This window comes from Suricata suricatta, chromosome 2, assembly GCF_006229205.1.
Source record: "Suricata suricatta isolate VVHF042 chromosome 2, meerkat_22Aug2017_6uvM2_HiC, whole genome shotgun sequence".
Classification (NCBI taxonomy): Eukaryota; Metazoa; Chordata; class Mammalia; order Carnivora; family Herpestidae; genus Suricata; species Suricata suricatta.
The window spans coordinates 153,952,775-154,024,863 of NC_043701.1; the positions used below are offsets into that span (position 1 = coordinate 153,952,775).

At 38.1% G+C, this 72,089-nt stretch overlaps 1 protein-coding gene across 3 annotated transcripts; it reads right to left on the reverse strand.

Moving 5' to 3' along the window:
- Window positions 1-3,490: 3,490 nt before the first annotated feature.
- Window positions 3,491-38,916, reverse strand: LOC115273317 (protein FRA10AC1). 3 transcript variants are annotated; one of them, XM_029916335.1, is made up of 15 exons: window positions 38,806-38,916; window positions 38,536-38,598; window positions 36,752-36,828; window positions 35,363-35,458; window positions 35,191-35,236; window positions 32,737-32,813; window positions 31,320-31,403; window positions 30,673-30,757; window positions 22,199-22,244; window positions 19,804-19,917; window positions 18,566-18,608; window positions 16,220-16,338; window positions 11,598-11,636; window positions 6,076-6,154; window positions 3,491-3,665 (listed from the first exon to the last, which is right to left on the reverse strand). In XM_029916335.1, the coding sequence occupies exons 3-15, from the start codon at window positions 36,826-36,828 to the stop codon at window positions 3,623-3,625; spliced, it is 948 nt and encodes a 315-aa protein (XP_029772195.1). In that variant the 5' UTR covers window positions 38,536-38,598; window positions 38,806-38,916; the 3' UTR covers window positions 3,491-3,622. The 3 variants fall into 3 exon arrangements, with proteins under 3 accessions (XP_029772195.1, XP_029772189.1, XP_029772178.1); XM_029916329.1 differs by having other exon boundaries at window positions 38,728-38,916; XM_029916318.1 differs by having other exon boundaries at window positions 38,536-38,916.
- Between the last annotated feature and the right edge of the window lie 33,173 nt (window positions 38,917-72,089).

Genomic DNA, 72,089 nt, shown 5'->3' on the forward strand with positions numbered 1-72,089 from the left:
TGGGGCATCTGAGTGGCTGTCAGTTAAGCTTCCGACTTTGGCTCAGGTCAAGATCTCACGGTCTGTAGGTCTGAGCCCTGCTTTGGATTCTGTGTCTCCCTCTCTCTGCCCCTCCCTTGCTCACACTCTGTCTCTCTGTCTCTCAACAATAAATAAACATTACAAAAAAAATTTTTTTAAATATCCTATCTCCAAATATAATCACATTCTGAGGTACTGGGGGGTTGAATTTCAACATGAATTTGGGGGTGGAGTGGCACAATTCAGCCCATAACACTAATAATTGTAATTCATACTTCAAATTCCTTCCTAAACTAAAAACTTCTCATCAACATGTCTTAAGGTAAGAGTAAATACAGTCCAGAATTTATAATGCCTGTAAATACTATATAGAAAATAAAAGGCTATCAAATGTTATTCTATCTGAAATGCTATCCTCTATTTCCTCTACTTTTTATCCTTGACAATGGAATGGTGAAGACCACACTCACTTTTGGCAGTCTAGAACAGAGACAGTTATAAACAGTCTATAACAGTCTTTAACAGAGATGATTTTTAAAAAATGATTACTATAACCATGAACTAGGCATTCTAAACATTGATTTGTCACGAGAAACTAAGGACAATCAACTACTACTGCATGGTGCACATCTGGACATCAGAGAAATTTAAGATTTTTTTCCTATACTTACCTATAATCATAGAGCACATAAGAAAACAGATCAAATAATAATTATGCCATATTTTCTTATCAAAGGGTACCTAAATTTTAATCAATCTAATTAAAAATGTATGAACCTCAAATATTTGTTATACAGAAGATATTGTTCAATTTTTAAGCACCCAAGGAAAAAAAAATCACCAATTCTCATATGTTTACAAGTAAAAATTTTAAGATTTAGAATCCTAGGATTGCTACTACTCTTACACTAGAATGTAAGGTCTGTGGGAGGAAGACTTTTGTCTGTTTTTGTCTGTTTTGTTCCTAAGTCTATCCTGGCACCTAGACTAGTGCCTAGTATAAGGTAGGTGCTCAGTAAATATGAATGCATAATATTTTGAATGAACATCATAACAAACAGGTACAATGAGGAGTGCCCAGAAGTTAAAATATTTTTAGGGGGAAAAAACTCATTGAATAGATACACTCAAATGAGTGTTGTCTATTGAAGTCATCACCTTGAGGAAGTAATACATGTATACTTGATTTCCATTACTTAAAATAATTTTGAAACTCCACTTTTAGGATTATTTTAGAAACTACCTAAGAGACTCCTCCTTTAGCTTTATGTAATTTTTGACACTGAAATATCAGCTCAAACAACTTCCCCTCCTTATTCACTAGAAAGCAAACTGAGGAGCAGAGATATACAACCATTGAAGGTCTTCAAAAATAAGAACTTTACTTAAGAGCAAGTAGAAGAAAGCATAACTTCATATCCCAAACCAGTGGTCCACTGAAAACTGCTGACTGCACTAGAGCCAAATGTGAGACAGGTCTGCTGGAGAATTAATCTTTAAACTCATCATCCTGAGGCCTTTTCAAAGACTCCTTAAAAATATGACTTCCATTATGTATGATTGGATTAAGTGTTGTGATTATATATAATAATCTGAATTCATAAATGAACCTCATGTCCATAAGCCATACTTGGAATACCAAACATATGGATCTATTTTTAAAAAGTCTTTAGTTTTTCTAGTCATCATTTAATTTTACAGAAATTTTATTTTCTGATGATCACTAAACTATGAATATATTTTTATCATAAAAACTTAGCTATATATATACTAATTTCAGTTTGCTGCTGGACATTTCAACTTTTTCTTCAGAAATCAAGGTTCCTTTTTATTCTCTATAAGTAGTGAAATATTAAAAAAACAATTTAAGAAATGAGGGGATGTTAAAACAATGTTCAATATTAATAAACTAATACTGATTTACTTTTGATAGTTTAGAAATAACTGCAGGACTATTTCCTAGATAGTTCCTTTGTAGCAATATCCAGCATAGTGCCTCACATATAATAGAACTCTGATAAAATGAATAATAACTATTTAATAAAAGGAAAATCTCTGAACCATTTAAAAATAAGGCACTAGGGGCACCTGGGTTGATCATTCAGTTAGGCGTCCAACTTTGGCTCAGGGCATGACCTCATGGTTCATGGGTTTGACCTGGGCTCTGGTGCTGACAGCTCAGAGCCTGGAGCCTGCTTTGGAATCTGTGTTTTCTTCTCTGTCTCTCACTCACACTCTGTTTCTCAAAAAATAAATTAACCTTAAAAAAAAAAAGAGCACTAAATTACTTATTCTGCAATTGAATACCAATCATTCCATGTTTAAATGTCATTTAAAATAGTGTATCTTCAAGCCACCTGGGTGGTTCAGTCCATTAAGTGTCTTGATCTCACTCCGGTGATCTCAAGGTTCATGGGACTGAGCCCCAGGCCCCATGTCAGGCTCTGTGCTGATAGTGCGGAGCCTGCTTGGGATTCCTTCTCTCCCTCTTTCTCTGTCCATCCCTGGTTCACACTCTCTCGAAATAAATAAACTTTAAAACTAGTATATCTTCAACAAAATAATCAAAATGCTATTATGATCACTTTCTATAGGTCATCTCTTTCCACCGAATCATGCATCTTCTCCCATACCTCGTGGCTCTTGCTCTTTACAAAAATGGGTTAAAACCTTTTTTAAAAAAATATCAAATACATCCATTTGAAAATTTGATGAAAACTATAGACCCTTCCCCCACTCAAACACACATAATCACAGAAGTTTACACCCAGATTCTAAGAGTGCTTAGCACATCCTGTGACTGTGAGGGGTATGATCCTCCAATTAAGAATTACATTTTATAATATATCCTGGCATAGAAGTACATCCACATTTGCACAACTGTATCTGGGACAAGCCCTAGCACATACTATTACTCAGCTCAGTTTTCTTGCCAGAGAATCTTTCTGTTGGAGAGTCAGCTTTTGTGAACCTAGCCTACTGGTTTGGACTTCTGCTCTCAACAGTATTAATTTAATAAACTGCTCACATCCTGGGAAGTCAAATTTGATTATAACAAATTCCCTTAAGTAGAACAGGGGAGCAGAAAGCAAGAGAAAGTTAAGCAAAAAAAAAAAAAAAAAAAAAAAAAAGGCATCTAGAAACAGGTGGTGATGGGAAAGGTGCTTAAAAAGAGGGGGGCCAGTGTATGACAGGAACGTAAAATGAAGCTGAAGACATACTTACTCTATTTTATAATTTTTGTGAGATACCAATAATTCTAATAGTTCAAACTAACAGGCAAGGGGAGATAAATATGAATGAGTAAAAACAACAACAAAAACTACAGATGACAGGAGCCACACTCTGCACAGTGTTCTAGCTTCACTCGAGGAGCTGCAGGTGGAGTGGCTGTAAGATAAGCAACTGACAAGATACAGAGGGGAGGGGAAACATGTCTCCAAAGGAACTGAAAAACTTCCAAAGCAGCTGACGTCCTGACAGTACTTGGATTTTTATTTCCAAAGATAAACCACTCAAGCTGCAACTTGTAGATGACATTGTTGTGAAGAGTTTCAAAGTCCACTTTCACATTAAGGAATGTGGGCTTCTTTCTTCCATCTCACAGAAATAGATCTTGAAAATAGTCATCAAATTCCTCTTCTCTATTTAGAAGAAAAAAGTATACATATTGATTAAAATCAACAATTACAGAAAAAAATTACTAGGAGACACATTATATGAGATTAATGAAAATAAAGTATTTCCACTCAATGTAATTTGCTGATTCTTCTATATATCAATACATTTCATGATTCAACCACCAAATAAATCTGAATAATAACTATACCCAGACTGATTAAATTTAAGATGTTTTATATGTTGGCACCTCCCCCTAAATGTATTTATTACCTAAGATTTTACTTTAAAGTGTATACTTTATAAAATGTTATTGTTTCTCTTTACTTTTTTGGTTGACTTTATAGCTTCTCTGTTCATTCTCATTTCAAATTATAGTCTGATCATGAAATGAATGAAAAAGAAAACTATTTTCAGGAAAAATACAAGTCTTACTCCTAGGAATGGGAAAAACCTGTTTAAGCTATAGGTTGTTATTGCTCTGTGAATAGTATATTTATAGCTGTAAAAATCATGTCTAAAACAAAGAATCAAACTCTGAAAGGAGATATTAAATTGTATTATAAATGTGATAAAATACTATGAAAACTGTCAAGTACTAAATAAATATTAGTCTTTGGAACAAGATAATGAAGGAAAATACCACAGGTTTTCAAGTCAGATAGTTTTAAGTTCCAGCTCTGTCACTCACTAGCTAATACAAACAGGTTACTTTACTTCTCTGGGCTCAGTCTTCTTATCTGTGCAATGGAAAACATATTTCCTCACAGTGGGGCTATGAGGATTAAAGGTACACACATCTGCTTTTCTTCCTTCTGGGACAGGCAACCATGCTGTAAAGTCAAACTCAGTCTACCAGTCTCTTCAGAAAAAGTTCTTCTAGTTCAGGAATTTACAATGGGCCTTCATCATCTGACTTTAAATACTTGTGAATGCAGAAAGCCATTACACCCATGTTCAAATTTTTAAAAAAAATTACATAATCAGCTAAAGTTGATGTAAGAATTTTCTGCAACTTGGCATTCCTCATGCTGCTGTCCCCTTTTCCTCAGCATGACAGCAAAATACAGTAAAATTTAAAAATTGTAGTAAGAACTTAAATATGGGAAATTAGCTGAATCTCTCTTAAACTGAGATGTTGAGTACTTGATCAATGTCAAGTATTTATAAGGTAACAAAGAGTTCTGGATTATGAGGCCTTCTTAGGATTTACTCAAGTATCTTCATTGCCTAAAAAGATGAGCTGATCCTAAGACCTATTCTGTCATTTTCAGCTATAAAGCTCTTCAATGAGAAGTTATAAAGTCAAAAGACTAGTCAATAACTTGACTAGAATAGCAATATTTATAGCGATAACTTTTACATGTAGGAATTGTTTATTTGGCTGAAAAAAAGTTAAGGTCACAGAATAAAAATAAAAGAATATTAAAAAAAAAACTCTTTCCAGGGGCGCCTGCGTGGCTCAGTCGGTTGGGTGTCCGACTTTGGCTCGGGTCATGATCTCACAGTTTGTGGGTTCGAGCCCCGTGTCAGGCTCTGTGCTGACAGCTCAGGGCCTGGAGTCTGCTTCAGATTCTGTGTCTCCCTCTGTCTCTCTCTGCCCCTTCCCTATTCGCACTTTATCTCTCTCTCACAAATAAATAAACATTAAAAAAAAAACCTCTTTTCAAAAACACTTGAATTCTGTTACACTGGAACATATCATAATTAGCAAGATGTTTTGTAATCAGCTTAAATTAGTGAATAATGATTGATTCAATAGGTATCTTTCCATTATGAACCAGTATGTTTAAAAATAGGACTAAAATTTATTGAGCACTTAGATTTGTAGGTATGGTACAAAGTGCCTTTCCATTCTTTATTTCATTAAATTTTCACAATAAATTCTTTGCAATAGATATTATTTTATCTTCTTTTAGGAGATAAAGCTCTAGTGCTGAACTCCCCAGTGTATGACAAGAGCTGATAACATTCCAGCCCATACCCAGATGGCTCTTCCAACCCAAGGCAGATAACAATGTGCACACTGAATTATCTGTCTTTGGGGGCTGAGGTGGTTGTTGGCCATTTACCCAGGCATATCTCAAGGGGCTCCTCTATACAGGTTTATGATAATCAGAATATCATGAAAAGGCTGCTCTGAAACTGGTAAACAGGGCTTCTCTGATGGATTCTAAGCAAAGACCAGAGAGGGCCATCTGTCAAGGTGAGCGGAAGAAAGATTTAGTCTTGGAGAGGAAGCTAGACAAGTTAGCTGTCTATGGCCACAAACAATGACTAGAATTAAACTCTGATATTATCAGACTAGGGAGTCTTTAGAATTAAACAGACGTTCATGATGCTAAGCTTTTTCATTAACTGTTATCAAGAACGGCCGGGGTTGCAGCTTCCTAACTGATGTAAGGGGACGCAGTATCCATTAATATCAGGACTCACTGTGATTTTTCATCTGTCTCTGGTAGGGGGCCCTTCCAAAGTTCAGATTCTGAAGTACCTTCATCTTCATCAGAGTTTCCTGTTCATTTAAAAGAGATTTTTAAAATGTGTTATATTTAAAACACGTTTTGAACTACTTGCCAATGCAATTAATTAGCTTCAGAGTTAACTGCAATTTAGCTTCAACTTTTATGCTCTGAATATGTAATTCACTCTTCCAGGCCAATATAATTCTTTTTGAACATAAATAAATAAGCTGAGGGTCACAGCAAAAAGACCAAGAAAAGTCACTAGGGCAACTTCCCTAAGTTAACACTGAGTTAAAAGTAGTGATTCCAATATTAACTCTTTATAAAGGAATGATCTCTTGAAATAGAATTGTCTTTGCTTTAGTTTCTTCTTTTTATCGACATATAAAGGACACACAGGTTAAGAATTTTATAGAGAGATGGGGCACCTGGGTGGCACAGTCAGTCAAGCGCCAACTTTGGTTCAGGTCATGATCTCGTGGTTTGTGGGTTCAAGCCCCATATTGGGCTCTGTGCTGACAGCTCAGAGCCTGTTTCAGATTCTGTGTCTCCCTCTCTCTCTGCCCTTCCCCTGCTCACACGCTCTCTCTCTCTCGCTCAAAAATAAATAAACATTAAAAAAAATTAAAAATAAAAAAAAGAATTTTATAGAGAGTATATTTACATTAGGATTACGACTTCAACAACTGAACTAGTGTATAGGACAGCTAGTTAAATTATGAAAAAATATTGCCAGACACTTTTAAAAATTAACACTAATTGAATTAATTAGAAGAAGCCAATTTCAAAGAAACAGGCATACTCACACATTGTTAGGAGTAAAAATTCTATAGACCTTTTTTTGAGGAAAATTTAGCAATACAAATCAGTTTAAAATGTACATACACTCTGACCAGCAACACTGCTTTTAAGTATTTAAATACTTAGAGTAAATAAGCACCTGAGATACATGTACAAAGATGTTCACTGTATAATAACAACAACAAAAAAACCCTATATCCTCACCAGTCAGGGATTAAGGATTGGTTAAATTAATAATATACAGTTGTTAAAAAAAAAACTTAGTGTATCTATATGTATTACCATGGAAAACCATCTGAGCTATATCAAATTTCTTAAAAGCTATAGAAAACATGCATGTTATAATCCAATTTGTGGTTACATATATACTGTAAGTCTGTAAGGTCCAAACAAACTTAACAGTCAGTATATAACCTGTGGGCCTGGGATACTTTCTACTTTAAGCATTTCCAAATATTTTATACTTTAAACAATGATCATGTATTAAAAATCAATCAAAACAATGAAGACACTTCTACTTTAAAAATATAACAAAATAGACGTTTCATATAAATCACCCTATATGAGTGAACCAAAAATTATCAAATACTGAAAAATACAAAAAAAAGTATATGTCATAAGGTAATTTTGATAGCAAATAGTTCCTCTCCAATAAGTTAGCTTAAAAAGAACTGCACATATCTGTCAATACAGAATGCCCTTTAGTTAAACACACAAAAATAAAACAGCATTGATTTGCCACAGTGGTTTTAGCCTTTTACCTGTTGGACTTTGATCCATGAATCAATATGCATGTCTGAACTTTGGTTCTAACAGAATCTATTCTGGCACAAATTCTGACAAAAATGGCCAGGAAAAAAAAAAGGAGAGGGGTTGTACTTTTAATGATCTACATACAAGACAATAAAAGATGATAAAATTATAACGCCCTGGGAACAAGATTCCCACTCAATGACAACTAACACTGAAACTGCCAGTGTCCCAAACCAAATATGAGAGAAAAGAGAACAAAAGTCTTCTACTCTTATTTTCATTTTTACAAAAACTCACTAACGTGAGATAAAGAAAGCACACAAAAACTAATCAGGCCTAATAGTTAACACTACAGTGTTACCCTGTTAATATCGTCAGAGAACAAAACCTACAAGGTATTTGAAAATGGGCAGCCCATTTCCCAGTCCAGAGTACTTCTTAGAGGCCAGCTTTCCTACACCAGTTTTCTGATACCAGACAATCCAGTTTTACTAAAAGAGCAAATCAGTTTAAAATAATTTTCTTTGAAAGATCACATGCTAAAAAAGTGACCAACTATTGTTAGAGAATCAAATCCAGTCGACCGGACTACATGACCTCTAGCAACCCTGTGAACCTGTAATACTCTAGTTCCCTGAGAGTGGCAGTAACTAGAAACCACTCCTATGGTAACTGCTACAGCCTGCTAGAGGTGGGAGGGGCACTGCTAAGGAAATAACAATGAGAACAGGCAATTCAAAATGGTACTCATGTGTCAGTGTCCAATCTATGCAGTAGTTACTAGCAAGTGATGATCAAAATATAAATCACTGACTCTCTGTATGGGATATTGGAGGTCTTTAATCTAGCTGTTATCCAATGATTCAATCTCTTATTGCAGTATCTCCCCAAACAAGTGGCTGTCCAATCTATGCTTAAACACTTCCCTACTGCTTGAAGCACCCCATTCCCCCATTTCTTTCTTCAGATAATTCTAATTGACAAGCTTTTCCTTAAATTAAGGCTAAAATCGGTCTCTGGGAAATTTTCTTCCATAAACCCTAGTTCTGCCAAATAGTCACCAAAAATAAGTCTACACAAAAGCAGTTTTACAAACATCTACATTTTCTGTGTCTGACTCCCTTTTTCCTTGTCTCCCAACCCTTCAGTTTTCTCCAAACTAAACATCTATAGTTCCTTCAACCTTCTTCCTATGACATTTTCAAGTTCTGTCAACGCCTTGGCTAATAATCCATTTTTTACCTTCTTTAAGTTTTCAATCTTCCTTTTGGAATGTGGTACAAACTGCATACAATTTTCCCTATATGTTTGGATAATGAAAACATATCTGTCATCTTGGTTTTTCTAGATACCTAAATAACTTGGGCTTACTGAAGAAATGACAAGTCTCCAATTATGATAACAAATGGACAAGTCAAACTTTTATAGACCTAACTTTTGATTTAACAAATTCTAGAAAACAAAACACAGAATCTTTTTAATGTCTGGTTTTCTTTCTTCTCCCAAACAACAATAGCTATAGGTTATAAAAAATTTACTTTGTGTTGGACACATACTTTACATAGGTATTGTCTCATTTGACTCTGATAATAAAAAAAAACGTTAAGTCTCTTTGTACCCATTTTACAGATAGAACCGAGACACAGATCAAATCATTTAATATACATTTTTAAACTGTATCTGCCAAAACTGGGGTATAAAGAGTGAACTTACATTTGACTCACTGATGAATAGTACTGATAATACAAGTAAAAGTACATAGACTTTGTAATGTTATAAATCTGTTTTTAATTCCAGCTCTGCTATTAACCAACGACTAGATCTGAGGCAATTTATGTAAAATCTCTGGTCTTGGTTCTCTTGTCTGCAAAATGGGACATTGTATGTCCGTCATTACGATTAAATGAGGTAACATAACTAAACCACTTGTCATTGTGGCCGATAGAGTAGATACTCAACAAATGCAAGTTAAAATTCTTTTTCCCCACAGAAATTGGGATTTTCTTCATGGATTTGGTTTTAATAATCCATATGTTAAATGGCAGTAAAAGGGTAACGGAACATTATCCAAGTAGAACTGAAAAACACTTCTTCCCCCAGGTAGCAGAAGTCTTTCAGTATCATGCCTGGCTATGTTCTAGAAACTGTTACTACACTTTACCTAATTTAGGAAAAGGAGCTACACATCAATGAGGATCTACTTGGGAGAAAAATAAATATCAGTGCTTGAGGATACTTCAAATATGCTGAAAACAAAATAGGTATCAGGGAAATAATTTATAAGTATGTTGTACTCCTAAACTAGAGGAATGCCTCTACTGACACTTCCTTCTCCATTAAATCTTTAAACAGTAAATATCTTAAAACCTCTTTTTCTGATTACTGACCACTCAAAAATTCTCCTTCAGAATTATGTTAAGGGGCACCTGGGTGGCTCAGCCAGTCATGCATCTGACTCTTGATTTCTGCTCAGGTCATGATCTCACAGTTCATGAGTTCGAGCCCTGGGTTGGGTTTGGCATTGAAAGCATGGTGCCCCACCTGGTATTCTCTCTCTCCTTCTCTCTCTGCCCTTCTACTGCTCTCTCTCTCTCAAAAGTAAATAAACTTAAAAAAAAGAATTAAAATCCTCATAATATTCCTATTTGAATGCTGGGATTTAGAGTAATTACAAATTTTTTTTACTGATTTTTGTCACAGTAAATATATATTACTTTAAATCAGAAAAAAACTTACCACGGAGGAAAGGAAGTGGAAAAAATAGCACAAACAGAGAGGGAGGGAAGGAAACTATAGAAGACTCTCAAATACAGAGAACAAACTAAGGGTTGAGGGGGGAGGTGGGCACTGAAAAGGGCACTTGTTGGGATGAGCACTGGATGTGGTATGTAAGCCAATCTGACAATAAATTATATTTTAAAAAATCAGAAAAAAACTTAATTCTTAAGTTTATAAATTCTAAGCCTAGAGGTCTCAAATTTCTGAACTTCTATAAAATAGTCTAAATGAATTAGATATGCTATTGAACTAACACTTTATTGTTAGCCTAAGTCTACTGCAATGTCGTTAAGAAATCTGACACTGTCTTACTACTGAGATGCAAGGCTACTGTTTGTTATAGGACAGATGGATGCCCCCTTCTATGAATCCACAGGAGAGTCTGCTCTCAGAACTCTTGCCTGGAAAAAGATGAACACACTGCGTATGATTATACGGGTACAACGAATCATTCTACTGGTGGTTTCCTTCTTTGGCTTGGTCGTGTAGAAGAAGTGGGACAAATGTGTGACCCACCTTTGCAATTATGCAGGGCTTTTTGGCAAACATTTATCTAGCTTTATTTTGCTATTATATCTTATTTTTCCATTGTTTTGATTTCACTTTTAAAAATCTTATTTTTTTTCAAGTCATTTGAAGGTTTTTTGGGAATGTCACAGGGAAAAAAACAATAAAATTTGTGGCCAATAGTCCACGAAATCCAAACTGGTTTGATACAATCTGGTGAAAACCAAAGAACTTCTTTAAAAACTAACCAGTAGTAACCAGCTGCTAACATTCTACTTCCCATACACAAACCACACATTTCATTTGATCAGTCAAAACCATGAAATAACAGAGATAATTCAGTCTTGTACAATACAAGCAATATTTCTTAAATCGTAATCCACTTTCCCAATTCTTTTTCCATTCCAGCCTCATCTCTTTTTCTTCCTTCATATTCCATAATGTGAAATGAAACTGTATATTCATTATATTTACCAAAAAAAATTTTATGCTCTTCCGTTTTAAGATAAGAAACTTTAAAATGTTTAATATTGGGGAAGAAATCATACACTTCTAGCACTTTTTCTTATCAGAGCAAGTCACAATTGATGGTAGACCCAAACTGCAAATAACCTGAATCTATATATTGGTATTAAATAAATACTTAATACTTACTGTTCATAGACTTTTCTGATTTCTTTGAGGATGAATGCCCTGTGAAAAGAAAACAGCATTGTTTTGTTAAAAATCATTTTGCAACAGTGTAACAGTTATCACAGTTATGGCTGTGACCAGAATTCTTCCCAAGAGGCTAGTTTACTTTATATTCTTACAGATAAGCACCTTACTGTGAATCTTTCATGCTTCTCAGACTTATGTCCCTAATTAAAATGTTAGAGTCTTTTAGGCAAAGGTATTTTACGCCTGAAATACAGAGCACAAAGCTTAAACAAATAATAAACACCTCTAAAAAAAACCCCAAAATATTAACTCATATTGCTAAAAAAAATAACCTCACAGATTAACTGCAATATAATCACATTTTATCTATAGGGATGTTTAACATCTGAAAGCAGTTTACAAATAAATACTCATTTTTCACAATGCTTTTTCATATACAGATGAGAATTCTTAGTAACTAAAATCCACACAAAATATTACTTCATAAAACAAACATTTTCAGTTCTACAATAGTCATCCAGTGAGGGAAACAGAAAGTAAAACGGTACTAAAAATCTACTAGCATAATTTTCAAAAATCATAACTCTACAGAATCTTCTGCAATATGACCAGAGGGGAAAGAAAGAATTCTGAATGAAGACTGATAGAAAATGGCAGATACCAGGTGGAGAGTAACAATTCCTCCAACTTCCTTGGATAGGAGATCTCATAGAGCAAAGCTGATGCATAAATGGCCCCTTTCAGGCCCAATGAAGAGGGTGTCACAACCACAGAGTAAAGACCTCCCAGAAAGCCAAGGCCTAGACTGCAGCAACTGCTTTAGGTTATTGTTTCTTTTCTTTAAGTTACTGTTTCTTCACTCCTATTTCCAACTTCTCAGAAAGCAAATAAAAACATAGCTAGGCTGGCAACAAATGAAATGATTCTTCTCTGTCATCAAGAGGAACACAGTACTGAGTTCCAAATATCTACAGGTTAAAAAAAAAAAAAGAGGTTAGCTCACTTCGGAGGCCTAGGGACGTAACTGGAACCAAAGGGAAGGTATTGTAGGTTTGGGCTAAATTAGTTAAGGACAAATCTGCTAACAATTACAACTAACTGTTTACCGAATGTAAAAGAATATTTTGGACGGTAGTAAGTTCCTCTTCCCTGGAGGCGTCAAAGCGAAAGCAGAACAAGTACTGATACAGAGCAGTACAGCTCAGACTTTATGATGCCGATGAATCATCCCAGAACTTAAAGTGGACTTGTAATTCAGGAGGTCAGGAAGGGTCCGAGACTGAGCATTTTGAACATGCTCCCAAGTGATGACAATACCAGAGGACCATATTTTGAAAAGAAAACCACAGAGTATCTTTTTGATTATGATCCCAGGGCTGATCTCTGATGTTCCTTTAAATGTTGAGATCTGTTGTTTCACTGATTCATTTGCTCACCTAACATTTATTGAACATCTACAATGTGGAGAAAGCACAGTGCTTAGAAATTGGATAAAGAATTAAATAAGTTACATGGCCCCTTTCTTAATAGAAAACACATTACTCCAAGGGTGATATTAGCCCAAAGGAGAAGTGCAAGGTGCTACTGAAATGTTTAACAGGGACCTAATCTTGCCTGGATGTGTGGGATGAAGGGTGTTGGGAAAGGCCTTCCCAAGAAAGCAAGCTTGGAGATTGACTGGTAGTGGTGGGAGGAGTAAGATCTTCAACTTTCTGCCAAGACACTGCCTACATACCGTGTTCTGCTCAGACCTGTCAAAGCAGACTGGTCCTCAAAGTCAAGCTATTGATTTTTTTAATATATTTTTTCTCTATCCACTGACTCAGCCATCTAGCTATCCAAGTATCCATCCACCTATCCACTTACTTAACATTTTGTATGATAGTAACCTAGACTACGAGAGTCAATGGGACCACAAAGGGAGAACATAAGAGAACGAAGGGAAGTGATGTGAGAGCCACAGGCAACTCCAACACCTAAAGGTAAGGCTGAGGAGGACCTATAATCAAGAGGTGTAGGAGAGGCCAGAAAGACAGGAAGAAAATCAAGGAAGGAGATTGTTTTGAGAAGTTTTTTCAACAGTTCAAATGAGGCTGAGATATTAAGTATTTATTATTATTCAGAATAGTTTGGGCCAAATTAAAGTGATCTGGCTATAAAGTATCACATCAACATCAAGCTAGTTTCAGATGATCCCAGATACAAAGATATTATAGACTTCCACATGGTTTTCCTAATTTTGCTAAAATGCTGTCATTTTCTGCCTTATGCAACAGAAGTTGAAAAAAACTAACTATATTTTGTGTTCTCTGCTATCAGATGCTCGGAATAAAGAAGAAATAAGAAACAGATCTATCAATTCTACTCTGCTTTGGTTCTCTATCCCTGAAGTTATCCTGAAACAATCTTCAAAGTCTTTCATTTTCTCATTCTTTCTTATTTACACCTTACTTACACCTTAGGTGCTAGTGGAGTTCTGGGATACAGCAATGAACACAGCAGATAGATACACAGCCCAGACTTGGGCTTTTATATAACTGTCACATGTATAATGAGGAAAAGTTCCAGGTATATAATGTTGATGGCATTAAAATCAGAAGTATTAATTTAAATTCATGGTCAGGGATGGAATCAGGGAAGGATCCCTAAAGAAGTGACATTTAAGTTTAGACCTAGAGGGTGAGTAGGATGGGGTTAGAAAGAGAGAAAGTAGTAGAGGAAGTAGCATCTACGTAGTCCCTAAAATGGAAAGAAGTTTGGCTTTGTCTAGAAACTGAAAGGCTGTGAGGGTGGAGTGTGAAAGTGAGGTGAAGCATGGTGAGAACCACAAGTTTTGTATGCTGGATCATATAGAGCCTCCGGGTTTTGTGCAGATTTTGGTTATGTCCTAAGAATAGGAAATCACTGCTTTATGGAGAATGGGTTAAGGGGAGGGCACGTGGGATAACAAGAGAGTGGCAGAACTCGTGAGAGTAATACAGCAGTAGTCGAGATGAGAAAACATGCTGGTTTGAACTAGGGTAGAGAGAACTTGAGAAATCCATACTCTGGGGGTAAAACTGACAGGATTTGGTGCTAATTAAACATAAATAATGAGAACAAAGAAGGCATCAAGGATAACTTCCAGATATGATCCCAGTTTTTAGGCTGACAGAGGTGTCATCTATTAAAATATGGAACACTACAGGAAAAACATCTGTAAGGGAGATCACATGCATATTTATGTGTCATCTGAGCATTCCAACCCCATAGCTGATCCTGAGTAACCAGCTGCCTGTCTGCTTTGAAGGTGCTAAACAAGCTTTTACAAGGTAAGGATTAGTTCTTCTTTAATTTGGAATACACAGTGATTAACATGGTATCATACCGTGATATGAATACAATATCAAACAATAATGAGTTCAACAAAACTCTCAAGTATGATACATTAAATATTTTTAAAACAAAAATTTTTTAAACACAAAGAGAATTTTCACATTTATTAACATTTATTTTGGAGTTTGGAAATGATTAAGATAGATACAAAAAGGAAGTCAGCTTCAAATACCATTTCTCAATAAACCTCAGAACAGTATTTTCTTCTCCCCATCTATCAATTTCACCAACTGTATAACTTGGTGATACTATATGCTTGAATATGTTATGATTCACAAGAAAAAAAATACATGTAAGAATGAAACCTATTTAATAATCTTCAGAGCTGGAGCAAGGGAGCCCTCTCCTGTCCAAGTATTATTTAACATTTGGCTGACTCTAATATAATCTTCCATTAACTACATAATTTAAATTCAATTCACTCTCAGTTATAGCCAATTTGACTCTATGAGGGACTGAAAAATAAACTAGCAGCAGTTCCTAATAGCTGACTATGCACGACACAGTGCGCCAACAGCTTATGTGCATTATCTCCTTTCAACTTCGGAACAACCCTATGCTCTAGGCACTTCCATCATGACCATTTTACACATGAAGAAATTAAGGCTTCGAGAGCTTAAGGACTGCTGAGGAAGAAGTAAGCGATGGATGTATTTGAACTTAACAATTATTTACTAAGAGTATGTGAACACCATGATGCTAGGTTCTGAGGACACACAGATATCAAGCTCTATGATTTCAAGAAGATCATAAGCTAGTGAGAAAATCACACAGGCCCAGGTAAGTGAAATCAAAGTGTTGTAATTTTATACTGCCTTACAGATCACGCACTGTTTTACAGCGTTCAAAGTGTCTTCCACATTCTTACTTGATTCTCCACAATAAGCTCACACGGCACAAAAGCCCGTTATTCATACGGTCGCTACTTACATGAGGAAAGTAAAACTCAAAAAGTTCACGGACATGCCCATGGTGACAGGTTACAAGATACAAAGTCAGGAAGGAGAATGCTATTTGCAATATTATTACTGTCTGCCCAGAATGAATTAAAACCAATCTGTTTTTGAAACTCCTGTAAGTGACTATAAATTCCTATCTAAATTTCCCAACCAACTTTCCTTTCAACTACTATAAAACAGATATCTAAATATGTTCACCAATTAAATTCTACATTTGACACATACAGATTACATTTCATGTTAAAAAATGTGACTCGGTATTGTATTTGAATTCCCTTTTACCTTTTTCTTTTTTCTGAGAAGTCTCTTCTACAGAAGATAATCTGGATTTTTTATGTGATGACTCTTCATGATCTTTTTTGGTTTTATCCTTCCTTTTTTTTGACTTGACTTCTTTTCTCCTTTATGTTGAACAATATAAAACTAAAGTTAACTTTTTCAACTGACCTTTATGAAAAATAAGAACCAATGAACAAAACAGTCAAACCAGTTAAAGTACTTATTTTTACAATGTAATTTATATAAGGAACACTTAAATGAGTCTTTAAATATTTTACATTAGTATATTAAGACAACTTTGAATGAAGCCTAAAATAAGTTCTAAGACAACTTATTTTTTATAAGTTTTGTATGCAAACCTTGTAAATATAAATCATAGTTTTACTCATTTCCTTTTTGTTTTCTATCATTTAGCCATTTTTTTGTTACAAAAACAAGTGTCATTTCCCTCCACATAATTCATATCTACCTATACTTTGAAAAAAGCACACAAAACAAGAAGAAACACTGTAACAGTTCTAATCCACCTGTTAAGAAAAAAGGAATACAGTAGAGGCATAATGAATGAGAATGGAGGGGCTTACTTTAACTCAAGTGCCTACTTTAGACCATTTATCCTTTTACTGCTATATCTTTATCTCTTCTAGGCCCTGTTTACAAGGCTGTTGGTACCATGGTTGACAAATAATTGACTTTAACTGGCTAAGAAAGGAAATACTAGATAGGAAAAGGTGACAATGCTGAAATTGGAACCGGGAAGGAGAATGAAGAGACAACAGGGGATTAGTTTCAAGAAATTTATTCATCAGACGTTCAGAATTAAGGAACTTATACCAAATGTCATAACACTTTTTAAGTCAGTCACCACTTTCTGCCTTTCATAAGAATCATTTCAATTTTGAAATGAAGCTCAAAAGTCGAGGTAAAAAAAAAACAACTCTCTGGTATCACTGATGGAGAGGGGAAGTAAAGGTTAGGCTATTCAAGTAGGCTAAAGATTCTGCTAATTTTAAGGATTTAAAAATTATTAATTATTTAACATTTTTAATAACTAAAATACTAAATATAGCAAATTAATAGCATAGCTGATTTAAAAATTAATATGCTGGGGTGCCTGGGTGGCTCAGTCGGTTAAACATCCAACTTCAGCTTGCATTATGATCTCACAGTTCCTGAGTTTGAGCCCTGCATTGGGGCTCTGTGCTGACAGCTCATAGCCTAGACCCTGCTTTGGATTCTGTGTCTCCCTCTCTCTCTGCCCCTCTCCTGCTGGTGTTCTCTCTCTGTCTCTAAAATATAAATAAATGTTAAAAGATTTTTTTAATATACTAACATATTTTATAAAGCTGCAGAATCTTATTGTTAGACTTTCAACTTATTCAGGGTCTGACAAATTGACAGTAATGGCAGGTCATAGATTTTGTCTGAACAACCACAATGCCAGGGACCCCTCTATGCTTGACTTACCATATGCTAGGCACTTTACATGCACTTTTATCAGTGTATCTTTAGCATCCTCATTTTTAGAGGCAATAAAATTGAGTCTTACAGAGGTTAAGTATCTTTTTTTTAATGCTTATTTATTATTTTGAAAGAAAAGTGGGGAGGGAGGGGCAGCAAGAGAGGGAGAGGGAGAATCCCAAGCAGGCTCTGGAGTGTCAGTGCAGAGCCTGAGGGAGGGCTCTGTCTCACAGACTGTGAGATCATGACATGGGCCAAATCAAGTCCGAAGGTGTAATGCTTAACTGAGCCACCAAGGTGCCCCCCAGAGCTGAAGTACCTTGCCCAACTAGTAAATGGAGAAGCTGAGAAGAATACACAGGGGTCTGATTTCCAAGCCCATGATCTTATTGACATGTACTGCACACTGCAGAATGTGGATACTCCTCCCCCACTGAATATGAGAGGCACATTCTAGCTCACTCAACAGGAGCCTGATTTTGACATTTGAAATGAGAACAGAGGAATATCATCCCTCGTAAGAATGACAAACTTCAAATAAAACACTGTTTAAATGAGACATAAGAATCACTTTATGAAGATCTGCTTTACAATACAGTTTCCAAGAATATTATGGCATCTGAACACTGACTCCAAACCAAACATTCTAACATCTATCTACTGCCCTGCACGGGCCCTCATATTTAAAACTGCTCGGCTAGAGTATGGCGTGGCGACCTTCCAGTTCCCTGGCATAGTTGTAGGGGGCATCACACAGCAGTGCCACATATTCTACACAATTAATTAAACCATCAACCACTCAAGTCTACATTTAGACATTCAGTGCAGGTTAAGTGACTGTCCAAGGCTACTAAACAATAACAACAGCATTTTAAAAGATAATATTACCTGTGATGAAAATTTAATTTAAAGGAACATTCTTGGCATAATCCTAAAAAAAAAAAAAGTGACACCACTGAAAGGCTGAATTTGAATAACTGCACTGCTACTCTACTTTTAATATCACACATTCTCATTCTTCCTTACATCCCTTTACTATAAGAGGGGAAACAAAGACTCTGAAAAACACAATCTGATTCTCTCCACCTCAAAAAATGGTTCTGCACAGTAAAAATGGTATTAGAATGCTTGAGAAATTGAAAATATTCTAACATTACTTTAGAAAAAAGTGCTGTCAATTTTAAAAGCACTTATAAAAGCAAACTCTGTTTCATACACAGCATTAATGTGTGTCTCATATCAAAGATACCTAATTACAATAGTGTGGGTATAGTCACTTCCTCTGAAGTGTTCTAAGAGTTTTCAAATAGCAAAGAGCATTTCAAAAAGTTCCACAGTTGTGGGCTCTTCTTTTGTCTTATACTTAATTTCAGTTCACACCATCTGACGTGTCCCCATGAGCACTTCCAGGACGGACTTCTGCACTGGTAAACATTAAGTAGCACATGAGGAAATTCTTGACTTCTGTATGGAGTGGGCGAATGGGCAGAAAACCCTGAAGCACATTTATTTAGGACCTAGGTAAGGTAGTCAACATGACAGGAGAAGAAGCTGACACAGAAGACTAGCTTAGTTTAAAAAAGAAAGAAAGAAGGAAAGGAAGGAAGGAAGGACGACAGATTCTCAAACATGCATGTTACAAGAGGCTACTGTATTCTAGGGTATAACCTTGAGCTTTTAAGACTGATATCAAGAAGAGTTACCCTCCTAAAACTTTTTCTTTATTGATATAAAGAGAGTGCATATATTGTCCACACCATAACAACAATACGGCTACTAGGTAATGTGAGATTTTATGCTCCCTTTTCTGATACACCGCATCTCGTTGTGCACTGGTGACATTCTTATGTTACTGGGAAGAGGTCTTAACTTTACAAATTATCAGTTTACATCTAGCATTAGAACTGTTATACCTAAAATGTCACCATAATGCTGACGATATAAAAATTTTATCCTCAAAAGTTATCTATCACTTTGGGAAGCTCTCAGGAAAAAAAGAGCACTTCCAGAAAGATACATTAAAAATGTTTAGTTAAACCTTAAATTAGCTTATATATTTTTAAATCCTTTAAGCAATTAGATAAACTTTGAAGAAAGTGATTATATCTCACCTAAAGTCAACTTACTTAATTTAACAAGTGCATTTCTCTTTTCACCATGCTCAACATAACCAAAATTAACTTCCCAACTCTTCAAATCTTGTTTTTCATCACAGCATTTATTTCCACAGAAAAACTGGCCTGTGAAAAAGAAAAGAATATTACCTATGATAGTTGCTGACAATGTTAATATAGAATATTAATATTAATTTGAAGTTAGCCCTGAAAATTAACATACATAAATTCTAGTTCTAGCAAGTCAGCATTAAAAAATAATTGAGTGTAATAACTATAGTATGCTCAACAAATGTGTATTAGAGTACTAAATCAAAGAGCTGAATAAAGTGTTTAAAAAAAATCAGTCACAGAATTCTTGCTCGACAGATAAACTATTTAGATCAAAGTTTTACTAACTCCCTGTTAGGGAGTCTTATACTTTGGAAAATGGAAGTACTAAAAGAGTATACTCAATAATACACTAAAAAAATAAATATATTTTCCATAACACATGTATTTATACCTTGGCGAATCCCTCTTAATACTTAATAATAATTTTTAAGTTGATTAAAATTCTTATTTTAAGTATTAACATTATGCCATCTATTTTAAGTACCAGCATAAAATGGCACTTAAAGCACATTTTAAAATGGTGGTACTCTGAGATGAAGCAGAATAAGTAGAATAATAATGCGCTGTGTTTTAGAGTTACTTGACACTAAAATCAACACATTATCATGTCTGCTGTATATGAAAACATTCCGCAAAACAGGACTGATACTGACGATCCAAGAGGAAAACTAATGAAAGAAACTACCCAACTACTATTTATTTTCACAGAAGATGAACCATTTATTTGTACACTAAAAAAATAATTTATATCTCAATAATCTGTACCAACAGGAACAAATCTCAACTTTTCATTAAAAAGAAATTATTGGAATGAATTTTGAAAATTATCAGTCCAAAGAACAATAACTTTTCTAAATTGGCATTTTGTACTCATTCCAAATGAATACTTCATGAAATGTATGTTTAGGAATTGCTCTATTGTTAAAACAGCAACAAAATTATAATTCTAAATCATAGGAATAAATTTCTCTCCCCAACCATTCCTTTTTTCACTTATATTAGTTCAAAGAATGCCAGTCTATTTTTTAAAGGCAGCATTACTTACCATCACCTTAACATTCCACTTAATAAAAGTACTAGATTTTAAAATGGAAACATTTCAAAATTTTTCATTGTTTAGGCAAAAACATAAACTAAAATGCAATACTAAGAAAAGTTAAAAATAGCTTTAAATTTATTCTTTTTCCTTCTTCTTTAGAGTATCTTCAGGGCTGATCCTTATCTAAAGGAAAAAATGTCCTACTCTTTGTTTTATTGCATATCCAGTTTTACACCTGACATAGACATAGAATTTATGGAAGATGGAAATGATCCACAGGGATGGCATCAATGTTTAATCATTCTAAAGTGCAACCTTTATTTTAAAAAGTTTTTTTAAGTTATTAGTTTAAAATTATTTCCTAAATGCTCCTTTGTAGTTTTCAGAAGCATTAACACTTTAAAATGCAATTATCAATAAAGAGCTAACTTTACAGCATGAAAGAGGATAAAGATTAATTTTTCAGAGACTTATGAGTAGATTACAACAATGCATTAAAAAAGCGTTTAATAATTGCCTCCCAAATGTTTGATCTTTTGCTGTAAGACTAAATATTTGATCTCAATTTCAATAACATCCCAAAATAAGAACTAGCCTATCCAAAAATCCCATTAGGTTCAAAGTGATAATCTCTACTTTCAAATGTGATTAGACTGAAAAACAGTAATACCAAATCATTCTTCCAAAAATTAATAAAAAAAAACCCTCAAGTATTCATCCTTTACTAGTTTCATTCTTTAAACATTTTTGGGGTCTCTAGGTGGTTCAGTCAGTTAAGCTTCCAACTCTTGATTTCAGCTCAAGTCATGATCTCATGGTTCATGGGTTTGAGCCCCACATTGGGCTCAGCACTAACAGTGTGGAGCCTGCTTGGGATCCTCTGTCTCTGTCTCTCTGCCTCTTCCCCACTCATGCTCGCTCGCGCGCGCTCTCTCTCTCTCTCTCTCTCTCTCAAAATAAATAAATAAACTTTTAAAATAAGTAAAAATAAATAAACTTTTTAAAAAAGTGTTTAAAAATATTTTCTACTTATACTCTATCAAATGTTCTAAAAACAAAAATTCTAAAGGTAAAAATCAGTAAAGCATTATATTTTGACCTTTGCTAATACATCACAAATACATTGTAATTTTACTTTTATAGATAAGCAATCATTGTATAAATTAGGAATAATCTTGCCGAATGACTTCAATTCAATAATGTAACAAAATAACCTTATCTTATTAAAAAGTAAAATCTCAAAAAATGAATTACCTTTTCCTGAAATTACTTCCTTTTCTACTCGCCACCTAAATCCAAACTAATGAGAAAAAAAATTACATTATGCTAGGATAAATTTAAACATTATTTAAATTGTATATACAGAGCCAACAAATGACACAATGATATTTACCAACCTGAAAAGCAAATCTAATTCACCAGGAGGGGAAGATGGCAGGAAAGTAGGAAGGCCTTAAGCCATAAATTTACCTTGTCTCATGAATACTAGCAGATAACTATCAAATTATCCTAAATACCCCAGAAATCAACCTGAAGACTGACAAAACAATGTAAAATATGATATTATATACCTAATATATAGGGAGAGGAGGTGTGAACAATAGATTCAAACTTAAACCATCAACTTAATAGAGACTGCAATATATAAAAGGTGTTATATCTAAACCTAATGGTAAACACAAATGAAAAACTACCAATAAATATGCAACGAATAAATAGAAAGAAATCCAACTATTCCACTAAAGAAAACCAACAAACCATTTACAAGAAAAAGACAAGAAAGGATCAGACAAAAGAAACAACCACAAAATGTGTAATAAAGTAGCAATAAATACGTACCTATCAATAATTACACTGAATGTAAATGAACTAAACCCTTCAATCAAAAGACATAGGGTGACAGAACAAACAGAAAATCAAGACCCATCTATACATTGTCCATAAGAGACTATTTTAGACTCAAAGACACATGCTTTGAGGATGTTGAGAGGATGTGAGAGTGAGAGGATGGAGAAACATTTATCATGCAAACGGATGTCAAAAGAAAGCCAGAGTAGCAATATTTATATCAGAAAAAACAGACTTTGAAACAAAGACTTAACAAGAGACAAAGAAGGACACTATATATTAATAAAGAGGACAATCCAACAAAAAGATGTAACAACTGTAAATATTTATGACCCAACATGGAAGCACTCAAATACATAAAACAGTTAATAACAAACATAAAGGAATGAATCAATAATAATACAGTAAGAGTAGGGGACTTTAACATCCCACTTACATCAATGGATAGATCATCTTAACAGAAAATCAATAAGGAAACAATGGCTTGAATGACACATTGGAACAGATGGATTTAACAGATATATTCAGAACACTGCATCCTAAAACAGCAGAATTATACATTCTTTTCAAGTGCACGTGGAACATTCTCCAGGATAGATCATATATTAGGCCACAAGACAAGCTTCAATGAATTCATAAAGATCAAAATCATACAGTGCATCTTTTCTGACCATAATGCTATGAAACTAGATGTCAACCACCAGAAAAAATCTGGAAAGACCACAAATATACGGAGGTTAAATAACATGCTACTAAAACATGAATGAGCCAACCAGGAAATAAAAGAAGAACTAAAAAAAGTATATGGAAACAAATGAATAAAAACACAACAGTTTAAAACCTTTGTAAAAGAAAAACATGGGGTGTCTGGGTGGCTCAGTAGGCCAAGTGTCTGACTCGCAGTTTCGGCTCAGGTCATGATCTCACTGTTGGTGGGTTCAAGCCCCGCATCAGGTTTTGCACTGACAGTGTGAAACCCGCTTGGGATTCTGTCTCTCTCTCCCTCTCTCTGCACCTCCCCTGCTTGCTTGCTCTCTTTTTCAAAATAAATAAACATTTAAAAATAAATAAATAAAACCTTTGTGATGCAGCAAAAGGAGTTTTAAGGGGGAAAGATTATAGGAATACAGGTCTAACCTCAAGAAGAAAGAAAAATCTCAAATAAATAACCTAATCTTATACTTAAAGGAGCTAAAAAAATAACAAAACCTAAGATCAGCAGAACAAGGAAATAATAAGATTAGAGCAGAAATGATATAAAAACTAAAAAAGCAACAGAACAGATCAATGAAGCCAGGAGCTGGTTTTTTGAAAAAAAAAATCAATAAAATTAATAAATCCCTAGTCAAACTTACCAAGAACAGAAAGGACCCAAATCAATAAAATCACAAATGAGAGAAGAGAAATAACCAACACGATAGAAATACAAACAATTATACAAGGATATTATAAAAAACCATATGCCAACAAACTGGACAACCTAGAAAAAATAATAAATTCCTTCAAACATATAAACTACCAAAACTGAAGCCAAAAGAAATAGAAAATTTGAACAGACTGATAATCAGCAAAGAAATTGATTCAGTAATCAAAAAAACTTCAATGAACAAAAGTCCAGGACAAGATGGCTTCACAGGTGAATTTACCAAACATTTAAAGAAGAGCCAATACCTACTCTTCTCAAACTATTCCAAGAAATAGAAAAAGAAGAAAAACTTCCAAATACATTCTATGAGGTCAGCAATACCCTGATACCAAAACCAGATAAAGACACCACAAAGAAAGAGAACTATAGGCCAACATCTCTCATGAAAATTGATGCAAAAATACCCAACAAAAATACTAGCAAACCAAATCCAACAATATATTTAAAAAATCACTTACTACAATCATGTGGGATTTATTCCTGGGTGTCAATGGCGGTTCAATATTTGTAAATCAATCAATATGTTGTATCACATCAATAAGAGAAAGGATAAGAACTATATGATCATTTCAATAGATGCAGAAAAAGCATCTGATAAAGTATAAAATCCATTCATGATAAAAAAAAAAAGCCCTCAAAAAAAGGTTTGGAGGGAACATACCTCAGCATAATGAAGGCCATATATGAAAAACCCACAGCTAACATCAATCTCAGTGGGGAAAAACTGAGAGCCTTTCCCCTAAGGTCAGGAACAAGACAAGAGTGTTTACTCTCATCACCTTTATTCAACATAGTACTACAGACAACAAAAAGAAATAAAAGGCACCCAAATCAGAAACACAGAAGCTAAAACTTTCACTCTTTGTAGATGACATGATACTACATATAGAAAACCTGAAAGACTCCATCAAAGAACTGCCGGAACTGATAAACTAATTGAGTATAGTTGCAGAATACAAAATCAACGTCCAGAAATCTGTTGCATTTCTGTATATCAATAATGAAGCAATAGAAATGCAACAGATTTCTGGATGTTGATTTTGTATTCTGCAACTATAAGAAAGAGAAATTAAGACATAATCTTATTTACAATTGCACCAAAAATAATAAGATACCTAGGAATAAACCTAACCAAATAGGTACAGGTGAAAGACCTGTATTCCAAAACTATAAAACATTGATGAAAGAAATTGAAGAAGACACAAAGAAATGGAAAGACATGCCATGCTCATGACTGGAAGAACAAATATTTAAATATTTAAAATATATGGAAAACATATATTCTTTCTCCAAAGTAATCACACTGAATGCAATCTTTATCAAAACACCAACAACATTTTTCACAGAACTAGAACAAACAATCCTAAAATTTGTATGGAACCACAAAAGACCCTGAGTTGCCAAAGCAATCTTGAAAAAGAAAAGAAAAGAAAAGCTGGAGGCATCACAACTCTAGTTATATTACAAAGCTGTAGTAATCAAAACAGTATGGTACTGACACAAAAATAGACACAAAGATCCATGGAACATAATAGAAAATCCAGAAATAAACCCACAATTTTAAGGTCAATTAATCTCTGACAAAGCAGGAAAGAATACCCAATGGAAAAAAGACAATATATTCAACAAATGGTACTGGGAACACCAAACAGCAACAACCAAAAGAATGAAACTGGACCACTTGCTTATACCACACACAAAAATAAATTCAAAATAGATTACAGACCTAAATGTGAGGCCTGAAACCATACAAGTCCTAGAAAACAGCATTGGCAATAATTTCTCTGGCACTGGCTATAGCAACCTTTTTTCTAGATAGGTCCCTTGACGCAAGGGAAACAAAAGCAAAAAACTATTGGGACTATATCAAAATTAAAAACTTCTGCAAATTAAAAAACTTAAGATCTAGCAATAACACTATTGGGTATTTACCCAAAGAATGCAAAAAACACTAAATCAAAGGGATCTATGCAGCATGAAGGAATCAATCAACAAAACTAAAAGGCAATCTATGGAATGGGGAAGATATCTATAAATGACAGATCTGGTAGAGTTAGTATCCAAAAAAAATAAAGAACATATACAACTCAACACCCCAAAAACAAATAATTCAATTTAAAAATGGGCAAAAGGCATGAACAGATGTTTCTCTAAAGGAGAAACACAGATGGCCAACAGACATATGAAAAGATGTTCATCATCACTTCTCATCAGGGAAATCAAAACTACAATGCAATAGTACCTCACACCTGTCACTAAGGCTAAAATCAAAAACAGAAGAAACAACAAGTGCTGGCAAGGACGTAGAGAAAAAGGAACCATCTTGCACTGCTGGTGGGAATGCAAACTGGTGGAGCCACTCTAGATAACAGTATGGAGGTTCCTCAAAAAGTTAAAGATAGAAATGGCCTTAAGATCTAGCAATAACACTACTGGGTATTTACCCAAAGAATACAAAAACACTAAATCAAAGGGATCTATGCAGCATTATTTACAACAGCCAAGATATGGAAGCAGCCCAAGTATCTATCAATTGATGAATGGATAAAGAAGATGTGGTGTATATATAAATACACACACACTATAATGGAATATTCAACCATTAAAAAGAAGGGAATCTTGCCATTTGCAATGACATGGATGGAGCTAGAGAGGATTAGGCTAAGTGAAATAAATCAGTCAGAGAAAGACAAATATCATATGATTTCACTCATGTGGAATTTAAGAAACAAAACAGATCAACAAAAGTAAGAGAGAAAGAAAGAGAAACCAAGAGACTCTTAACAATAGAGACCTGATGGTTACCAGCAGGGAGGGGAAATATGTGATGGGGAGTGCACTTGTGATGAGCACTAGGTGATTAAAATAAAAAGTTAAAAAAAAAAGCAAACTTAATTTTCAACATGATACCGTTTTTTCCTTATATAGGGTTCCAGGTATTTAAAAATACATTTGAACAATGTTAAGGAACAATCTTTACTTATAAACTACCTATTAATAGATACAGGTGCTAGGCCACAAGATACCTACGTTAATAAAAGATATATGTATATTGTTTTATGGTGCTGCCAGAAAAAAAAAGAAGTTATGGCACAGTAAAGAGGCAGTATACTACAGTGCAAAAGAGTTGGATTATCTACATTTTAGGTCTTAGCCCCACCGCTTAACAGATTATAATATTGGACAAGGCATTAAATACTCTTGTGCCTCAATTTCCTTATATGTAATGTAGCGATAATACAGTTCTTCTTTTGTTTAAGAGGTTAAATAGGATAGTACACATAAAGAAATAGGATAGTACACACAAAGTACTTAGAATAGTACCTGGTACAAAATACCCCAGGGGTTAGCAAACTATGGCTCATAGGCCTGCTGCCTGTTTTACAAATAAAGTTTTATTAGAACACAACCACAACCATTCACTCATGAATGGCTCTTTCCCCACTGCAGTGACAAAGTAATGAACAAGAAAGAGAAATGGGACTCTCCGGAGCCCTAAAGTGGAAAGGTGTTAAACTTCCTTCCAGATTCCTAAATATAACTTCGTACTTTAGCAAAAAATAAATTTTCCCCACTGTCTTTTAAAGATCTTTCATATTCACACACAAATTTTCTGAAAATAATACTATAAATTAGTTTTCTATTCAGTTTACTGTAATGGTTAAAAGCTCAGCTCTAGAATCATAGAGACCCAATGCAAGCTCTACCATTCACTAACTAGCTCTGTGACCTTGTAAAGTTTCTCCTCAGTCTATTTCCTTTGTATTATAAAAACCTCCCATATTAGAAGTTGTTGTATTAAGAGAGATAATTCAGATGAAGTGTTCAATGCCTGGTTAACTTTGTCTATTTTATTTTTTAACACCTATTACCTGAATTAGGCAATTTTGTATTTTAAATGCAAATGAGGGCTCAAAATATTTGAAAATATTCTCATTAAAATCTAATAAAAATAAAATCTCACCGTCTAGGAAAAAAAATAAAGCATTCAAAATAAGTCTGTTTAATTCTATTTTTAACTCCATACATGTATGTGAGGATTGCTTGTCATCCAACATATATGTTAGGATGTCCACTGAAGCACAGTCAAATGTGTATAATAATTTCCCAATTTTTTCTTCCATTCATTAATCTATTCAACAAGTAACTATTAAGCCAACTACTTACTGGGCCTGGCACTCTGCTGAAGATATAAAATGATTATTAAAATAGTATCTGTCATCAGGAAGGTTATAATCTTATAAGGCGATAAAAAATGTCACAAATACAGTATGTCCTACTAGTTAGTTACTAAGGATTTGGTGCTGAGCCGCCGCCTCTTACTCTACCTTCTAGCACAAAGAGATCACACATGCAAGCAATAAGATAGACAGACACCAACTTCCTGAAAACACAAAGTTCCATGACCATCGACTTGGACTTCTGATGTAAAAGAAAAATAAACTTCTATCTCATTTAAGCCAGTGTTATTTAGGAGTGCGTCAGTCCTTCCAGCTGAATCTAATCCTAACTGATGCAACGATCCAATCAAATTCTCAATGATGAAAGGGAAGGAGTAATAAGGGAACAGATGTGTGGGACAAAGGCTGGAGCTCACTAAAAATGCCCCATCTCCTATACATATTAGGCAATGAGCTAGGAGCTGATGTTTAAAAAATGAATAAAACACTGTCTTTGTATACATAAAACTATGAGAAAATGCACCCTAGCAAGAAAATCAAAGGCACTACTCTTTAACTTTTTCCAGCACTTCAAACGTGGAATGCCAAAAAAAGTCATCTCTCCCCGTAGAACAGATCCCCATCATGTGTATGGGGAGATGGGTATATGGGAAATCTCTGTACCTTTCTCCTTTATTTTGCTCTGAACTTAAAACTGCCCCAGAAAATGAAGTCTTAAAAAAGTATCTGTCTCCCTCCATATTTCAAATTTCTGATTTCTTACTACTCATATCTAACTACTCATAACGTTCTAATAGGAAAATATAATTTGTTTCAAGATCATCCTCTTTCAAGCATCATTTCCAGTAATATATTGTGCTCTTTAAATGGAGAATACAAATATTTAGTATTGATTTATGTACACTTTCTTCCCTCAACTATTACTATAGCTATTTTTAAAAAATTTTTTATGTTCTTTATTTATTTTTGAGAGACATAGAGAGACAGTGGGAACAGAGGAGGGTCAGAGAGAGAGGGAGATACAGAATCTGAAGCAGGCTCCAGGCTCTGAGCTAGCAGTCAGCATAGAGCCGGACACAGGGCTCGAACCCACGAACCGTGAGATCATGACCTGAGCTGAAGCCGGATGTTTAACCGACTGAGCCACTCAGGCGCCCTGGTATTTTTTTTTTTTTTTTTTAAGGACAGTCACGTTTTAATCCACTACAACTTGGCCCAGTCCTTAATAAATACTGAAAAACAATCAACAAATGACTCAGTGTTGAAAAAGCTCCTTTATTATGTGCTCTTAGAAAGACTTATATTTCATACTCAACTTGCAGCTGAGTAACTTCAATTGCTGTGATGCCTTTGGACTTGATGTGATCAATAACTACTACAGAGGAGAGCAAGTTCCTAAGAAACTGAGGAAATCTTTGGGATATATAACATGCATTGGTTTGTAAACAGGGTTATAATAATAGTTACTATTACCTATAAGAATATTGTGAAGCAAATCACATATTAAAGCCACTACTGAAAAAAATTAAACCAATCATGATTCTGAGATTTAACTTTTTAAATGAAAAACAAATTCTTATAATAAATATAAAACAAATTTTTAAATAGATTATCTTTTTTAATACAAATGTACACTAGCCAAAGCATACAGATTTATCCAACATTCCCTCCCACCCCCCTCCCCATTTCAAACTGAGATCATCTGTTCCTGGGTCACCTTCTCTAGCAATAAATGTGAAATTTGAGATAGGAATAAAAATCACTTCAATATCAACTACAGTAAGATGTAAAGTGGGAACGGAAATCCACCATTACTATTTAGCACTAGGAAGATTTAATTCTACTAGAACAGACATTTATATAAAAGAAAACGTGCACCTGCCTCTTTACAGATGGTAATTTATTTGAAAAAAAAAAAGAAGTCTATCAATTTCAAACATCATCTGTGAGACAAGACATCATTCTGCAGTGTCAAATCATTCATTATAATCAGTAGAGGCTCTTGACCAGAGTCAGAATGAAACAGGATCCAGTAGTCACTTGGGTTTAATTTTAGACCATTCATGTCTCAGCTCACAAAGCACCCTTGACTAAGGGACCCTTTGTAAGTTTCATAGCTCTAGAGGTTAAATGGTCCAAATGACTCTTCTTAGATGCAGGACTAATTCAACCTAGACTTCAATTAGCACCTTTAAAAGAATAATGTGGGACATGATAATAATAATAATACTGTACTTAAATAAGAACCTTCTATAAATATTTGGAAGGCATACCTTATTTTCTTTGTATCTACTGAGATCCGCTATGCAGTATTCCTTGAATAATTTATCATAGTATTTCTTTGCAAGTTTCTTCTCCCTAGATCCATAAAAAATAGATAAATCTTTTACATTTAGAAATTCAACCACAGTTTGCTACTTGGAAGCAATGTCAAATAAATAACACATGTGATATAAATATTAATGTTCTAAAAGAGGCCTATTACTTACATGCGTACAGAATTCTGACTATTAACTATTAACACTGGCTCTCTCAGGGAGGGAAACTACAAGATTGACAGAGAAGAAGAACCTTACTCCTCGCTTTGTATCTTGTCATGCTTGCATTTTAGGTATTACTTTTTCCCAAAATATTTTAAAAATTTAAAAAGCACGACAAACAATACAGTAAAAGGGTAATAAACTATCTCTTCAAGACAAAAATCAAGCAATGACAAGTCACTTAAAACAGCTAAAAATTACCAAAAGAACCAAACCAAACTTAATACTACTCCAAGGCATGTTTTTATATCCTCCATCCAGAGCTCCTTCACACAGGGGCTGAATGACCTGGACAGGTGACAGGGTAAGAAAACAAGGAGCAAGTAGGAGAGACAGGACTAAAGTGTTCCATGCATTGTGTGCTGAATGGCGAAAATTACCAATTCATGTCCATTTCATCCTCCTCATTCCATAGGAACCTGTGATTTTCTCGTATAATATCCATGTCTGTCTTGTCATTTTCCCTGGAAAATAAAACTATTTCAATTTAACATAAACACAAAATTTGTCAAATTTAGGACGTTAAACAGTTCTGTGAGATTTTTTTAACACCTGAGTAAAAATACATAAAGATAGTTTTATGTGTGAATATGTATATACGTTCATAAACTTATAAAAATGATTTCAGCATTTTCAAAAGACGCTGATAAAGAGGACTGCTACATAAGCAAGGTAAGTGGTTAAGGTGTCCATCCATCTCTAGTCCTGGTTTCAATTATACAAATGCTGCTAAACTACGAAACCTAGGATGAGAAAGCCAAATAAACACTATGTGGATAAGAAAAAAAAGAATGAAAATAAGTTTTAGAATCTAAAAAAGTTAGTAACACCATGCCATGGAGATCAAATTTAAAAACCGTATGAAGAGTTTTCCATACCTCATTTTACTACAGCTTCCTAGAAAGAATGAGTAAGGGTGACAGAGAAGAAAGGGGATGATATTTTAGGATGCTAACAGTTTGGGGGCGCCTGGGCGGCTCAGTTAGTTAAGGGTTTGACTCTTGATTTTGGCTCAGGTCATGGTTTCATGGTTCGTGAGACTGAGCCCTGTGTGTCAGGCTCTGTGCTTACAGTGCAGAGCCTGCTTGGGATTCTTTCTCTCCTTTCTCTCTCTGCTCATCCCCTATTCTCTATCTCAAAATAAATAAATAAACTAAGACAAAAGGTGTTAACAGTCTGGGGATAGAACAAGGGACTGTTGGAGAACATAGGCTAAATTGAGAGGAGAGATAAATTTGAGGTAGATGAGATAACATAAAGTTTTATTAGGGCTCTACCAAGCTCAAAATATTATTAAGTCAGGGTGAGTGTATGGCTCAGGGGTAGAGCATTTGACCGCAAAATATTATTAAGTCAGAAAAAAACAACATAATGAAAAGGCTCTGATAGAAGAGCCTCAACTACAGGAAGGTGTTGTTTTTTATTTTTTTTCCTGTTTGCCCTTCCTTTTAAAAAGTAATCCCAAACACTGAGGTCTAAAAAGTTAATTATCTCAATGATCCTTACAAAAAAAAAAAAAAAAAAAATTGCTGCATAATCAGGCACATGAGTATTCCTCACATATCTTGTTATGGTAGAGGCAGATCTGGCTCCACAGGCTACCTGAGACCTTTGGCAGACAAGGGGGTTCATGAGGAGCACTGAGCCAAAAGTTATGGATAGCCTCTCCATCTTAGGATATCGTAAGGAAACTGGAAGGCAAAGTAGGAGAGAATGACAGAATCAGAAGACACAGCTGTGGGTTTTTAAAGATATCCACACCTTCCTCCCATTCTACGTAAGCTTCATGACACTTACCCCGATCGCCTGAAGTCTTCTTTTTTGCCACCATAGTATAAAATATAGTCATTTACAAACTTTGTATGCCTTTGATACTGAAATGCAAAAAATTAAGGATTTTATTTGTTCAGGGATTCTTCTGTATCCATGATACACGAGTAAGTAGAGAAAAACAGTATGAATTTAGTTTTTTAAATATGCAAATGCATAGTATATATGCTTATGAATTAAAAAATATCTAAAAGGGTAAATATTACACTGTTAAGAGTCAACACTATAGAGTAGGACTTTCACTTTCCACTTAATACTGCTTATATTGTTTTGAACATTTTTCAAGCATATACTACTCTTGGGATAAAACATTATCTCCAACTGAGAAGAAAGCTTCCTGTTCATATTGCTGAAATACACACAGCCTCACATCAATATTCATTTAAATCATAATGTAAAAAATATAGTTTCCAAAATTAAAGGTATGGAGTGCAATTTAGATCTTCTCTATAAGATATAGTTATTCCAGTAATGACAAAGCCTCTAAAAGATATTTTATAATATTAAATCCTAACATTAAGCTTTCAAAAACAATATGATATATTATTTTTATACTTTCTTTTAATATTTAAATAATTCAGTCATGTTTATTTTTAATAAAACGTAACAAGATATATGACCATTTTACTTTTTGTTTTAAAAAGCTCAATGGTATTTTTTCCACAGCTGAATATGCAAATAACAAAACTAACCTCATCCATAATACTGTCTGACTACATCCTATTGTATCAAAGATAACTAATGACTTAATTCATTACAATGTGTTCTGACAGAATATTGAATCATAATATGATACTTCCAAAACCGGCAATAAAGCAGCTAACCTTTCAGAAAAGAAAAAAGAGAAAAGATAGACATCCAAAGATTTGGGTTTTTCCAGCTCTTGGTCTATTTCTAACTGGTCATATGACCATAGCAAGTCAGGGTGAGCAAATTTGTTCCGTAAATGGTGTCTTGTTACCAGTAAATGTGTCTTTGTCACAACTGTTTGGCTCCGCCATTTTAGCATGAAAATAGGCACAGATACCACCTTAATGAAGGAACACAGGTATGTGCCAATAAAACCTTATTTATAAAAGTAGGTGCTGAGTGGGACTTTGCTTCCAGGAAGATGAAGCAAAGATGTACTTCTCCCTATTCTTGTCATAAGAACTAAAAACCTTGGAAATTATATCCAAAACAAATATAAGAAGACTCCAAAAGTGAGGAGAAGGCATTAATAGCTGGGGAGCTCAAGACCCATGGTATGACAGGGTGGTGTTCCCCAGGTTTTCTTTTTGCCTCATAAACTCAGACTGGGAGCGAAGAAGCTGGCAACCTGGGAATGTCAACAAGCACAGACAAGAAAAGTCCCAACAAAAGCCTGCTCTAACTGAATAACCGAGAGACAGGCAGCCTAACAAAGACAGGTAACTTTTAGACAATGCCTCCTCTACTCCAGCCAAAAAGTTCTAGAAATAACTGTGGCCCCACTTCCATCTGTGCCAGAACAGGGGACCTACACTTTCACACTCACCAGGCTGTAACTAGATGCCCAAAACCCCCAAATGAGTGGAGTCACACAAGGCACAATTGATGTGGAAATGCTACAGGAGCAACCAGCAGATGAGAATAAATCCATGGGAAAGCTGAGCTATCAGATTAGAAGATAAGAGGAAAATATAAACTGGAGATAAGAGAATTTCTACAACTTCTAGAACCAGATTGGAATGATAACAAAGCGAAACAGATATCGATAGATAAGGGATGTATCTAATTGCCATTGTCTCTTAATCCTGCCCATAGTAATAAATACCCAGAAATACTTCAGGTCTTGCTTGACTTCTCTTTCATTCTCCCAATATTCCCAATAGTAGTATGGATGGACAGTGGTAGCAGTTAGTGTAATGAGTCAGTCTTACCAAAAAGTTGAAGTGAGACATGGCTCTAACAGGGAAGCAAGAAACAGCTTGAAGACAGCCCCAAGTCATGCTGGAGAGTTGAAGCCACAACAGGCCTGAGGACAGTTCACAGATAGATCTACCTTTAGACACATAAAGAACTTCCAAGCCAAGAACCAGGTAGTAAGAAAATAAGAGTTAAAATGAGACTAAAGATAAAGCAGTATTAAAATGAGAAATTTTGAAAGCCAGGCAAAAACAGGTTGGAAAAATATTTGCAAGTTCATGGACTTTATAACTTACTTACAGATTACTAATATGTTTTATTGTTTTTGTCTCTAAATCTTTCTTATGTATTATTAATGAGAACTGTAGTCAAAAGTATAAATGACAAGCCTGTATATCAATAAACATTTACCCTTAAAAATATAACATAGGCCTATCTGCCTTCACAAGATTTTATGAAATTAAAAAGTAGATTTAAAAATATTCTATTAATTATAAAAATCTAGAAATAAATATATAAATATAAAAAGGATACAGCATCCATAGCTATGAGATGAAACCTTCTATTTCTTGCTTCTTCCCTGTTAAGACAAATTTTAAGCAGATTCAAATGTCTATGTTCTAATTAATATAATTAAATCTCCCAAGTCCCTGAGTTCACAAAAACATCTTAAACCAAAACAGGACATTTACAGTGAAGTACCCACCTATCCAGCAATTCTGCGGCAACTTGTTTATGGGCAACCTTTCCAGGTTTTTCTTTCTGAAATGGCTTTTTGAGCAGTAAATCATCTTCAACTGTCCTGGTTTGTGAAGAAGAAAAATTATTAAAAGACTTCATTTTTCTTAAAGGGTATTTCTTGTTTCCTTTTATTTTCCTAACTGGAATATGTTTTAAAAATTTCAAGTCTTAACTTAAAAATGACTCACTGATCTTTAATGGAACATTTTAGGTTTCCTTAAATCATTTAATTAAAATCATAACTTTATTTAATACTTTGAAAATGGAGAAGGTGAAACAAACAAATGCATGGGTTCTGATGTTAAACCACCTAGGTTCCTGGATCCAAATTTGGGCTCTGTCGTTCACGATCTTTTTTTTTTTTTCTTCACTATCTTAATCTTAAATGAGATTAAGTTACTTAATCTCTTTGTGCCACAATTTTCCTGTTTGTAGAGATATTGATGCTTTTGGTAACTGATAATATAGAAAAGAATAAAGGCTGATTATAAATGATAAAGACTATACATGATTAGTCCTAGTTATAAAGATAGATATAATGGAAAAGTATAATTATTCAGCTAGATTTGCTCAAATTCTCTCCTTACAAAGCAATATTTTTAAGTGACAAATCTTTAAAACACAAGGAAATACACAACATAGTTTGTTAGTATCATTTCTATTCTTTTGGTTATCCATGAAGACTGAGTACCCAAAAAAATGTTCAGGTCCATTTAGTATGCCTAATATATTGCTCTCGGTGTGAAATAACAAAAGAATTTTTATAGCTTTGGTTAATATAAATTAGTCAATCACTTCTAAGTTAACAGATAAAATCAAATTTCTAAGCACTGAAAGTTGAAAACAATGCCACTAAAAATAGCAATATAACCAAGATGCAGTGTCCTTATAAAGCCCAATATCTTTATGAGTTTCTTCTTTAAACAGTCTGCTCATTCACAAAACCATAAAACTGCACAGTCTCACCCTCTACATGAACTTCATTTGAGGTCAAATACTTGCAAAGGGACCTCCAACTAAGCCCCTTCTTACCTATGACATTCACAAGTAAAAAGTCCTTAACAGGTGAATGAAAAATAGATGCAATAGAGAAATCTAAGTTCTTCTTGATTTCCTTTTCCCTCCAGCTCCCCTTCTATAAATCTCTTCAGCATAAACGTCATTTTCTTATTTGTCACATAACTATTCTCAAATTCTCGAGTCAATTCACTATAGTTTAAGGAACAAAAATTCATTCAGTATAGAGCCTCGTTGTCTTCACATGGACGCATAATGCAAAAACTTTCAGTATTATTTATTTAAACCTCATCTCAATCTAGAAAGGATCTGAAACACAGAGCAGTAAAAAATTTACCTTTTTTTCCTTTTGTTAGATTCACCACAGGGTTCATCATCACTAAAATCAGAGTCATAGCCTCCGTGACCATGCATCTATAAGGACGTATAAAGTCAGTTACTTATAAATATCTCATAGTTCAGGAAACAGTTCAAAAATAAGTTATCTTTAAAAGCTGTAATAATTGTAAAGGATCATGGTGGGTACATCACTGTTCACAGGTTATCCAGCCATCTAAAATTTTCATTCACTTTGAAATAATAGAGTTATGCTTCAGAAAATGAATCAATCAACATTTTGCACCTTAGTTACTATTAGGCCAACCAGAGAAGCCACTCTAACCTCTTTGTTGACAATGAGGCTCTTTTCGTAGAACCTACCATGTGATCACACACAAGATTCAGCGATGCTTCACTTCTCAGTGTATTTGTCATTAACTTTGTTCCAGACATTATGGAACATTCCTTCACAAACACTGCTACTAATTCCACAAGTTAGGAACTATGCTACTTGAATCTTAAGCCCATGATTTCAACTATTCCAATTTGCCTTTATGGAATATAGTAACACTGATTATTATAGTTCATTAGATTTACTCTATTTGTGAACAGTACACTATCAATTCATTAAAACTTAACTATCTTTTTTCAACATATATTGAGATTTTCTGTTTCTTTAAAACCTAGTTTCTTCAAGGCAAACAACGTTGCCCTTTGGTCTAGTAAACTTTATCTTGTTCCAATTCATTTTTTAACTGAAATTCTTAGAAATACAGAAAGATCTCAATTGTCATGAAGCTGTATTGGATGAAGCCTCTGGTTTCAACATTACATTGAATCTGGAACACATGTCAATGAGGAATCAGTGGATTATTTGCCTTTTGAGGTATTCATATGGCTACAAGGAACTAGTCCAGGTCAAATGGTATATCAAAGTTTTTAAACTTTAATATTCACTATTACAAGTACAACAAAGGGCAAAAAGGAAAGAACTACCTAAACTTTATTGCACTGGACATAAGACAAGATACCTTTCTAGTCCTGGCTACCTTGAATAAATTACTTTATCCCTTTGGGCTTCATTTGCTAAATAAGGTGGCTACCTCAAATAAACCTTAAATCTTATATATTTGTGAATTTTTATGATTTGATTTTCAAACTTAGATGTGTGAATGAACACCTCTTCCCTGTCCCACAGAATTCTAGAGATGATGGCCCTGGTGAAGGTTGGAGGTAAAAGTTAGAAGGCCACAGTTTCAACTGTATATCCTCCCTTACATCTGTCATCACCTGGGTCTCCCACACTTCATCATGTCAACCCCTTGCTCCAGCTGTTTTACCGCATCTGTTCAAACCATACCAGCTTCTAACCCTTTATGTCCTCATCTTCTAAATATCTTCATGGGGATCAACCATTGCGTGGAGCTTAGAGATGTATATCTGGCATCAGTCTACCAGAGTGCAAATACTGGCTCTGAATTTGTCATTTGTCTTTTGCTGTGCAAGTTTCTTTACCTCTCTGAGCCTCAGAGCCCTGAGCCCTTTTCCCCTATAAAATGAGGCTAATAAGAGTATCAGTTTGATAGGACTGGACGTTAAAAGTGGTACAGCATATAAAAAGTTTTCTAGCAGAGTCTAGTAAAGTCCTGTAAATGTTGACTATTATTAATATCATTTTTACCCCACAGCCCGCGTCACCACCTCCGACCCTTGCTCCCCCTCTCCCATTTTTCCCCCTCTGGCAGTTTCATCCATCCCATACCCATCTCAAATCAGTAGTTGCACTGAAAAGTTCTCACTCACTTCAGGCTAGGAATCAACTGACAAGGACCGAGAGAAATTCGAGACGGCAGACGCCGGGTGTCTCTAGAACCAAAAACAACAATAACAACAACAACAACAACAACAAAAAGAGTCAACTCGTTGAACAGTGAAGAACAAGTTTGGAGGTCCTTCTACCCAACCCCAAATACACTGAAGGCCCTTATCACACACCCCCTCCCTTGTCTCTGCTCCGCCAAGTACGCCCGCGGGAGCCGCTTCCCCTTCCCGGTGGCTGCAGCGACGACCCACGGCCTGAACGAGCCGCTGCAGGACCTGCCCAGTTCGCCCGGGCCGCACAGCCGCCCAGCCAAAAAAACGGCTGCCACAGCCTGCTCCCCGCCTCTTTCTACGGGTCCCGATTGGGCTCCATTTCCGGTCCGGCTCGGCTGCGTGTCACAGTTAAATGACACCGTCCTCGGGCGCGCCCACCTCGTGCTACAGCCAGAACAGCCCCGGGAAACGAAGGCAGCGGCTACCAGGGCCCGGAGGGGAGGCAGAGGCTTTCTACTTTCTCCAGTCGCAGCCCTCAGTTTTTCCCTCGGCCTCCTTCACCTCGCGAGCGCAGCTTTTAATGTCGTGTGATACTGCTTGCACTACGCCCACGCCCCTCGTTTGAAAATGTTTTGTTTTAGAAAAAAAACCCTGCCTGTATATCGCCTGCCGTCCTCTTTCTAGTAACCTTAGTAACGCCTCCTCGGAGCATTCCCGCTGAGCGTCTGTCTCCGATCTGCCTCTCCTCCCCCTTCCAGAAAACAGTTCTCATAATTAGAACAAAAATAACTTTCCTTCGTTTCACCACCCACACAATAGAAATCATTCCAAATGCATGCTGGTGGCAAAGGAGCTCATGGAATATGGGAGCACAGGAAGAACAGGGAATGGGGAGATTTCACAAGGGTCGCAGATTCTCGGCAGACAACCACCTGGCACATGTAAAAGGGATCCAGAATATTTCCTTTTAAAAAGAAGAAAAAGAAAAAAAACGTAGGCAGGAAAATTTAAATGATTTGAGCTCCACCAGGTTCTCCCTGTGTTTTACCTTCTCTAGGTTATGATGCCGCATTCTGCTTTGCAGACTAGTTACTGGATTAATGTTTTGTCTTCCTCCAGCGGATACTCTTCATCTTTGCTTCCTCTCAACACCCAACACAGTTCCTTGGAAATCACGAGCGCTAATTAAATATTTGTTGAATCGAACTGGCACGCCACTGACTTCTACAGCAGGCCCATTTTAGAGAAAACCTTGGCACTTAACATACATATCATTTTTACATCTTTTGCACTAAACAGAAGATAATGATATTCAAGGCCCCCTTCTATTCCTGAGAGTAAATTGTAGATAGATCTTTTTTTACTCAATGCAGTGAATGTGATCTCAAAAATCTGTCAGTTAAACTATTGTAAATTCAATTATTTCAAAATGCAATTGGATTATACTTTAATAAAAACAGTTATTAAAAAATGTAAAGCAATAGATAGTCTCACAATTTAACATTATACTATATTGAGTTACTTTGTCAAGAAGTTTGTTTTTCAGTAAATATCTAACATCTATGTTTAGTTCTTTTATTATTATTAAAACCAAGCACAGCTGTACCTTGTATTCAATTTACTTTTTACCACTATTTGACACTTATTTTAATTTTTTAATGTTTGTTTATTTTGAGAGAGAGAGAGAGAGAGAGAGAACAGGGGAGGGACAGAGAGAGGGAGAGAGATCCCAAGTGGGCTCTGTGTTCTCAAGTGCAGAGTCCCATGTGAGCTCAAGCTAATGAACCATAGATCATGATCTGAGGCAAAACTAAAAGTCAGAGCTTTAGCCAACTGAGCCACCTAGGTGCCCCCGCCCCCCATATTTGACATTTAATAGTATTTTTCTACTATTCTTGGTATGTTTTTGTCCATTTCATCTGTGGTTTCATTTTACTCTTAAAACAAGCCCCATTTTGCACCTGAGAAATAAAAGCACAGAACTTAAAGTCACAGAGCTGGTAAAGGTCTAGAACTGGGAATGCTTGCCTTTTAACAAGACTCCATTTTCTGTCTCTGTACCTCTCTCTGTCAATTTCTCTCTCTTTTTAACTCATTCATTGTGTGGGAAGTAGCTCCTGGTTCTAACATTTTAAGAATTTCAGTTCTGTTGTTACCAGACCATTCCGTCAAAGATTTGCATTTTTCCCTTTGAGGCAGCAGTTATTGCAAGAGAGAAAATAGGAAATATATGTTAGAGATAGAACACATGATCTGAACTAAAAACAGTTTATACAGGGTGGAAAACCTACCTGAACAGAAAATCTCAAGTTAGGAATCACAGCTTAACAATGCTAAAAATACAAATATGTATTAAGTGCTTGCTCTGGGCAGAGCACTAATCTCGTTATCAGGGTTACAGACATGTAGAAGTCACTCCTCCTCTCAAAGGTTGACTACTAATCAAGAAAGGATGTATAGTATAATGACAGCAGTATATTCTATAGGGGCGCCTGGCTAGCTCAGTCAGTAGTGCATATAACTCTATCTAGGGTTCTGAGTTTGAGTCCCACATTGGGTGTAAAGATTACTTAAAAAATAAAATCTTTAAAAAAGTAACAATAGGGTGCCTGGGTGGCTCAGTCGGTTAAGCCTCCGACTTCGGCTCAGGTCAGATCTCAAGTTCGTGGGTTTGAGCCCCGCATCAGGCTCTGTGCTGACAGCTAGCTCTGAGCCTGGAGCCTGCTTCCAATTCTGTGTCTCCTTCTTTCTTTGGCCCTTCCCTTCTATGCTCTGTCTCTCTCTGTATCAAAAATAAATAAAACATTTAAAAAAATTTTTTAAAAAGTAACAATAGATCTATCATATATTTAGTACATAGCAAATGGCATAAACCTATGGTTCCTAGTCTATAAAATGTGTTATTTCAATGAATGTGAAAATTTTAATGTACACCAGTGCCATGTAAATCAAACGAAGCAACAAAATACTATGGTAAGTATGTGGTGGGGGGAGGGAAGTTGGTCTCACGGCTCTCTGTTACCATTATCCTTCACTCTCAACAGACATACTCTTATTGCCTACACTCCCTAATCTAAGCTGTTCTGGAAAACAGTTATAGTAAAGAGTCACATTTCAGAGTCAGCCAGATTTTCTTCCACTTACTAGCTGGAATATCATGGGCAAAGTATTTAATTCTCTGAGTCTTAATTTCTTCATCTACAAAATGGAGATTAAAATAGCAGCTATCTCATAGGGGGTTAATGAGGTTTAAAATGAAATGATGCTGCTAAAATGCTTAGCATGATGCCTAGTTCACAATGAGTACCTAATAAACGCTACTTGAAGAAAAGGAAATTATAAGCATTCTTTCTTGAGAATAAGTTTAACAATTAACTGCTTCTTGAATATGGCCCAGAAATATGCCCACACATATGTAATCCCATGATTAATGGCATAGTTTTAAATACGGACTCTTCAATAAGCAGTAATGGGTCAATTGAATACTATGTTTTAAAAAATCAGTTTCAGAGAAAACAAGAAATGATCTTCATGATTTTTCATATCTTCCTTAGGGCAGGAAAAAATTTCTTAGATCGGACACACAAGGGGCTAACCTTAAAGGGAAAAAAAAATAAAGATTTCTGTTCAGGGATGCCTGACTGGCTTAGTCGGTGGAGTGAGCAACTCTTGATTTCAGGATTATGGGCTTGGGCTCCACACTGAGGATAGAGATTACTTAATAAAATCTTTAAAATTAAATAAATAAATAGGGGCCCCCGGCTGGCTCAGTTGGTCAAGTGCCGGACTCTTGATATCAGCTTAGGTCATGATCTTCCTGTCCTGGGATTGAATCCCCATGTGGGGCTCTGCACTCAGCACAGGGCCTGCTTAGGATTCTTTTCCTCTTTCTCTGCCCCTCCCTTGCACACATGCCCATGCTTTCTCTTAAAATAAGTAAACTTGAAAGAAAAGAAAAGAAAGAAAGAAAGAAAGAAAGAAAGAAAGAAAGAAAGAAAGAAAGAAAAACAGACTTCTATTGGAAAGTTAATTCATGCAGTGGGAAAAAATATTGCAGTATGCACAGTCAACAAATTATCAGATTATATGAAGAACTTTAAAAATCAAAAGTAAATGGCAGAAAGCTAATAGAATATTTAGCAAAAAGACTTGAACAATTAACAAAATAAAATATTAAAATGGCCAATGCACATCAGACAAAGTGTTCATCTTTACTAGTTATCAGAAAAATGGGAATTAAGAACAGAAGGCACACCATTACACGCCCACCAGAATGGCTAAATGGAAAAGACAGATCTAGTGCTGATGAATATATTCTATGTCTCATACATCCCATTCCTCAGTGTATTTTCAACAGAAAAGTGTACATATGTTCATTGAAAGACCTGAACTAGAAAACACTAGTTATAAATAACAGCACTATTTATAAGTAAAAAACTGGAAGCAACCCAAATATCCCTCGACATTGGAACAGTTCAACAAATTATAGTTTTTTCCCCACAATGGTAGACTATAGAATAAAAATGAATAAACCACAACTATATGCAACAGCATAGGTGAATCCCATAAATATAATGCCACGTAGCAAAAACATTGTATATGGTGAAATTTGAAGCGAGGTTTGTGAGAAAATGGCTAAGAAAGAATTTTTGAGATATTTTTGGTTCAAAAAGGTAATTTTATTAAAGCATGGGGACAGGATCTGTGGACAGAAAGAGCTGCACTAGGATTATGAGGAGTGACCGATTATATATATTTAAGTTTGTAGACAGAAGGGAGATATAGATAAAGTAAGTTTCTAAGGAATTTTGGAAGCAAGGCTTTCAGGACCTTGAGGGGCTAGCTGCTGTTCAGGGAAGGTTACTTTTAGTTTTTAACAAAACATAAACATTAAGGCAGTAAGGCAGCCATGAGTTCCTTGAGCAAGGTCATGCTCTGTATGTTTCAGGTGTCTATCAGTGGGCTACAAGCTGTAAGGAGATTTAATTTAAGGCACATTTCTCTTGCCTTTATTTCCCTTATCAGTCTCTGCAAAAGAATACATATAACACAATCCCATTTATATAAAGAACAAAAGCAAAAGTAATCTGAGTCAGGATAATGGTTTCCCTAGTGGGTGAAGGGGAGACGAAGGGGGCACAAGGCCATAGTAGGGAGGGCTTCTGGGGAGATGGCAATATTCTGGTTTTTGATCCTTGCATTCATTACCTGAGTGGTTCATTTACACCTGTGGTTTGTGTACTTTTATGTATAAATGATACACTTCAATTAGAAGTTTATATTTAAAAATTTTAACTACTCATAGAGGTTTTTAAAAACTTTGACTCTAATGGGTAAATGGAAGTATTGGTAATTAAAACAATGTCAGGCACAATAGAACAGGTTGGAGAGTAGATAGGTGGGATTTCCTGGGGTTCCGGAAATCATGCCAGATAAATGCTGCATAGTCAAAGACAGATTTCCTAGGCACCAAGATGGGAGCACCTGGGAGGAAAGGTGGATTGTGTTGGGGGATCTCTGGTAGTGCTGAGAAAGACTCTAGTCAGCTCCCAAAGAACTGAAAGAACCCAGGCCTCGACACTTTGGCAAGGTCAGCCTGTACTTACCATACATCTCTAAGTCAGGATCTGGCAGAAGGCAGCTGTACGGCCTCCCTAGTAGAGCTCAGTCCATGAACAGAGACATAGTCCAATAGGTATCTTTTACAAGCTGGTCGAGGTTAGTCACTTGCTTGTGTAAATGCCTGAAGGAAACTGCCAGAGCATGAACATTGCGGTTGGATGGAAGTTAAGCGGAGAGACTGAGCAATATATCAATTACCAAATGAATTGATTGTCATTTTGAGGTCCGCTCCCAGGAGGCAAGAACAGAGACAGGATGTCTATGAAACCCCCCTCCGAGGCAGTCATGGATAAGGAGCCTTGTGATTAAGAGATAGGGAGACACCAGATCAGACGAGATGAGAAACAGACACAAGGATCACTAAATGTCACCGGAAATCTGGTGCACTTATTTTTTGTCATATAATATCTATGGGTACAAAGATGTCATGTCTCACTCAGGAACATGTGAAGTGGAGAGACTCACTAAAATAATGAAGGTTGGTGCATGTTGTATCTCTGGATCCTGCCTCAAGAGCTGGCTAGGCCTGGACCTATAATCATGGAAAATACATAATTCGCCCTTCAAGGCTCAAGCTCTGTATGAGACACAGACACAGAAACAGGTCATTAGAGTCCAGCGCTGTGGGCAGTGATAGGAATAGACCCAAAAGGCTGTGGAAGCACCAGGGAAGGGCCTTTAGTCCTAAGAATAGGAAGACTGGAAATGCTTAGGAGAGAGGACTTTATGTTCCAAATGCTTAAACCACAGATTTAACTCTATGCTACAAATCGGACTGACTTTGCATCCAAAAGAATGAGAAGTATGTCCTCCTAGACCTCCCATATTCACCAGTGACCCCCAACAGCCTCTCTCATTTTATAAGGTGTAAGCAAGAACCAAGTAGGAGTTGATTAAATCATGCAATTTCACAGTGTATGGACACAAATTGACCATGTAGAGAGCATGCTGGTATATCAAGTGAAATGCCCAGTGAAGTAGGTTTACTGGATGGTTAAGGATCATGTCAGCATTATTATGTGGGCAGGCAATTATATGCAAATAGTAACCAATTTTCCTAAATGTTGCCTTAATTAACATATTCTCTGAAAGTAAAACCTCTTTGACTAGTTGTCATGGTACTGAAAGTGATCATTGATGGTAGGAAGTGGAAATACTTTAACATACACATTAATATAAATGATTGAATAGGTTTAGAGGAGCAGCGGTAAACAGGAAATGGAGAACCCAAGCCTCTCCTGACTAGGGCTATAAAAAAGCAACAGCACCCAAAGTAATATTTGGATCCATAAATAAAACTTTTTTAATGAACACCTTTATTCTCAGGAATTCTGTGAAATGCTATAGGAAGCATACAATAGAAACACAGCCTAGAATTGTTAGAGCAATCCATTTGTCTTGAGGAGTTGGAAATTTTGATTTTTAGACTCAATATTTGGATTTTTAATATTGGTGTCAAATTCAAGTTTGAAAATCAAAGCAAAACATCACTTGGAACAAAACATTTCTGTGAATTGCATTCAGCCCATAGGATGCAAATTTCCAACGGGTGGCCCATGATCCTCGGACCTGCATTTTGGAGGTGGTGGTTTGGAAGAAAAGGTTATGAGGCTATCTTGGATGTATGTCTTGGGCATAAAATGAGCTCCTAGTAAGCCAAGCAGGAGGACTCTTTCAGAGGAATCAAAAGCCTTAAATAAACACTCAGGAAAGGGGTCTTGAAGGGATTCTGACCTGGGCCACAACAAAAGGTGGTCCCTAAATTCCTGGGCAGGAATATCTATGCTGGCTGAGAGCACCAGGGTAACTCCCAGATTGGGGAGATGAAACTCACCTCAGAGCATGCTGACAGTGTTGAATTTTACCTGAGCTCTTTGCTCCTAGAAAACAGTGATAATTAAAGGAATCTTTTCATTTTTATTTTGGTTTTTCTTTTTGAAAGAGAGAGAGAAAGAGAGAGAGAGACAGAGACAGAGACAAAAACAGGGAAGGGCAGAGGGACGGGGACAGAAAGAGTTTTAAGCAGGCTCCATGCTGAGCTTTATCTCATGACCTGTGATCATGGATCATGACCTGAATGGAAATCAAGAATTGGATGCTTAATTGACCGAGTCACCCAGGTGCCCCAGGAATCCCTTCATTTTTGTGTTCTAGAAAACAGCTTACTGCAAAGAATGACTCTTTCTCATATGACTTAGATAAGACTCTGATGACCCCTGTTTAACCTATGACAAAGCTTACACACAGACCTTCCACCTATATGGCTTAGATAAGACTCTGATGACCCATGTTTAACCTATGACAAAGCTACACACAGACCTTCCAAATTCCCATTCTTCGCCTTCATAAATGATGAGCTGAACTGCTTACTCCACTGATCAATTGGAAGGCAATTCTTGTTACCCAAACTTTGGTTAGGCTTCTTTCCTTCTTCCAAGTCCCTGAAGTTCAGCTTACTCACAGCATGAGCCAGCACTGAGCCCCTCCTGAAAATGGACTGGCCTTAGGATAAAATCCTTCTGATCTACCATCTGATCATGCTAGCCTTTCATTCCATTTCCCCACACTCAGTTCTTTCCAGCCTTGCTCATACCTTTCTACAAAAGACATTTATTTGCCCTGACCTCGAGACACTTGCAGGTTCTCTCTGCTTCAATAATCCCTTTCCTCCCTTGTAATAATCTTTGAATTGAAAAAGTCTCTCCTAACTATGTTCTGATTTGTTTTCTATTAGACAATGTTCTTATGCAGGCTCTACTATTTAGTACAATTTCTGACAATAAAGTGTGTGACTGACAAGGTTCTCTTTATGACAAGCAGTATTACTCTATTGGGTGATGATGCCTTCTTACATGATAAGAGTTAGACCACGGTTGATGTGGCCCCCAGTCACTGGACAGTGAGTTGCTCAATGTCAGGAGTAAGGTCGCTAGTCTATCTTGGCTTCTGCAACCCCACACTCAGTTTTCCATCTTCCCTAGAGTCTATGCCTTCTCAGGCTCCTGGTGTTCTGCAGGCCTAAGGCTGGGTGTTCTTCACTACCTGTGCTATGAGTCACAGTCATGGCTCAGAGGTCCATCTACTTGCTGATGTGCCCCAATTTATATCTTTTTAATGGCTGCATAAAACTCATTGCATACATCACATTTTATTCATTCATTCATCTGTTGACCGATATTCATATGGTTTAGACCCTTTGGCTATTGTGAATAATGATGGTACGAACATTGGTGTACAAATATCTGCTTGAGTCCCTGCTTTCAATTCTTTTGATATACATGGAGAAGTAGAATTGCTGGGTCATATGTGAGTTCTATGTTTAATCTTTTGAAAAACCACCAAACTGTTTTCCATAGCAGCTACCATTTTACATTCTTGCCTTCTCCACATCCTCATCAATACCTGTTATTTTAGAAAATTATTATTATTATTATTATTATTATTATTATGGCCATCCTAGTAGGCATGAAGTGGTAGCTCATGGTAGTTTTGATTTTATTTCTCTAATGGCTAATGATACTGAGCATCTTTTCATGTGCATATTGGACATGTTTATATCTTCTTTGGAGAACTGTCTATTCAAGTCCTTTGCCTATTTTTGAATTGGGTTCTTTGTTTTTTTCTGTTGTTGAGTTTTAGTTTTTTATACATTCCAGATATTAATTTCTTTTTTTCAAATGTTTATTTATTTTGGGAGAGAGAGAGAAGAGTGTACACACACATGCAAGATGGTGAGGGGCAGGATGAGAGGGAGAGAGAATCCCAAATAGCCTCTATACTGTCAGTGCAGAGCCTGACATGGAGCTCGACCCCACAAACTGTGAGATCATGACCTGAGCTAAAATCAAGAATCGGATGTTTGGGGCACTTGGGTGGCTCAGTCGGTTAGGAGTCGGATGCTTAACCAACTGAACCACCCAGGCACCCCCGGATATTAATTTCTTATCAGGTATATGATTCACACCTATTTCTCCCATTCTATACACTGTCTCCTTGCTTTATTGATAATATACTTTAATCCACAAAAGGTCTTGATTTTGATCAAGTCCAATTTAAAAAGATAATTTTTTAAAAGCCAAAATCATGACTCTTACACAACTATAAAGGCACACATCAGAGATTTTATTTACCTAACTCATGAAGCACCAGCAGGAATTTACCATCAGCTCAAAAAAGAATTCAAAGAACCAGTGCATAAAGGCAATCAGGAAATCTAAAATGAATTTACAAATAGATGCAAAACTGGTCAATATCCAAGGGCAATAATCAAGTGCACTTCCACCAGACAAAATTCATTTGCAACTCTAGTGACAAAAATCATTTGTATTGCTATCTGTTTTATAAAACCTAAAAAGTTGTAAAATAATTCAAAGACAATGAAACTCAATACAGTGCTACACAGGACACCTTGTAACTTTTTTATGCCTATTTCAAAGTCTTTCATAATTTTTCCTGATGCCACTCTCAGAGCACCACCACCACCACTATCTCACCGGTATGTTCAACCAGCTGCTCTCAGGTTGCCTTGAGTCTTTCAGCCCTTGGATGGCTACTGGGACTCCTCACTGGGTGCCAGGTGGTGGAGGTGCAGCTATCCAGTCATTCCTGCTACAAATACTTAATATCCAGTCTGAGCCAGCATTATGCCATGAGCACAGTGGGAGATCAAGCAGACTGATCTCTGCCCTCTTGAGCCTTATTGTCCAAATGGGGACAGGAAGAATAGTAAATAAACAAAATAATTACAAACTGATAAATGCAATGAAGGAAAATAGCTGCCAACATAGAGAATCACCAAAAGGGGCCTGGGTAAATAGGGTAGTCATGGCAGCCACTCTGAAGAGAACATTTAAGCTGAGACTTGACAAATGAAGAGGAGCCAGCTACTCTGAGTGTGGACTGTGGCAGGAAGCCAGCAGAGCAGCCAACGCTACAGTCTGTCCTCACCCTCTGTGCTTCTAGCAATGGGCCTGCAAGCAGCTCAGTTATTGCTTATCCCTGCCCGGTGTTCAGGAGGCAAGAAAGGCCAAGTCCTGCCCCCACCCCAATGGTGTTACTGGCTGCCTTTGTGTCTAAGCTTCAAAAAATGTCAAAGAGAAGAGAAGGGTCCCTTCCAAACCAGCTTGCCCTCCTTCCTCCTCTGACCCAGTTTCCCTCTGAACTACCCCCATCTGCTAAGCGAGGCCTGAAATGTCTTTAACTTGTGAACAGTGGTTGAACCCACATAAAAAGATAAGACTTTAAAAATGCAAACGAGTGGTAGAATTAACACGTTAGTGTGACTGTGTAACATGGTCAGCATTTTTGCTGAACTGATTGGATAAGTTGCAAAGTACAGGCCTCTTAGGGGCAAGAGGAAAGACCCAAGGGTGATGTGGGGTGATGGGGCACCCAAACTGATGTGTCATCTGCCTCACAGTTTTGTCCAGAGCCTGGGCAAAATAGTTCATTGCTGTTCCAAAATCATTTCATGCTTCTCCATGACTCTTGCCAGGATGTTGGCAGCAGAATGGCTGGGTGAGGAACCATCTGCCTGAGTTGGAGTGCTGCAGGTGGATGGGCTCATGGGGATAGACAGAAGAGGGAGGAGAAGGTGGAGGGCAGAATCTGGGGCCACTGATCCGGGCAGGAGAGGAAGAAGGCGATGGAGAACAACAGTCTCAGAAAGCCCACAGAACCAGAAAAAAATGTTGTATCATAGCAACCAAAGGAAATGTTTAAAGAAAGGAAGTGGCCAATTATGTCAATACAGAGGGACTGTTTCTCAAAATGTGTGTGGTTCTGGGACCACCCACATCAGAATCATTTGGGGAATGCTTAAGAATTCAGATTCCTAGGTTCAGCCACACCTCGCTTGGAACCTCTGGGACTGGAACCAGGAACTGTCATTTTAACAGGTGCACAGGGATTCTGATACGTGTTCTGGAGTAATATGTAATACATGGGATGTGGAATCAGAACTGGATCGGATTCTGGTTCCTTCCCTTAAACTGTTGGGCAAGTTGTTCTACTTCTCAGAGCCTGGTATTTTTAATCCGTAAAGTAATACTGGCTACATAGGGTGGATCTGAGGATAATCTTCACAATGAGATTATATTTATATATGTAAACTACATATTCAGTGCTTAGCACAATGCCTGGAACACAGTTGGAAGTCAATGAATATCAACTGCTATTGTTGCCTAATAAAGAAAGGCCACTGGATTTGGGGAGAAGGGTGATTTTCAATTTTCCAGATTGTCTCAACCGAGCAGCTTGGGAAATTTCTGGTACTTTTTATTTAATTATTTAACACTTATTTATTTTTGAGAGACAGAGAGAGACATAGTGTGGGTAGGGGAGAGAGAAGGAGACACAAAATCTGAAGCAGGCTCAAGACTCTGAGCTGGCAGCACAGAGTCCTTGGGGCTTGAACCCACAAACTGTGAGATCATGACCTGAGCTGAAGTCGGATGCTTAACTAACTGAGCCACCCATGTGCCCTGGGAAATTTCTAGTACTTAGAAAGCAGATACATGAATAAGAAGTAGAAGTAGCAAGTGAAGATAACTGTGCAGTAGAAGAAAGACAGTTGGGTTGGTAGTTATAAACTGGGTAATGTTGGTGAGAGAAAGCTTACTTTTGGAAGAGCAGTGACAGGAGGGTGCTTGAAGGATGGGGTAAGGACAGCTCAATGGCACAGATACAGGAGACCAGAGGAAAACAAGAATTAAAGCCCAGTCTCAAAGAAGATGAGAAGGACATTCAGAGGATTGGTAGTTGGGTGGGTACTAGTTAGAGAAGCTAAACCATTTCCCCTGACATCAGAAGAAAGAATTACAGAAGGAGTTGGGCAACTGTGAACGTTGGTCCAGCAGCATCAGTACCACCAGGAACTGGTTAGAAATGCAATTTTCCTGCTCTATCACAGATCTACTAAATGAGAAACTCTAGAGGATGGGGCAATCTTTGCTTTAACAAGCCCTCCAGGCAATTCCAAGGTACCCGAAGCTTGAGAACCACTGGATTGGGCAAGAGGTGAAGAGGTAGGGATCTTTGAGACAAAGCTATGCCCTGGGCAAGCCATCTGCTGAGTGTGGGGGTGGCAGAGGGTATAAGTGGAGGCTGAAGGAGCAGGGAAGGAGGTTGGGACCACTGTCATAGGAGAGTGCTAAAGATTCGACAAGATATATGCAAAGATTTCCAAACTATAAGATGCCATAAGCAGGTAAGAACATTGCTGCCTCAGAATAACAACACATCTGAGATGAGTAGAAAAACAATTTAAGATATTCAAAAGCAACATATTTATAACATTGAAAAACTAAACACTTAATTGTCCAACATTAGGGGAAGTGTTAACAGAGTCCCAAGGTATTTATTAACATGTTGTGCAGGTTATAAGACAATGAGAGAAAACATCTACAATACAGTGGGGGGCAGGGAGCCTAAAATAGTGTTTATAGATATAATGATGTTTTCTTATAATGTATAATTATATTTTTTTTAAAAAAGGCACTTTTGGGGGGGTTATTGGAATTTTAAAATAGATTGCCAATAGCCACTGGAGTTATTAAACTTACCGCCATAGAAGCTGGGTCATTGGTAGGACTAGTCAGCAAGGGCTTCCGAATAAGATGGGCTTTTAGCTGGGAGTTGACAGTCATTGTCCTGTGCAGAGACCAGGAGCTGCTTTCTGGCAGCAGCAGTGGCTCAGAGCCAGAGCAAGTTGGATGGAATCATTTAAGTTGGTTCAGAGTCCTTGAGGCCACCCACTTGCCTATAGTAGAGGAATGTTACAGAGAATAACAGGAGGGAGGTGACATATTTAAAACCCAAACTTGGAACCCAAGGCCTGGCTGAGTATAGATGCTATTGGGAACATATCTGAATCTGGGCACTCCTGGTAAATGTATGAGACCAGGATGGTCATGTTGGATGAGTAGTACTAGGAAATCATTTACATTTGGAGACCTCAGTCCCCAATCATTTTATAGATAAGGTAAATGAAGGCAAGGGTAGTTGAACAATATGTCCAGAGTCACACAGCTTGAGTGCTGCAAAGGTTGAGGTAAAAGCCACATCTCCTATTTTTTTAAATATTTTTAATTTATTTTTGAGAGACAGAGAGAGACAGCGTGAGCAGAGGAGGGTCAGAGAGAGAGGGAGATACAGAATTCGAAGCAGGCTCCAGGCTCTGAGCTAGCTGTCACCACAGAGCCTGACGCAGGGCTCGAACCCACGAACCATGAGATCATGACCTGAGCCAAAGCCGGATGCTTAACCGACCAAGCCACCCAGGCGCCCCTCTCCTATTTTAATACCATGCTTCCTGAACTAAAATACCAAACCCTGAGCTAAAAAGTTGAGATGAGATGTGACAGGTAACAGGGATTCATGATAAATCATGCACTAGGAAGCCACATGGGGAGTGGAGTGTCTGAGGAAGGGCAGTGATGTGTGACTTGGGCAGGAAGCGTCTGAAGCAATGGGATCACTCGGGGACCAGCAGTAACCTCTAGGCATGTGGATAGTTAGGGCCTGGGCAGATTGCTGGCTGTCAAATTAGGAAAGAACCATGGAGAGCCATGGCATTTCTCTCTCCACACTTTTCCCAATTTCCTTCTGTCTATTCCTTAGAACTCATTTTATTTGCCTTCAAGGCTTTGTGGACCCAACTCAACACAGACATTAGCTACCCTGTAGATCTTTCAGGCATTCTTTGCTAGGCCATGCTCCACACCTTCCAGAGCCAGGGCTATGCCCACTGGTAATTAAAAGGAATCACACACACCACAAACTGCAAGAGGCCCTGACCTCATGGCCTTCTACAAATACTGTGGTATTTAAAGTGGAAGCTGCCAGAGCAGAGAGGCACTGGAACGTCTCCCCCAAATCCCACACTTCCTTGCCCACTTCCACTTCCGGCGCCTCTGCCACTCCCTTACATTTCCAGTTTCCTTCGCTCCATTGGCACAGCTGATGGCTTCCTCCAGGACCACGGGAGGCATCCCGTTAACTTAGGACTGAAAGGTCAAGCTTTCAGGCTAAGCCCTCAGGGGCCCAGAACTTGAGTAGTGAAGGAGAAAACAAAACCAAACTCAGGTCTCTTAAAGCCCTCTCTGAGCAACAACTTGTCTTTCCCCATCCCTGAAATGCAACCAGAAATAAAGTTTTTTTTTTCAAAATAAAATTTTTTTCAGTTCAAAAGTGTCCTAATTATATAGAGATAAGATACGTAATAGAAATATATTTATGTGAAATGTAATTATGTATTTATACATGAAATATACAAATAAGCATCATATATATACAGATTAAAGTCAATAGAAGGCAGATAAAGTTATGGTAAATGTGTAGAAATCCAAATATCACCTTAAGTGCAGTAATTGAATAGCATTCTTTAAGTTGAATTGCTTTAAAGAAGGGGAAAATGAAGAATTTTCTCCTTTAAATTAGACCTGCCATCAGAAGTAACTGGTCGAGGGGCACCTGGGTGGCTCTGACAGTTCGGGGTCTGACTCGGTTTCTGCTCAGGTCATGATCTCACAGTTTGTGGGTTGGAGCCCTGAGTGGGGCTCCACAATGACAGGGCAGAGCCTGCTTGGGATTTTCTCTCCCCCTCTGTCTGCCCCTCTCCCCCACATGTTCTCCCTCTCAAAATAAATAAATAAACATTAAAAAAAAGAGAGAGAGAAGTAACTGGTCTACATGAGCTTCTCTTTGGCGTGTGACTGTTACGTCCCTCGGAACTGTGTTATGTTATTCCTTGTACTCTCCCTTTCCGTCTGTGACCCAATCTGCTGAAAGGAAAAGACCTTATCTTTGCATGCCTCATGATTCCTTGTACTGTTTTTGGCACATTGTTTATTTTTAAAAGGTTTTTGGCATGGTATTTATGCCTTATAAACATTTGTGGAATAACAGTGCATAAAATAACTTGCAGCCAATATTTTTGCAACGTGTCCCTTCACCATGTAAAGAAGAAAAGTCAAACAGCAAAATGAATATGCTACATCAACTGGAGAATTTAACAATTTGTTTTTCCAAAGAAAACACCTTAGGAAGCGTTGGGCTTACACATACAGTTCTGAAATACACATTGTACAGATGGGTCTGAACAGTTGAATCAAGTCTTTGGACATGCATGAAAAATTTGATCCATGGCAATTTGAGCAGAATCAAATAAGATGTCAAATTGCATTGAAGCCAATTTCCCTTCCTATAATCAATGAGTTGTTTTAAAGCCAAAAACCAAAAATCCTCAGGATGGTGTTTACTTACAATATTTTAGGAAGACTGCTTTGCTTGCTTTCCTGTAAAACTAAGAACAGAGTGGGTTCCTAGACTCTTCTCCGATGCTTCAGCTAAAAAGTTAAATGAGCACCAGCGCCAACAAAATGAGGAGAAAAATTATGCCAAACGCTTGACACCAGCTGCAGCAATTAAGCAAGCACCTGCTTTGTGTTTCATCTCCCGTCATCCCCTCCTGGCTTCATTTAGGCTGGTTTCTGGGTTTTCTGAGAATAAATGCACTCAGTGCACAAGCACACAAATGTGCTTTTCCCTTCTTTTTCTTTCTCTTTGCTTTGGCTGTCATTAACTGGGGCAAACTGGGTGGCAGGAAGATCCAGACAAAGGCAGGTTAGTAAAGGCACTTAAATTTCTAAAATCTAGAGTTGTTGAGAATGTTGGGGGCAGATGTAACCATAGCAATCAGCTCCAGTATGAGTGCTCATGTATGCCGCTTTTACGAAGCAGCACACTACGCCACCCTAGGGAGACCCTGCAAATGAAGATGTAGATTTGATTTCTGGAAGCAAGGTTTCTATTGGCTTAAAAAGCAAGTTTCTCTGCAGAGATTCAGGCTTGAAAAGAGATGCCATCGAGTAGTTCTAGGCTGTTATCAGGGTAGAGCTAGCATGGGCATCAAACAATATATGAAAGAGATGACAGTGCTTTGAAAATTTGAAAAGATTATGCAAATGAGAGACAGGTATTAATATTAAACATGCTTATTGAAATCCACCGAATAGAAACTAGACAGTAAGCGTATTCATCCCCTGGAAGTGAATTAGCACTTTTCAGAGCCCTGAGCTACCACTTCCTCTTTCCCCTTTTATCTTCTCTGTAAAAGCTGGCTAATGATGTCTCACTCACAGGAGATTGGGAGGCTTACACGAGACGAAATGAGATAATGTATGTGAAGCACCTTGCTCCATGCCTCGTATATAAAAAAAACACTTAATAAACGTGAATTGATTTCAAGGGGGAAATTAAACACATTATCCTGAGAATTCTTTGTACTTGCAGCCTATCAATAGATGCTTCATATTAAATCGTTCCCTAGAGAAAAAAGATCACCCTCAACAGTATGGAATCAGTGAAGCTGACTACTTTTCAAGTGGAGAAACCAAGACATTGATCCTTCAGTTCATGGGCACCAAAGTAACAACCGTTCCTTTCTTCCCGTACTGATTACTAGCCCTCTGCTCTCCAGGGTGGAAATGTTAAAGCTGCTTTTGAAGTCCCTCTAACATAGCCAGACCCCCCGCAAAAGAGAGATTCTGAGAATGGACCAAGAACTTCCAGCTGTAAAGAAGCAGTTCCTTGAGGGTGGGGACCTGCCAGGACCCAGGAACAAGCCCTCAGGGCACAGGCACTGAATCAGTTAAGCACATCAGAGATATGAGGAATAAAATGAGGTATCAAATTAGAGGTGCTTTGTTTCAACAATTTAATTGGTACTCTTGTTTCCTCTGCCTTTGGTTCAGAATGAGGCCACATTTGTGTTAGGACTCAGACCATAATAATTCTGTAGCTCCACATGGTGATGGATGGAACTAGTCTGACTATGGTATTCGTTTCCCAATGTGTACAAATACTGAATCTTTATATTGTGCACCTGAAACTAATACAATGTCCTAAGTCAATTACACTTTAATAACAGAAAAACATAATGATCCCGAAGTTTCAGACTTGATCGAGGGTCCCTCCTATTCTTACTAGTGTGCTCATCCCATCACTAAGAGCAAGAGCTCCAGGAGTACCTAGTCCACAGTGGTCAACCTGTTAATTGTTAATTAGCCTCACTGAAGAAAATAACCAGAAAGTCTGGTCAGCCTACTAAAGGGCTGTGCCATCTGCTGTTGGTACAGATTTACATTGGTGCAGAAGAAAGGAAGTTGTATAGAATAAGCCTCTAGTTTTTTTAAAATATAGTGGTCTACAGTACCAGGACAGATAGCCATTGACAATCCTGAGAGATTCTTAGGGACTGTGAGGAGATGGTGTCTCCCTCTCTATCTGGGTCAATGCCCCCCCTCCCTGGAACCTCTGCACCAAACAAGTCAGTGATACCAATTTGGTACCACTTGCTGCATTATACACACACATACACACACACACACACACACACACACACACACACACACACACACACAGAGCCCGTTTGTCCCTAAGACATGTCTATGGTACCTGAGTGGCTGGGTCAGCAGGTCCAGCATCAGCCTTAAACCATGCTGAGAACCCCTGTCTTGACTCGTCTCTTCCCCGGAGAGACTAGAAACCCTCAGTTTGAGTTCAAGGAGTTAACATTTGAGCAGACCATCAATAACAGAAAGGGGAGGAGGAGACAGGCATACTAGGAAAGCAAAGTATCTCCAAAGAGAGTAGTTTTTTGTTTTGGTTTTGTTTTCCTCAGGTTTCTAGCAAATTTAGTGCACAGATCTCAAAATGCAATGGCAAGTGCAAGGTAAATAAAATAAAGATGGGCCCAGGGAAGAGGGCCATGCACACACACAGGGTGGGGCAAGAAATGGACAAGTTAGGAGCTGGAGCAGGGCAGCGTTCATGGGCATCACATTTCATCCAGCCCACAGTCTTCCTCAGGGAAGTCCCCCCACTGTCACAACTGATGGCTTGATGAAGGCGCTGTACCTGCCCAGAATTCACAGCAGCATTTTCCATTCACACTGTCGTGTCTTTCCCCTAGTTGTTCATCATAGTGGGCGCCGGTCTGGTAGCTAGGTTTGAAGTCTGTGAGTCCTATGTCCAGGATGGTGCTGTGGCAGGGGGCTGCCCAGGCACCTGCACCTCACAGGGGCCGCCCACCAGGAGTCTAGGCCTTCTCTTTGGTGAGGAGCCGGTGCTCTCAGCCTCAAGCAACCTTTATTAGTCTGGACACAGTATTTACACAAGGATTGGGAGGTAGGAGATGTCATAGAAAGGCAGGGCCATTTTTAGCCTCTACAATTAATTGCAAGGGTGGGTAGAATAGAGAAGTGTCAAGACTTAAAGAAGCATTCATTCTTTCCTTGAAATACAAAGATACCTTGAAAAGTGCTATTTGTACCACATTTTACTAGAATCTACTGCCATCATTTCAGCATCCTGCAAATCAGTGGTGGCTCCAGGGAGGCCATAAAGAGATACAACAGCATATTGGGATTAGACAGTCTTCCCAACATTTGGGGCAACATTGCCCATGTCGATCTATCACATAACATGGGCTAATTAGCACTATGATAGACATGGGTTAAAGGTGTTAAAGGCCCTTGAAAAGATATCCAAGTCAGTCTAGCACAGTCAGAGAAATAACCTGGTCATGAGAGTGGACTCCTCAAAATCCTACCAATCTAGATTGGTAAGGAGTATATTCATTTGTTGATCTGGCCAAAGAGAGTGATTAACCATGATTAACATAGACCAATCCTTTCATTGGCCATAAAATAGAACCACCTAGGGAACTAAAAAAAAAAAATTCCCAAAGTCTAGGCCCACTCAGTGATTCTAGATGAGTCTAGAACAGTGACTGGGAAGGCCTGGAAAACAGGGTGAGTTTATGGGGATATTCACATTTCTACATGCCTGCAACACAGAATAGGGAATTGAGGCATCAGGTGCCATACTGGGGCCACCACTATTCAGTGGGACATGGAGGTAGTGGTGTACAGTTTAATTCCCTGTCCCCAAGTCTAAAGTGTGGTAGGTGTCCCTGCAGCCATATCATGAAAAGCAGAAGCTTTTCAACAAGGGAATCTTAAAGAATCATTGAGAAAGGGTACAATGGTTATTCTGGCAGACATAATGTATTCACCAAGTCTTATCTCCTTTGACTCCTGGTAAGGGATCATGTGATGAAATTCGAACAAATGGAATGTGGGCCGAAGGGCTACATGACACATCTAGGCCTAGCCCTGAAGAAACCTTACCTGAGAACCTCCCCACGTTCACTCTCTCCCTCTCCCCTCATCTTCTGGTGAGAGGCAGAGTCTAGTGGAGAATTCTAAGGTCCTGGTGCAGGTGGGATATGAGTAAGCAATCAGCCTACATATGTTAAGTCACTGAACTTCGGGGAACATTTGTTATAGGTAGCCTACCCTGACCTATACAGCAATCATAGATCAAACAAGTTAACTTATTTACAAGCATAATGTTAAGAACATAGCAAATGTTTAGTAAGCAATAGCTATTTATTATTATGTGATATTTACCCTGCTTTCTTCCCTTTGAGCCAGTGACCAAGGCATATCTGGATGTTTATTTCTGCTCTGTCTTTAGACCCCATCAAAATGTCAATGCAATACTTCTTTCTGGACCTTGTTTTATTAATAGCCTTTCCTTGCAAAAACTATGGGGATAGAGGAGATGCTTCTGTTCACATAATGGTTCTGAAATGAGTCAGAGGCACAAGGCAGTCCAATTGGCATCATTCATCACTGCTCCATTCTGCTCTCCCTGCCTTTCCATATGAAGGCTACAGGGCCGAGTTCAGTTCGTTTGAGGACCAACCTGGAGGAGCAGCACAATCTGCTCCTCTGGAGAAAACAGTTCATAAAAACTGTTCCTGCTGAGTTTTCACAAAACTTCCAGATTATAATTAGAAACTGGAGAACTAGATGGGTGGCAAAAAGAATTCTGAAAACTTCAAGGAATTTAGGGTATTAAATCAATAGTTTGTGACTAGGTGGCCACTTAGCATGATTTGAGGAGCTCTAGGGGCTCCTCCTGTGGCTCCTCAAACATCTCCATTGCATGTCATCAATGCCTGACCAGTGGTTCATAACAACCTTTCACAAACACATGTCACTTTGCACATCTCTTTAATGCTCCCAATTCTCCTGCAAGTTAGGGGTATAAGAATGGGCTCCAAGGCTCCACGAAATCAAGCGATTTGCACAAGATCACACAGCTGGTAAAGGGCAGAATGGGGACTTTTCACATGTTCAGTGGCTTCAGATTCTTTCGAGCCACCACAACTGCCTCTGCCATTATTAAAGCTTCGCTTCTTTGGATTCAGTGCATCTCCTAAGGAACCAAGCATTCAAATGAAATCTAACCTGAACCTTAGGTTATAAGTGGAGTGTATTTATGGCGAGGAGAGACAGGGAAAGGGAAAGCTCAGAGAAGTAGATGCAAAGCTCAAGAAGGACAGTCTAAAAGCCACTAGGTTAAAGCATCTGTGCCCTGTTTTGATACAAATGGCCTTGAAAAACCACTTAGTGTCATTCATACCCTGTATGCCATCAGATAATTTCCTACTAGCTGAGATAGGGAGATAAAACAGCAAACCCAGGGTAAAGGGACCTGTCAGTGTATGGCAAGGACGGAAGGAGAGAAGGCAAACAATAAAGGATCAAAACCAAATTTGGGTTTACTCTGCCTGTGGAGGGAATCGAATTCTGCTGCTGATAATAGATTATCATGCTTCTTGAACGTGATGTTTAAAGCTAATGCTTTAAAGTACTGTACTTATCGAGTGATGTGAGAATCAGGATTTTAGGGGCCAGAGAGAGTGATGGAAATCAGCCACCAAGCTCTCCAAATCCCTGGGAGCAAGATAATGTAAGAGAAGAGGGTGCAGGCAGTTGGCCTAAGACTGGGATCGCTGGGAGCAGAGCCTGGGTGGGTCCTGATGCGTTGGGAGATACTAACTGAGGGGTTTCCCTCATTCTCTTACTCTCATCTTCATGCCTTCCCTCTCTGCCTTAGTCACTTCATATTTATCTAGCTCTTCGTTGGTCAGCACCACCAGGTGCTGGAGGATTTACAATTCCTACCAAGGATCCACTTCTTGATTCTTTTTAAATGCCCCTTTTAAGGAACAATGGTGTTTCCCACTTTCACTCCTGCAAAAATTTGCCTTTACTAAAAAAGGATCAATTAATTTTATCATTTTCCTGGACTCAAATCCTAGCTCTGCTGTTGGGTGGCTCTACAACCTATTTATTTCCTAGTCTCAGTTTCCTTACTTGAAAAATGGGCATAATAACACCTACCTCATAGACTTGTAATGAGAAATAAATGATATAACAAAATATACATAAACAGTTCTTAGTATAATGCTCAATACCCACGCAGGGCCCAGTGAAAGAGATCAGAGTATATGACCCCAAAAATGCCACTTTGGAATAAGGTTTGTTTTGAGCTGAATGCAATTGGCCCTTTGCCCTTTCCCTTCTTATCTAAAAGCAGTAGGCACATTTCCCTTTGTAAATGTAATGTAAATGTTCATTTGTGAACATGCCTTTCACTCCAGTACTAGGAAAAGAACTACTCTGAGACAATTCTTATCACCTGAGAGGAACTTATTTGCATAAGAAACCTTACTAAAACAAATCTTCTTTACCATACATTTCCCAGTCCTTTCTCATAATTTACCCACATTCCAGAAGTCCTAAGCCCCTCTTCCTTTGTCTCCCCTTTATTCCCCATAGTATCACCCTTCATTAAGATGATATACAAGCCCTAAATTCTAACAGCTCCTTAAGTCACATTTCTTTAAATCCTGTTAAAAAAAAAACAACCAACTCTTGTTAATCTGCCTTTCATCCGTTTAATTTGCAGGACTCAAGTATAGAACATAAGAAAGTAGAAGAGAAAAAGGTTTTCCTTCTCTACAGAGGCAATGAAACCTTTTTCTTCTTGTACTTTTTTTTTCTTGTTTCACATTATGTTCAATGTTCCCTGGTTTACCCTAGAAACCATTCCTCGGAAGACTTGGCCATTTTGGAGAGGATTCAGAGGCAAAGGAGTGAGGATGTTTCCTAGATCTTTGAGAGCAGAAGGACTACAGTGGGACACTCTTTACTACTGAGCCATCTGACATCCATAGGGAATCTGGCGACCTCGAGGAAGCTGCGGCGTGGACTGAGATAGAGATGGGGCCCTCTCCGTTTAGTTTAAACTTTCCTGACACTTTAGGACACAGTGCTATCGCTGCTCCGCCAACCTGATTGTCCCCTAACACAGCCTTCTCCCACACTTCCTCTCCTTTAATTCGCATCCTCCTCTGTACTACATGACACTCAAAGGCAGCAGCTCTGTGGGACTTGCCCTGTACTGAATGGCCAGTGCTGTGCTGTGCCTCACATGGAAAATACACTTCGCACACACACATCTGTTGAATGAGTGAACTTAGACAACTATGCTGAATAAGAATTAGGATTCATTTGTTCATAGTAAAAATGAAACAAAACAAAACCACCACCACCAACAGCAACAAAACAATCCAGTGACCTAATCTGAGTGGCACGATTACAGTTGATTGTCGGCTGATGGACACTCCACTAAAGCAAGGCCTTGTCCATCACAACTCACTTCAGTGTTGGTTCAGGAAAGTGACAGAAAGGAAAGTGTTGTTTCCCTAGAAAAGCCTTAACAATCATCTCAGGGTGCTGAGGCTGTTTCTTCAGGGTCCTGTGACTTACCCTCAGACTAGAATGAGGGCATCTGTAACAGAGGCCCGGGCTTGAGGGGATAGTCTGGGTTGCAAAGAGAGCCTTTCTAGTCTGTGCTCCTCCTTGGGTCAGGCCTGGTTTCTCCCCTCAGTCATTCTGTCAAGTTTGAGAGGGATGCTCTCCTAAGGTTACCTGGGATAGTGGGAGACATCAGAGTACAAATGGTTTGCTATGTGCTAAGTACTTACAGTGTCTCATTTCCTCCTCATAGCAGTCCTGTGACAGGAGTATTGATATCTCCATGTTACAGGTGAGAAAAATGAGATAAGAAAGTTCAAAAATTTTCCCAAGGTCACTCAGCTGGTAAATGACAGAGCCAGAAGTTAAGCTGTAACGACCACACTAGACCGTATCCTACTGGTTTGGGATGACCCGAGGGCTCCCCCAGGTTTCCCCAGAGAGCCTCCAGAGTCAGGACTGGATCAGCCTCAGTTGTTTTCAGGCCTCGGATGCCATATACTCTATAGACATCTTACATAACACTTGCCTCACATCAACACGGCCTCCGGAACTGTCCATAATTTCATATACATAAAAAATAAGGAACCACACAATAAACATTTTGGAAATAGATGCAAGTCAGCTTGAAATCAAATTATATGGCCCTGGGCAAGTCATGTAACCTCTGTGGGCCATGCTCCCTTTTCTGCGGGGTGAGGATGATAATGCCTCATATGCAGGGAAGGTAAGAAAGATGACCAATTGGCCCCCAAGTATTGGCTCTTCCATCTTCCTCAGGAACAGTACCGGGAGAGGGGCTGGTGCAGGAGCCTGATGCCTCCCTGCTGTTCATGCTTCTGCCTGCACCAGGCCAGCAGGGCACTAGTGCTATGGTCATAACCATTCCTTTGCCATTTTCTGGGGTTAAGTTCCAAGCTTCTTGGATCATCATTCCTACGCAAACTTAATGGGTGTAATACAGGCCATAAGTCACAGGCAGCAATGGAAAGCTCTTAGTCCTTCCAGAATGAGAATTCAAAGCCAAACAAAACAAAACAGGACTTTTCTAAAAGGATAAGGCAAAAGCAACAAGCTTGAAATCCAATATCATGAAGTTCAAGTTTTCAAAGCCTGAGCAATCTGGTTGTATGTTTCTTCTTTAATTTCAGAAATTTAAACCAAAATCATCAGACAGAAAAGCACATTAAGTCTCTTTGAAAAGGTAGAGAAGTGTCTCTTTTAAGAAAAAAATGACTGCTAATCACTTTTGTGGCAGTGATTCAGGCATAAAGTAGAAGAAGGAGGAGGAGGAGGAGGAAGAGGAGGAGGGAGAATTATAATATTTTCAACTTTATATTTCAATAAACAAGTCCTCCCTAGAGGCAGTGTTTTCCTTTAGTACCACCCCAAATCATATTTCTGGCTCAGTTATGTTCACCTTGCCCATGTCTTAGAATCATGCTTGTTTTATTCCTAACAACTTTTCTTTTTTTTTTTTTTTTGCTATTCAAGTCTAGCTGGTAGTAAGGGCAGCTTATCATGGCCTTTCCTGCATTTTTGGTGTTTGACTTTGAAAAATTCCAATATATTTCTAGACAAAATGTTAAATAGCTAAAATCCTAGTTTGTCAAAACTATTCTTGGATCATTAGCTTCTGTATACTTTTCTTTTTAAATTGAGGTACAGTTGACTTATAATACTACATTAACTTTCAGTGTTCAACATAATGGTGAGATATTTGTAGGTAGTTTTGTTAAATGATCACCACAATAAATCTAGTTAATATCCATTACCGTATAGAGCTACAAATTTTTTTTTGTTTTTTGTGATGAGAACTTTAAGATCTACTCCCCTAGCAACTTTCAAATATGCAATATGGTATTGTTAGCTGCAGTCAATATAGTCAATAAAGAATGCTTTTGTATTTTGATTTAACCTTTGCCATGTGCATTTTGGTTAACTGAAGGATATGCATCAGCCAGACATAAAGTGAGGAAAACAAAGCTTTTTCAGCCTCTGATTTGGCAAGGTATTGCTCCTCCCTCTCCTGTGACAAGGAGAGAAATTTGGAAGTTACAGAATGTTAGTGCTAGAAAGATGGAGAAACTGAGGACTGAGGAAATGAGGAAATGAAATGCCAGTCCAAGGCCACACAGCCTCTCCTCAGCTCTTGCCAGAGGCTATCTGTCAGTTTGTTTTGGATTCTGTATGTAGAGCATTCAGCTTCCCTGAGTTAATGGATTATTGATTAATGTTCAGAAAAATGCACAAAGAAGTTTTTTATGTTCCCACTCTGAGAACTCCTTTTATTCCTTCTCAGTGGGAACGCTAGGAGCTTTGGGGTAGGACAATTCTTCGTTGTGTGTGGAGGTTCCAAGAGTTTCAGGAGGTTGGCATCTCCCGTCCAACGGTTGCAGCCAGGGTGAGGCAGGAGGCAACTAGGCCAATGTTTTCACAACTCCTCAGGGCACCCAAATAGCTAGAATGAACTTACTACTGTACACGCAAGAGCCTGCTCAACTCTCTCCCTGCATTTCGGATAGTCTTCCCTCTAGGAGGGTTTCTGACAGAAGTAGAGGGATCCCTAGAGATCATCCAGCTCAAGAGCTTCCTTTGAAAACCAGAGCCTGGATGTCAAGAGCTATGCACCAGCTCATACCACTCATCCCAGACAGAACCAGACCCAGCCTCTTCTCTTTCTTCCACAGCTGAGAGACAAACTTCCCATACGCCACAGCTTTTGCCAGGATCAGTCCTGGTTACACACCCAGAGGAGCACAGGGGCTGAATACCCATCACCTCACAGGGGTTCTGCACTCCCACATTCCCTGCCTGCTCTTCTGAGTACAATGAGATCAACTTTGTTCCAGGCTGAAGAGAAAAGACTGTGCTGTGGAGTGATCAGCAATGTGGAATGTCTCAGTTTTAAGCCAGATGGACTTCTTGTCGTACATGGGTGAGCTGCCTAGCCTCTGTGCCTCAGTTTCCTCACCTATAAATCTGGAGTCAATAGAAGCTGAACTACGTTTGTTATTATTAAATGGGGTAATGGTCCCAAAGCACCTACAACAGTGCCTGGCACATTATAAACATATGCCAAGTGTTATTTGACAGCAACATCATCACCACCATCATTTTCTTCTTCCTCATCAATTACATCACCTTTCCTACCCTAAAATTTTAACCAAGGAAAGAAAGCAGGGCTGGTTCAGTTTCTACCACCAGCATGAGCCAGAGGGTCTCTTTCTTTGGGGCTGCAAGCAATGGTCTCCAGTCCATGCCTAATTCAGTTTCTACTCAACATTGAAGACAGTTATGAAAATGTATAAATTCAGCATACTTAACTATAGTAATAAAAACTAAACAAAACTGAGTTTATATTTTAAGAGCAAAAGTAAGTACCAGTTCACACATCTAAAGTACATTTTTCTCCTTTACAAGGGCCATTTTAGCTGTTTCTCCTAGGTAATGATCATTCCATCAAGGGAATAGAAAGATAAATAAAATTGCAGATCGTGATTTCAAGGAGGACTGTTTTTCAGCAGTACAGCTTGCTGCCTTTCATCCCATTTACCTGGGCTTCACTCTGTGACAGGCTTGAAATCTTGGTGAACTAAATAGGGCAAAAACTCTACTGGATTCACTGAGCCTCCTACTCCCTTTCTTGCACACCACCACTCCTAATAGCTTCCCCAGGCTTCCACACTGTCCCCAGAGCCCAGTCAGTTGCTTCCTATTGAGGAGCAGTTGGAAGGGTGCAGTAAGTATGTTTTTTTATACTCTGTATTCTGATGGTTTGACATCTGTGGCCTTCCTGACCCTGGAGGGACTGCCTGTAGCAGGGTTAACCAATTCCCAGAGATAGTAAATGACTCATCTGTAAGAATATCTTTCATCTGCAAACCAACTAATGCAGAATCCATCTCCCCCACCATCTCCTCTAGTGGGCTCTCTTACTCTGAGCCACTATCCACTTGACCTAATCATCCCAGAAACAGGTACCAGATAATTAGGGACAGCTCCTATGTCCCAAAGTCCACTGAGATTATTCAAACTAGCACAATAAAGGCTCTTGTCTACATTTTCCTTTCACTCCTTCTGCCTCCTGACTGACTCTAGCACTTCCCCATGTGGCCTCCCTACATGGTGTGCCATGCCTCCTATTTTACACTCCAGGGCTGAGTACAGCAACTTCTGTGAGTCTAGCAACTCCTTCCTTCATAACAGTCGTTTGCATGCTCGCTGTCTTACCATACCTGACTCAAACAAATCTTGGCTACCCTTACAATAAAGGGAAATAAAATGGGGAAAGATTCAGAGATCAGAGCCAGTTGGGGAGGAAGGGTAGTAAACATGACTAGAACAGCATAATAACCCCTCACACTTGTAAAAGACTAGATAGAGTTGATGAAATGCTGTCAGGTAGATACAATTTAGTCTAGCCATTGGCAAAAGCCTGTGAAGTCAACATTAATCTCCTTTCACACAAAGATATTGAGACAGAGAGAGGTTGCATGACTTAACCATGATCCTACAGCCAGTAGGTGGCAATGTCAGAATTTGAACTCTGATCTATCAGTTTCTAAAATTCTATTGCTGCCTCCCAAAGAAGCAGAGAGAGAATAAGAATGGAGAATGAGCTGTCTACCATCTTATAATCTGGGTAATCATTCCATTTGCTCAGGACAGAGACTTGTATGTCTTTGCATTCCCCAACACCTTGTGCATAACAGAGTATTCAGAAGTACACATTGAACCAACAAATGAAGAGCAATTGAAAGGGGGAAGATAAACATTTCTAAGCACCTTAGGAACCCACTGACTCTCCCTCTCTTGTCCTTGGTTCTGACACACCAATGTAGCATTGCCATGTTGAGTTGACAAAGGTGATTTTAAGATACTTCCTACAGAAGACACTGGAGCTTCTGTCTGGAAAATTTTAAAACAGTTCCAAAGAAAAAGAAAACCCAACTCACCCTTTTTGTACAATTTTGGAGACACAGAAGCCAAAGGAGCTGTTCTGGCATGGCTTGCATCCAGCCTTGTTTTTTCTTAAGCAACTGACTGCTTAGGAAAATCATTTCTGGGACTAAAAAGTTTGGTTTAAGTTTCTCAGAATACCTAATTCTGACTACTCTTCATCACAGATCGCTGGCCCTAACATTAACTACTGGTTTCTTTTGTTTTACTAAATAGATGTAACCTATCAACTTTAGCTATATTATGAGATCTGTTTTTCCATGGACTTCTATCCTAAAATGGAAATAATAGCATTCATGTGCTAACACAGCACTTTTTACTTACAACCAATGGCTGATGGTAACTCTTGTTACAGCCTTTAAAACTGAGCTACCTACTGGGTCACTATTCAGTTTTCCTCAATAGTTTGACCCTACTGTGTGCTTAAAAGCTTGAATTTCAGAATTAGACAAATATGAGTTAAGTTCCATTTAATAGTAGCTGCATGACTTCGGGCAAATGACTTAACCCTTTTGATCTTACATTTCCTTATCTGTAAGATGGGATAATAATAGTACTTAATGCAAATCTGTTGAGAAGAATTAATATATAATTCAAATATATATAATACAATATATAGAATATTAGTATATATGTTATATGTAATTTTAAATATATAATATTTGTTGTTGAGAATTAATATTGGAGATAAAAGCCAGTTGGGGAGTAAGGGTAGAATTCAACTTAGTAAACATGACTAAAACAGCATTATAGCCCCTCACACTTGTAAAAGACTAGATAGAGTTGATGAAATGCTGACATTGACACAATTTAATCTAGCCATTGGCAAAAGCCTTGAAGTCAACATTAATCTCATTTCACCCAAAGATATTGAGACAGAGAGAGGTTGCTTGATTTAACCATGATCCCACAGCCAGTGGGTGGCATACATACATTATACTGTATAATCAGTGTGTGGTAGTAAGAGTTATCACTTTTTTTTTTTTTAGTTTATTTACTTATTTTGAGAGAGAGTGCATGCTAGCAGAGGAGGGACAGAGAGGGCAGGAGAGAGAGAGAATCTCAAGCAGGCTCTGCGTCCAGCAAGGAACCTGACGCAGAACTCTATCTCCCCACCATGAGATCATGAACTGAACCATTATCAAGAGTTGGATGTTTAACCGACTGAACCACCCAGGTGCCCCAGTACCTTTGATTCTTCTGTCTTGGCTAGGCCCTGTGGGATTTTACTATCTTGGCTATGGGTGCAGTATTAATAATTTCTGCTCAGAGTTCCCTCCTTAGCCATCCTTTTCATCAACTGGCTAGTTATGACCCTGCTTTCTACCTAACTTCTGTTTTTTCCTCCTTTGACAAAAGAGAGAGGCTGTGTTCTAGCTCCGTGTCCTTATAGCATTTTCACCATTAATTCAACAGGCATTTCTTGAGCATTGTTTCACTTTTCCTGTTGCTGCATTAACAAGCCACGCAAAACTTACTGGCTTAAAACCATTTGACTTGCTCACAGATCTTTGATCTGGTGTAGGCTCAACTGGGAGTTTCTTCTGTTGGCCTTGCCAGTGGTCACTCTTGTAGCTACATCCATCTGGCAGATCTATTTGGAGCTGAACTCAGCCTGGATGCTGGGGTGGCTGGGTCTCCTTCTCCATGGAGACTCAGAGTTTCTAACTCTATGTGGCCTCTTCACAAGGACCTGACTTACATGGCACCTCAGGGCTCCTAAAAATGCAAAAGCAGAAACTGCCAGTTCTTAAGACTCTGGCCAGGAACAGGCATCAATTGTATTACTTCTGCACATTTTGTTGGCCCGTCCAGCTCCCAGAGGAGATGAAACAAGGGCAGGAATATTGGGAGGCCTGGTTCATTGAGGGCCATTAATGTAACAGACTATGGAAAACACATTCTCTGCACCTAATATTTTATTAGGATCATTGGTGAAAATGTCAGACTAGATTCGTGTCTCCATGGGCCTGCATCCCAGGGTAAGTAATCAAAACTTAAGAGTGAATCAGAATCACTTGGAAGCTTTGTGAAAACACAAATTGCTGGGCCCCACCCCAGAGTTTCTGTTTCTATTTGTCTGGGATGGGGCCCGAGAATCTGTATCTCTAATAAGTTCTCAGGTGATACCAACGCTGCTGGTCTGGGAACACTTTGAGAACCATAGTTCTGGGGACCAGAAGACACCCCCAGAGATTTTAAATCAGTTAGTCTGGGGTAAGACCCAGGTGTCTATTTTTTTTCTAAATATTTCTCAGACGATTCTAATGTGTAACCAAGATTGAAATCCACTGCTTGAGAGTCTATTCTGTCTCCCTCTCTTTTCTCTGATAAGTTTCCCTGAGCTTGCTGATTTATCTTTATGACCCCACCTGAATATTTCCTTCTTGAAAACCAGGTTCTCAAATTTTGTTGCCCCTTAGAATTTCATATGACCTTTAAAAGTCTCAATGTCCAGGTCATACTCCACACCAACTAAATAAGAACCTCTAGGGATGTGACTCCAGCATTAAGTATTTTTAAAAATTCTCAAAGTGGGGGCACCTGTGTGGCTCATTTGGTTGAGCATCTGACTCTTGATTTTGGCTCAGGTCATGATCTTGTGATCCATGGGATTGAGCCCATGTTGGGCTCTGCACTGACCACACAGAGCCTACTTGGCATTCTCTTTCCCTCTCTCTCTGCCCTTTCCCTGCTTACGTTCTCTGTCTCTCAAAATAAATAAATAAACATTAAGAAAATCTCCAAGTGATTGCAAAATGTAACAAAGTTTGAGAATGGGTTTTTTGAAATACTCTTATTAATACTGTCACACATTTCTCAGTTAAAAAACAGTCTTTCCCACAGTAGTTTTTAGTGTTTTCCTTTGAACTTTAAAAAAAAAATGCAGAAGATATTTCAAACTAGAGTTTTACCCTCTCCTCTATCACTCCCACTTATATCTGTATTCATGCATCCGTTGCATAATTATCCTTTAGGGAGACCAGATTTTGCCACATTTGCCATTAAATTTTTTTTTTAATCTAATACAGTGAGGAACTTTTGGTGAAGAAGGGGTTAATGTGATAGCCTATATGCATGCTGGGAACTGTAGTACAATAGCAACGCCTAGCCAGTGAGGCACTATGGGCCTCCAAAACAGCACTCAGTGTCTCGAATCCCACCGATCCTTATGGGGACGCAGCACCCAGTAGTGGCTAACACCGCAGGCATCAAAGTCAGATCCCAGTGCCACTCCTCACCAGGTGCTGGACCGGGGCAACCTACTTCACCTCCTGGCCCTCAGTTTCCTTTTCTGTAAGTAGAGAGGAAATAACAATTGCAACAACAACAACAATAAATATCTAACACATTGGATTGTTATGAGGATTAAATTAATTAATATACATAAAGGGCTTTGAGCAGCAGATGGCACACGATATGCATTCTGTTAAGTGTCAGCTTTCATTATTCTTGCCTTCCATCTCCCCTCTTGGCCAAAGTTGGATTGCAAGAATCAAAAATGCCCCAATTCCACATTTAGGACACAAGAGTTCAGCTGTCTTTTGAGAAATTATCCATATCTATTTGTTTTAACTGTCCTCTGGTCATCCTCTTAAAAATCATGAGTTTGGCTGGGGTGACAAGCTGGGGCCAAGGCAAATGATATAGGCTGACAGTTGCTGGCACATATCCCATTCTGTAGAGAGTATTCCTGGGTTTTGCCTGCCCAGCAGCCGTCCTCTCTGCTCCTGGCCGTAGTACCAAAATTTCCTTTGGGGTGCCACCCCCCTCCCACTGCGTCCACTCTTGGTGGGGGTGGGATTACTGCCATTGCGTCCTGCTTTCCTGTGGCAAGTGGGTAGGTACCTGACCTCAGATCAGCCCACCAGGCTCTCTCCTTTGGGGAGGAACATGGGGATAAGAACTGGTTAGAGTGGATTCACCTGAGGACCGTGCCCCTTACCTCCTGCTGTCGAGACCCCCAAGCTCCCCCAAGTTTCTCCATTCTGAAGCCTGCTTGGACCGCTCTTCCTTGGATTCTGCGAGTCACTCCATCACCATGGCAATAAGGGCCTTTTCTGCTAAGGTTGGCAGAGTCAACGTCTGACACTTTCTCCAAAGAGTCCTAAGTGACACACTCCTTCTAAGCAATCTTTAACATCTGGTCCTCTGCTCACTGCCCTCGCCCACTTCTCATCTACTTTCTGGCAGAACTATCAGTAGCTGAATGCCTTCTTTGGGACATGCCTTCCACATGCATTATCACTAATCCTAATATCAACAATGCAAAGATGGTATTCTTGCTCCTTTATCAATGTGGAAAATGAGGCACAGAGAAGCTAAGCAACTTGGCCAACGTCACACAGCTTGTGAATAACAGAAATGGTATTCCAACTGGTCTATTTACTGCCCTCAATCAATAAGTGAAATTTATTAGAATTGAGCTCAACATTGCTCTGCCATTTCACAGATTCCCGGGGTAGGTGAAGTGAAGATCTTTCGCACTCTCAATGCTTGCTTGCTTTCTTGCTTTCTTTCTTTCCTAGTAGGCTGATTGTAAGAAACATTTTACATCACAACCACACACACACACATACACACACACACACACACACACACACACATTAACTGACACCCATTTGCATGTGTGAGTGTTTGTAAAAGGAGGCAGGGCCAAGCTGGATCTTTTAAGGCTCATAATAATGATTTGTTTACTTGCATAATGGGTGTTTCCTAGGCCACACCAGCCGGGTGGGAGAGCTGGAATCAGAACCAGCACAGGCTGTTCCTCTCACACTCTGCTTTCATCAGCTCTCCCAGAATCTCCAGCTCTTCCACAAAGCCCCTGTCCAGTTTCTGAGGATGCCCAGGGAACACTGCACATGTGCTCCCACACCAGATCCTCATTTCCTTTCTCCTGCACTCTGGCTCCCTGCCGGGATCATATGCCTCTCCTCAGGGGGCTGCCCCTGTTGCTGGGCCACTAGTGTGGAGCTGCTCCTGGTGGAAAGCCTGGTGGCTTTGGTGAGATCTGAGTCACACACTTGGATGGGGACGTTGTTGGTCTTGTATCTCCGGGACCACAGTGCTGTCAGTTCCTCACAGTACCCACGTGCAATGCCACAATGCCAACTAAACTAGAGAGAACCCCCTCTGTGACAGGCATCTCAAGTGGATTCCTCTTACCCCTCCTTACTTACAAACAGTCAAGGGCAGTACTGAAAAACATATCCGTACTGTGTTCATAACCACCTTCTTTTTCTCCAGTTCTGGACCTTCTCCTTGGACTGAGTTTCA

What these genes read in the sequence shown, in the direction of transcription:
- LOC115273317 (XM_029916335.1), bottom strand. Translation starts at nt 36,828, where the DNA reads ATGCATGGTCACGGAGGCTATGACTCTGATTTTAGTGATGATGAACCC. An exon ending in AAATGCACTTGTTAAATTAA is followed by an intron (nt 18,609 to 19,803) that starts GTAAGTTGACTT and finishes TTTTTTTTTTAG; the next exon opens with GATTATGCCAAGAATGTTCC. An exon ending in GAGACAGATGAAAAATCACA is followed by an intron (nt 3,666 to 6,075) that starts GTGAGTCCTGAT and finishes TCTTCTAAATAG; the next exon opens with AGAAGAGGAATTTGATGACT.